General features: G+C 34.7%; 1 protein-coding gene across 1 annotated transcript; it reads right to left on the bottom strand.

Moving 5' to 3' along the window:
- Window positions 1-12032: 12032 nt before the first annotated feature.
- On the bottom strand, window positions 12033-53710 carry LOC129224592 (beta-hexosaminidase subunit beta-like). The gene is made up of 13 exons (XM_054859080.1): window positions 53567-53710; window positions 41599-41866; window positions 39082-39150; window positions 36574-36620; window positions 36362-36472; window positions 35226-35327; window positions 32326-32464; window positions 31192-31390; window positions 25281-25437; window positions 24292-24487; window positions 23638-23836; window positions 15254-15344; window positions 12033-12168 (listed from the first exon to the last, which is right to left on the bottom strand). Exons 1-13 carry the CDS (start codon window positions 53660-53662, stop codon window positions 12163-12165), a joined length of 1680 nt encoding a protein of 559 aa, XP_054715055.1. The 5' UTR covers window positions 53663-53710; the 3' UTR covers window positions 12033-12162.
- Between the last annotated feature and the right edge of the window lie 18379 nt (window positions 53711-72089).

The following is a 72089-nucleotide window of genomic DNA, read 5'->3' as shown; positions in this document are numbered from 1 at the left end:
TTTCCCAAGCTTTAATGCTACAAAATTACCAGATATCAATAAGAGTTGACCGTCTTTCTGAAACTGGGAGATTTGATTTTTTATGTTTTCTTTGTTTTAGTCTACGTCATCCTCAAATTATGTTTCAGATTCTGAATGCTCGCTATATAATGCATTATGTTTATAACTATTTAAGATATTATGTTATAAATAGTTGCATTTTTAAAATAAATAACAGATAAAAAATTAGTATGGTTGAAAAATATGAATATTAGTACGACTATTTTAGCCTATGATGCACATTACACAATACGTTCATCTGTACCTATATCGATTTACTGTGTTTCTGATGTTTTTTATAAAGCTTTTTTTATAAAAAGCATTAGAAACATATTATTTTAGGTGTCACTACTGTAATTGTATATTAAAGTTAGGGCTCGACCGATGGCATTTTTTGGCCGATGGGCCGATGCCGATTGTTCAAAGATGGCCGATGGCCGATGGCCGATTTTTTTCTCCAAATGGCCGATGGCCGATGGCAAAAAAATAAAAAAAAAATATATATATATATATATATATATATATATATATATATAGAAAAAATTAATTTGAATTTTGACATATTGTATTCAAATTATGTTTTTCGCAATCACGAGTGTGTGTGTGCGTGTGTGTATTTGTGTGCGTAGGCGTGTGTGTGTAGGAGTGTGTGTGTGTATGTGTGTGTATATGCGTGTGTGTGTATGTGTGTGTGTATATGCATGTGTGTGTGTGTGTGTGTAGGATATGGACGCAACCTGGAGACAATATTCCAGCCTCGAGAGGCTGATCGACGGTGGTGCTGCAGATGGAGGTGGGGGGAAAATAAAACCATAGGACGCCAAAAACCATCAAATAAGAACAATAAGCAATGTGATTGCTTAAAAAAATAAATCTAACGGAAATAAATTGCTAAGATTGTCATGGATTTAAAGGATCATTTATTCATTTCACTTTACTTCCTTTGTACAAATAGTGAATTGTAATCACAAAAAAAAAAAAAAAAAAAAAAAAAAAAAAAAAAAACAGATTTTTTTACGATTACCCAATTTAAACTTCACAAGTTTTTTCGGCACATCTGTACATGTATATGTACCTAAGAACATATCGACGACCGAAATATCCATTTGAACACCTCCTCAGTTAATTATCGCACGTTCTCTTGTGATGTCTTCATGCGCGTAAACTTGCGTCACTTGCGTAAAAGTTCGAGGACAAGCTGTATAAAACCTTACCCTGAATAGTTCACATTACCGAAGCACATCTATCTACAAAATAGTCACCTTGATTGACTATGCACATCTGCCAACGTTCGTATAGCTTTTAGAAGCACTCCTGGCAGCCATTTTTCCCAACCTCCTGTAAGGTCTCTTGAGCTTCTGCTTTAACTTCATCGTGGGGATGAAGGCGACTTTCATGTTGAGGATGCACGGTTCGATAGGTCAATACTATGATATGACAAACAAATAACATAACGTTTCGTCGGACTTAGCTCCGTGTGACTTTTACCTGTTCCCAGCAAAAAAAAAAAAAAACAATTGCATGGACGCCACTTTCTTTCGTCAAGAGAAGATAAAGTTGCATCACAGAAGGTTGCAAAAAATGGCTTCCAGAAGTGTTTCCAAAAGTTATATGAATATTGGCAGAAGTACATAGTCCCTCAAGGTGACCCTTTGAAAGTGGATGTGCTTCGGTAATGTGAACTATTCTGGGTAAGGTTTTATACAGCGTGTACCCGAATTTTTGGATCGTACTACGTACAATCTATTTATGCTTCTCCTTTTTTGACTGCTGTATGATGAAAGAAAAAGAACAACAGTCAAAAAAATTTAAAAAAAAAAAGAAAAAAAAAAGAAAAAAAGAAAAAAAATGAAAAAAAAAAACTAAGACACTGTTTAATAACCAATTGATTTATTTTTTGAAATTGAACACATAACTAAGATTTCGGTAATAATGTAATGATGTGTGGATTTAGGTACACTATACATAGTTAAATTTTTTTAAATTATGTTGTTTAATTATTCAAAAAAAAAATTAAGAATAAAAATATGAAACCATCAACAAATTACGCAATTAAAGTTAAAAGATTGCACGTAGACATTTTTTAGTCATCAAATTAAACATAAAGGGTAACAGATAAATTACAATATTAAATCATAATAGGAATATTTTTATACTTATTTAAAATTTATGAATAGAAGTTTGCATTTTTCATTAAAGCTATAACAGTGACATAAATTTTTTGCTGAAAAAAGAAACAATCATGAAAAGAGCAAGGTTCTTAATACGCAGCTACAATAAACAAATTCGATATTTATACCAAGTTAATAATAACTGAATACATGTACTATTTGATCTGATGTTTGCATACATAATACTGACCAATTTGATTGTTTAATCTTTTATGAAGCACTGTAAATAAGTTCAAATCACATTTTTCAATTTAACAATAATTTTCTGAAATTTAAAAAATTGCATAGTAGAAAATCCTTGAAACTTTTCTGTAACATATTATTAAAAATATGATGAAAACAAAAATAACTTATTCATTGATTTTATAAAAATAGATAAAATAGTTACACTTACAATAGAAAAAAATCGATCGCTATAAATGATGCAAAAAAGATGGCGCATTACGAAATAAGGGAGGTGAAACAAGTATGAGAAATACAACGCAAAATGACATTTCTTGAGCAAAATAAATAACCGCTAAATATTTAAGAAATGCTTGGAACGACGAGGAAGGGGTGGGGGGGGGGGGGTCACTTTCTGATTTTGGAGTAACCCACAACATTCAACTTCGGCCTCATTTTTTTAGTACAGAACCGCTACCACCAACGGTTCGGAAACGTTTCTAAATCAACCTCAGCACTTCCGAAGAAAAAATTCAAAAGTCTCTTTGATTTCCGAATTATGTCACCATTCATAAGTCTTTAATCAATTTCTTACATTAATGCCCTAAATTCTTCCTAAACAATAGATAAAGTTTGAAAAAGCAATTCTAATTTTATGAATGGTGTTAGTTTTAAACAATTCGGAAGTACAACTAGAGTTTAATTTCAGAAATAGGGGGAGGGGAGGAGGGGCACTAAAGTGTTCTCGGAAATCCGAAAAATAGTCGTAAAAAATTGAGTTCAAAATAATCATAAACATTGAGCAGAAAAACCCTTTTAAAACTTGTACCCGAGTTTGTTTTGACATGCAGTGGCGGGTTTAAAATATAGCAAATGTTGCAATTGCGCAGGAGGTCCCATAAACATAGGGGCACCGTAGGAGTTACAAAAATGCTTATGATAAATGTTTTACTTTCCGTGATAGAGAAGAAGGCGCCAAAATGTATTTCGACCGGTCATAAAATAGTAACTCCACCGAAGCGATGCAGAAAAGACTGCATTACTATGATTCATATTACAAATATCGAAAAATTACTAAAAAACTACCGTCGGTTCAACGGGAATCTAACAAAATGACACAAAAACCGGTTTCGCCATCTTATATTTGTTTCCAAGTTGGTCTCCAATTCAGCAATAAACCACCAAATAATCGCCAGTCTGAAACGCTGTATTAGTTTTGCATTGAAACAAGTAATTAATAGCCACAAAAAATGAGTAAACAGACTTTTCAGAACACCCGATCGAAAACAAAAAGGGAAGGGCACAACTGGAACGTACACACACCCCAAATGCGAAAATTTATCCTTCTACAGCTTACCATTTTTGAGTTATGACTTATGAGAGATACATATACGTACATCCATCCGCAAAAAACAACTCAATAATTAACTTGTTTGGTATCTGAATGCAGTATCAAAAACTCTTTCAGGGGTGATTAAAATAGAAATTCATACTGAAATTTAAGTAAACAATTTTATATAAAAACAATAACTCCCTTTACTTTGTATTAAAATGTAAAACAGCAAAGGTTCTTTTTTTCGAAAACATCGGCCAATTCCATCGGCTTTTCGATGTTTTTTAAGGCCGATGGGCCGATGTTTCCTGCAAGTTAGCATCGGCCGCCGATGCCAATGCCGATGGCTAAATTGTTGAACCATCGGCGCCGATGCATCGGCCTGGCCGATGCATCGGTCGAGTCCTAATTAAAGTTTAAAACAAACAGTGCAAAAAGCCATTCGAATTAGAAAAGTCTTTTTTTAAATAACTCCATAACATACTAATTTCGTATGATTATATTTTCGAAAGTAATAGGAGTGACACCGTTTTTTTTTAGTTCATATGTTAGACGACCATGTTGGTTATCAAACTTCATTAGTTTCAGATCTCTGCTATGAGGGCGAGAGTAGTAGTTAGGTTTTAAACATTTGCATTTTTGTGAAATTTATCACATAAAAGTTCCAATATCTTCTGGCACCCTTATAGTGACACCAATTTTATTACATATTTTTGATGTATGCAGGTGTGGCTAGGAATTTATGTAAAAACGTTGGTGTCATCATGAAGGCGCTTTGAGAAAATTGGTATTGAATGTAGTAAAAAAAATCATTTTCGGTCATTTTTAAACGGAGTTCGTGGCCGTCGCCCTCGTAGTGACACCGATTTGACAGCTGTAATAGTATCTAAGAAGACCGTATAATAGTATAGAATTTAAAAATCCAAATCATTATAGGCGCGCTTAAAGCAACAAGAACTTTAAAATCTGCAAATTTGAAAAGCACGCAAAAATGTGCCACGCCCCCTAAATTTAAAACTTTAATTCCTCAAAAACGGTTAGGCAGACAAAGCTCATATTTTGCACAAACATTACGTTCCTGATAAGGAACAACATATGTGAAAATAAGAAAAATTAAAAATGTCAACAATCACAAATGCCGTAAACTGCCTGATTCTTACAGACAATGGCTCTTAATTATTCATATTGATGTCGTAATGAGTTTGAAACAAAGAAACGGAGGATAGAGGAAAAAGCACAATTACCTTTTTTTTAGCCACAAAACTTCGTGGTAGTAATATTCCTCTCTCCAAAAAGGACTTGTGCACTTTGCAATGCTGGAAGTGCTGAATGACTACGATCCCCTTTTGCATTTTATTAAAATGTGTGACAACCAGCCCTGTCATTTCGAATTTTTCCGGAGAGGGGGGGGGGGGGGACAAAGGGCATATAGTTAATACAAATTTCATCGAGAAACGACAAAAACCACGCTCACTCATATGTAGAGGCATTAATTTTTCAAAGTCAGTCGAAAACAATTGACTCCCCTGACAGTTGACGGAAAAAATAACTGAAAACGAAATTTTAAGGTATTTTTGGTGGTGTTAAGGGAATGAAGACGAACCCAGGGCTCTCCCTCGGATTTTTTCGCCGTTAAAGTTTGAAAAATAAATTTTAGGCTACCCTTTTGGTGTAGTGGGCCCTAATGTCACCCAAAATTGAATCCATTTTTTGGTAGGGGGCAGGTTTAGGTTTCCCTCCCGAGATCTTTTTTGAAACTGAAATCAACTTTAGGTATCATCGGAAGAGGGGAAAAAAAGGGGGGGGGGGTTGCTCCCAAGCAGTTTTTCAAAGTTGAGTAATAAATGTGTAATTTCATTTTTAGGCTATCTTCGGAAGCGTTAGGTAAGTGGAGGGTGGTGGTAGCGAAGCATCTACTTTTAAAAATTTTTTCAAGATTGAGATCTTAAGGTGCTTTTAAGATTAACAGGGAAAATGGGACAGCTTGGAAGATCCCTCACTGAAAGTTTTTTGAAATAAAAGTCTTAAAAAATCATTTTAGGCTGCTTTTAATGATAATATCAAGAAAAGATTCGGAGACTATTCTCTAACTCTATGTACATACAGTGAAACTTCGGTAAGTCAAACTTCGATGAGCCGAAAACTTCGATAAATCGAAGAGAATATTGATTCCCTTCTCACTGAATGGAGAATTAATGTTATTTACTTTCAATAAGCTGAATTTTGTTGAGTCTAAATGTTTAATAAGTCGAATTTTATTTTATGCTTCTTGTCAAAGTTTCCTTGCTAACGTAACTCAATAAGTCGAAATCGTCTTTATTTTTTATTTTTATTTTATTTTATTTTATTTATTTATTTATTTATTTATTTTTGCTGCTTAAAATGTATGAACAAAAAGATACAAATCGGAGTCACTGCATTGCATCAAAAGACGACTAGACAAAGATGGATCAAATAAATTTTTGAAGCCAATTATTTGAGCATAACTTGGCAAGTTTCTTTTTTTTCGTTCCAAAACAATGTTTACTTCATTTCTTTTGGTAGAAAAGAAGAACCGGCTCATGGGGGAACCCAAAACTCACAGAGGATGGAACTTACAGGAAGGGGTGCGTACATTCGGGATTGTGTAATAATTCCACTTCTGACGAGATGAGGGGGTTATAGACTATTATTAGGGTTTTGAGGTTCTCTGCAAAGCTGCTTGTCTTTCCAAGACTGGCATTTTTCTTTCGTTGTTATGGAAAACTAATGTATGTGGTGCCGTTTCATTGATTCCTGAACGTTTGAGACAGAACTTCAAAACAGACTTAGAGAATATTCAAAATTTTAAGCTTCCAAAAAAAGAGTTTTTTTGGTTTGTTGCGTAGCAAAGGAGAAGGAAATTGCATTAAAGTTTATTAATGTGCCACCTAGTTTTTACCATTTAAAAAAATTCGGAAACTCGTTTCGATTGGTGATGAAAAAAAAAAAAAAAAAAACCCTGCAGGAAAAAGCAGCAGATATGAATTCCACGTTTTTATAGAAACCCGTCTGAATCTTCCTTACTCCTTCTTTGACGCTTTAAAAAAGTATCCGAGAACTTAAAAAAGAACAAATTTCTGCTCAATGCAATGTTTGATAACTGATATTTTTTTTAAATATCTTTTTTTTTTTTGGTAAATAAACATTGTTATCTCCTACAGAATATTATAAATTTGTTTTCCATACTATACAATTTCCCGAATTTATAGAATTATACTAAACATGAATTATATCAAGTATATATTGTCGCCTGAGAGCAACAGCAAGACTTAATCCCATGAATAACAGTAGGACATCTTACTGTTGCTTTGAGGCAACGATATTATCTTTGATAGATTATTTCACTTTTCTGCTCAAATTATAAATTAATGAGTGTCAGTGGTGGTATTTTATTTTGTTTTATAAGTGTTGTTTCTGTATTCGGTAGACCGAAATTTCGATAACTCGATTTTTTGCGCTTTCTGCAACTTCGGCTTATTGAAGTTTTACGGTACTTTCATATTCCGAAGAAAAAAACACCCACTTAATATTACATACGAATTCTTTAATGTCTACATTCAAAACTACATGCATTTAATTCCATTCTGTGCAACATTTGTTGCTGAACTTAAAAAATGTGGTAGCTATTTGTGAAGTTTATGCGATGCCATTTTATTTTAACTCGATTAGTCATGTCATTTATGTTTCTTTCATAACTTTTTTTTCCCAAATAACGGGACAAGATTCTCTTAAAACTGGACCAAAGCGGTTACTTACAGTTACAGATGTAAAGAGTGGAAAAAACCACATTTAAACCGGTTTTTTTTTGGGGGGGGGGGGGGTGAAAACTTTCTAAACATGGGGATTTTGCAGTGATTTGTTTACTTTTTCTCAAAAGCACGAAAGTTATTCTGTAATTTTATAAAAATGACACACATAACTTTGGATTAATTCTTCTTTGGGAAGAAGAGAAGATATTAGAATACAAGAGACAGCTTTTGTTGGTAAAAAACATAGAATTAAATAAGATACTATTGGAAAAATCATCACTTCTCACTCGGCGTTAAGAAAAGGCTATTCATAGCAAGATACTAAAAATTACATTGTTTAGGATATTTCCAAAGAAAATATGAATTATCAGAAAATTAACAACTCGCAGTGGTGACAAAAATTTTCATTTTTTTAATTTGAAAACCACCTGCTTTAAAAATATTTCTGTTTTGAATCACTAATCAAGTATAATTAAATGAGTTTCAAGCAATAAACAAAACTCTACTCCGTATTTATTGCACGTTTCCCATTAAAGTGCCAAATGCTCCCAAGTGTCCCGGTTTATTCCTCAAAATTCTCAGGTATATTCCAACTTCGCAAAACTTCCGGGATTTTCGCACCTCTACAAGACGCGTGCGCAGAGCCACGGTACCACTATACCAGTAAACCTGGTCATTTAGATAACCACCGGAAGAGGGTGCAGGGCCGCTACGAGTTCAAAAATTTAGATACGGTGCAAGAAATTGGTGGCATTTTATTTTTTTTTAATGCACCTTAAATAAATAGAGATAATTTTGTTTCTGGTTTAAAATGGAGTTAGGGAGTCAAAACTAAATCTGAGTATTAGGAATATAAACCTAATCGTAAACATAATTCATCACATCACATACATAAAACGCTTCCCCCATTTATTTTTCAAAATTGAAACTTTTAAAAATACAATTACTTTCACCGATTATGTTGGAAAGCTCTATCCCAGAAATTGCTTGAAATTGTAGTCCTAACTATGTAATTTTAGACGATCTTTGATGATGTAGGGAAGAGAGATTCGGGGGCTCTCCCTCGGAAAGCTTTCGAAATTTAGCTACTAAAATGCGGTTTAAATTAGCTATTAAAACGAAGTTTAGAACATCTTTGGTAATGTTAGTATTAGGAACGTTCGCGAACCCTTCCTCGATATTTTCCGAAATTGAAATTCCAGAAATGCAATTGTAGATGATCCTTAATGATGTTATGAAGGAGTTCGGGTGCTCTCCCCCGGAAATGTTTTCGACATTGAAACCCTAAAAGAAATTTTAGACGATCTTTGATGATATTAAGTTGATGGGTGGTTCAGGGATCCCAGAAATTTTTTACAAATTAATGTCTTAAACACGAAAGTTTAGACAATCATTTAATGATGGATAGGGTGCGTTTCTCGCATATTTAGGTTGGGCGTTTCTCGAGGATTTTAGTGGTGGCGCTCTCTTTGAAGTTTTTCAGAATTGACGTCCAAAACATGTGATTGTATGCCATCTCTGATTATGATAGGGGAAAGGATGGGGCTTGGAAACTCTCCATCGGATTTCTTTCGAAATCAAAGTTTCAAAAATTGCTTTAAAAAGCGAAAAACAATTTTATTCTTTGAACACCATCGATAATACTTTTAAACGTAATTTTTAAAGTTGACGCAAAAATAAAAAGTAAAATCATGTGTAACCATATTTCGTTCATAGTTTTTAAGAAAATCATCCTAAATTAGGAACGAAACGTGTATACCGTTACTCAAATATGCTGTCACCATTGCATAATGTATGCAGTGGTATTGAAGAAACTGGACCCGGTTAAATTTATAGTTGTACTAGTTGTTATATAGTTGAATTACGGCTACTAATGATTTTATATTTAGTTTTCGTGCCAACTTTCGATGGTGTTCAAAGAATTAAATTATTTTTCACTTTTTAAAGCAATTTTGAAGACGGTTCATTTTTTTTTTTTTTCAAAATTATTTTATTTCAGTTTTTTTAGTGCAAATATATTTCAGAAATAGTATAAAGTTACGATCCCGAAACTTCGTCTTATTTTTTCAGAAAAATGTTCCATGTTCTAAAAAAACCGTATAAACACGCCTTAACTTAAAGCGATTGGCACTAAAAATTTGTCCTTGTTCCTCTTTGGGATTCATTTGTATGATAATTTAATTATAACCATTTAAATATAAACGGTGTCACAAATTAATTTATATTTCACAACATACAAGTTACTTGTGACGCAATCCTACATCTCCTTACTTAGCCTCAATATCTATTACTAGCAGTACCCGCACAGCGATTCCCGTGCTAAAAATTTAATGCAAGTCCGTTGAATAAAAAAAATTGACGCCCCCTCCTCCTCTGATGTAAAATGATCGTTTTTCTTTGTATAAAATGCGTACACACCTTTTCAAAAAAAAAAAAAAAAATATATTTAAGTTTCTTTGGAGTTTAAAACTTTTCGTCACATCATTAAATTAGATTTACAGTTGCTTTAAAACTCCATTTAGCAAGTGAAGCGGTTTTTACTGCAATTTAAAATATTTCGCCAAATAAACAAAAAAAGACATCAAATAATATCTTTCAAATGTAAAAATAATTCCGCAGCTCTATTGTTTATCGCCAAACTTAACCAGCAACCACGCTATCATAATCCATCCGTCTAACGAAAAAAAAAAAAAAAAAACCATCTCGTGGAACATTCAAAAATCATCGTCAGAAAAAAAGAAGAAAGTGTCGTACATTTCACTCGGGTAAAAACAAATCAAAAGTTTCTTTTCTTTCAAAACAAATCGCCAAAACAATGAATTACCTTAACGGTTGCCTTAAAAAAATAATCCTAGACTGAACTGCTCAGCGCTTAACGTGCCAAGCGACCACGCTACCAGAACCCAGCCCTTTTGCGAGTGAAGCAGATGTTTTTTCTTTGGCAATAATAAATTTCGGCAATAATAAGTCAGGTGAGTTTGCTGGGCAGGGGAGGACGGTAAACTCATCCTGGTGCTCTTCGAATCACGCACGTACACTGGCAGCTGTATGGCACCTCACATTGCCCTGCTGGAAGATGCCATCATCCTGAGGAAAAAGCAATGCGCATGTAGGGGTGGACATGGTCCGCAAGGACAGACGCCTACTTGTATGGATCCATCGTGCCTTCCACAATGATCAGTGAACCCAGAGAATGCCAGGAAAACATTCCCTAGACCATAATGCTCCCGCCTCCCAGCTTGGACCGTTCCGGCAATGGTTGCAGGGTGGTTCTTTTCAGAGGTTTCACGCCTTATACGCCAACGTCCATCTGTCCGATGGAGCATAAAACGCGATTCATCTGAAAACGCTACCTGTCGCCACTCAGTGGACGTCCAGCTGCTGTACTGGCGTGCAAATTCTAGCCTTCGTCGTCGATGAACAGCAGTCAGCATAGGTGCACGAACCAGGCGTCTGCTTCGGAGGCCCAGACGCAGCAATGTTCGCTGAATAGTAGTTTGGGAGATACTTTTGGTAGCCCCTTGGTTCATTTTGGTGGTCAGTTGCTCAACGGTAGCCCGTCTATCTGCCCGAACGCATCTTCGCAACCGTCGTTCGCCTCTGTCATCTATGGCCCGTGGTGCACCACATTTGCCACGTCGCTGATTTTGGACAGTACCATTTTGCCATGCACGGTACACTTTTACAACGGCGGCACGCGAACAGTTCACAAACTCGGCCGTTTCGGAAATGCTTCCACCCCTGACCCGAAAGCCAATGATCATGCCCTTTTGGACGTCGGATAAATCGCTTCGTTTCTGCATTACGCCAACGATTGAAATGTTTTCCGAAGCCCTCACACACCCTTTATATACGCTCAACTGCACTGTGCTGCCACCTGCCTTCTGTGATTGGTTATTCAACTCTGACGTGGAAAGTACGTGGTGGTCACATTAATGTGACTGAACTGTGTATTTCGAAATTGATTTATAAACGCTTGTAACATTTTTTTTTTCCTTTGAAGATAGAAACTAATTTTTTCGACCATGGGTCGAGAGAGATCTGGAGTAAAAAATATCGCTTTTTCCAATGCTGTCAAAAAGAAAACTGTGGGACAATTTCTTCACTTTTTATTGATAGATTTAATGAAGAAAGTAGAGCCTAAATTTCAGCTAAGCCTAAAAACGTTCGAGCTAGAAACGCAAATTACTCCCGCCGTAATTAAGTTAGATCATTGAAATAAATTTTTTAAAACTCAGAAAGTTCTACCCTTTTTAACGATAATATTATTATGTGCAAGTAATTTTTCACCCCTTTAATAGCCAATAATAGGCAATTTACGTGAAATTTGAGCCTAAATTTGAATTAAAAAAAAAAAAAAACTATTTATCGGATTTTTTCGAATTATAGCCTATGTTACTCAGTAAGAAAGCACTCTTCATATAGTGAAAGAATTTTTCAAATCGGTGCAGTGGTTCCGGAGATTACCTCGAACATATAAACACACAAAAATGCAAATGCGCCCTCTCTCTTTATAATATTAGTAAAGATAGATTTATACAGTATAGGCAAAAGATATCCTTCAAAAGTCACTTTATTGAAATTTTCTATGTACACGATGTCGTTTACTCTACATTCTTGGTCCGTCTTGCCGAAATAGTATCGTTCACTTGCACTTTCAACAGCTTTTCACTTCTGTCTCCAAAAGTTATAGCTGGAAAAAATAATTTGGAATTTTATAGAAATTAAATGAAGGTTTTTAAAAAAAAATTATCATTGTTTAGGATGATATTAGTATGGAAACAACGTTTCATTACACAAAAGAAAGTGATGATATCATGATCAGGCCCGTATCTAAAGAAGTGTGCGCTCCTGTGCACCAAAGTGATTTGTCGCTTGCCATTGCACTAACCCGTATAGTATGCCATTCCAAGCAATAACATTTAAAGAAGTCCTGATTTTATGAAAGTAGCTCTGCATATTACTAGGGCGGAAGGAAGTTCCTTTTCACTAAGAGAGATCTTTTGTCTTAACTTGTGCATATGCTGCTTCAAAAGTTAGTGGTTGAGTTTGAAATTTTTTTGCGTGCTTCTGGGTATGGTACTCATTTATTGCTGTTTATAACTTTTCTTCTTTTTTTTTCTTTAACACCTTTCGGGCACAATCACAAATAAAACGAGTGAATCACCGCCTACAATTGTTCTGAGAAGCGCAGTCTTCACGTTGATAGCCAGACCCAAGACATTGCACATCTGAAATATCTTATCTGCGGTGGCTCCTTGGCACACCATTTTAAAATGTCTCTTATGGGTGGCTCTTAATCGGGGGAGGGGAGGGGGGATTTCAAAAATAAAGGGAGCTTGCCCTTCCATTTTCCTAAGTTCAAAATTAACAATCGATCGAAAATATGATGAAATTAATTGACTCACGTGTTTAAAGAAAGAAGAATTTCCTTAATAAGTGCTTAATTTACATTTTCTCATGTCATTATTCCATGAGAATCAAAATGGAGCTTTGAATTGGAAGGTGGGAGCCTACCGGAGCCATGTATGTAGATTTTTGAGACCTTGTCCCGATACATTTTTTATGGAAGGTCATTGAATCAGAAATGACGTTGAAATTTAATCACCCAAGTTTTAAAAAACAAGTCAGCCCTGCTCCCCCCCCCCCGCACCTCCTTTGATCCCATGATTTTTTGGAGCACCAGCCGTCTATGTTCGAACCGTTGATAATAAATTAATTTTGAAGTTATTATGACAGAATTTTCTCTTAAAAAACCTAGAAAGTGTATATGGGAAACCTGATTAAGTACCCAGATTCTGTGACAAAATAACCCGCCAGTGTCTACTCTTACCTGGCTGTCTTGTGTCTCTCCTTGGACATAGGGTTACCCACTCACTGAGACTGGAAGTGGTATAGCCACCATGGACCAAAGCAAAGGTTTTTTTTTTGTCTAACTAATATAATCCCTGCGCCCCTCGAATCAAATACTTATTTTATTTTTATAAGCATATCAATCTAAATGTTTGTAGCAGGAAAGCTTTCGCCAAAATATTTGGTTATAATTACATCATTTAAGATATTTATTTGAAGGAGAAGGAAGCATTTCGAAGAGATTTAAATATTTTAGAAGTCCAAAAGAACCTTGCATAAGGGTCCGAAAATCCTGCTGACGACTGTGGACTCGGCAAAGATAAGGATTTATTAAATCTAAATAGGATTATACTAATATCTTTGACTGAAGTTTATATATGAGTCAAAGACACGACTGAGAATGACGTGTTTGGTGCTAAAGACCTTTCCAATGTGTTTGATAAGTATCCGTTGTTTTAACGGTACAAAGGTATTGATGAGGTTTTAATAAAAGAAGAAACAAAACCGGAAATCCTTAGTCACCGAACGTGCCCTCCGTGCTCCGTCCTCTGTTCTAACAGATTTCATGAAAACTGAGAGTAGTTTGGGTTCAATGAATATTCCGTGAGAAACATTTGAAGCTTTGTATACTTTAAAGAAAATAAAGGCCAGATTAGAAGATTAACCCAAACGAATGCTTAATCAATCACCTATTATTTAGAATTCCCCACTTAAATTTGAAACCACTGTTCAATGTTAATGACCTTTCCAATGCGTTTGATAAGTATCCTTAGTTTCCATGATACAATGGTATTGAGGTTTATTTAAAACAAGAAAAAAAAACTGTAGTCCTTACTTAGTCGCCGAACGTACATACAGATTTCATGAAAATTGAGAGTAGTTTGTGCTCAATGATGACTATTCCGCGAGACCCATTTGAAGCGTTTGTATCCTTTAACAGTAAGAAAAATAAGGGCCAGGTTACATGCCAGACAGCTCGGTTATCACGTCCAAATACTGCAGTTTCGTTTAAGTCAAAATAAGGTTTAATTGATCATTTACTACTTAGAATTCACCAACTAAATTTTAAAATAATCATTTCAATCTCAAAAGGCGATGCATTTTAAAACTCTCTCTAGTTTTGTTTGATAATAATTTTTTCTCGTTTTACTTTCCTTAATTGATATTGGACATTGGGGAATGGTGAACTAGGGTCTAGTTTCTGGACATCTCACCTGCACAAGTGTGAGCTGATAGGGTTTGGCATAATACCCTAAGGTCCTCCTGTTTAAACTTATGAGAAGGGAGAAAGGATACTCGAACAATTTCGTCCCAACTTACGTTTTAGCAATCAGGGTCACAACTCCGTCCATGAGCTCGCCTCAAAAAGACGCCATACCTCTAGACTACCCACTCACGATAAGCTAAGAAACATAAAAGCTTATCGGAGAGTTTTTTTTTTACGGAAATGATTCAATCGAATGAAATGATTATAGATTTAAGGTAGTGAAATTGTTGAATGTAATCGCTTTCTCCATTGGTTTAAAAGAAAGAACTGTGCTTATATCTTATTGGAAGAGACATTTGCAGCTTTCCACGGAGTTCGCAAAATTTCTTCTTTAATCCACCATCGGACTTTGGAGAAAGCTTATTGCTATTTGAGAAACATCATTTGATACTGAAAATCTGCCCTCTATTCTATTTAAAGAGCCGCAGTCTGTTTATCAGGGCTTCACTACTTTTCTATATGTCTTGCTGTATGTGTGTCCCCATGTTTCGTATTAAACGTATTTGTTTATGTTCAGCTGTCTGAATCTCTGCTTTACACAACCTTTCAACAGAAATAATGCTCTCGAAAATTCTCCAAATCTGTTTTAGCAAGCAAAATTGAAATCAATTAACCGAAATGATTTTTTAAATCTGTAACACCTCGTGGTTTGCTTTACCTCTGGTGCTTCTACGGGCAAGTCGTCCTCCAAATCCCACTCATAATCTCCGCAGAATCCGTTCAAAATTGGTTGGGCAGGAATTCCTCTCCTGGAAGAAAACAAAAGAATCAGTCTTCAACCAACTGATTGGCATGGCATAAAAAGAAAAGTAAGTCATGTTAGGACTGGAAAAAAAAAAAAAAGAAACGATAAGGAAAATTTTATGCATGCTTCTAAAAAATTTTACAAACATTCAACTTTACTCTTGAGTTTCGGTCAATCAGAATGATCTATTACAGTGATATTTTGTTATCTACTAGGAGGTTTCAAAAAGTAAGGTAACAAGTCCATGCAGAATGAAAATTTATTCAGGAATTATAAAAATGTATAAATCCCGATGTCCTAAATGTAAGGTGATAAAGGTACAGATTACTTCTCTACATAGTCTACAGTCAACATGCTATTGTTCCAGCGGTACACCAAGCCGTCGAAACTGGAGTGGAAGAAATAATCGTCAAGAAGGTGATCTACACCAAGACGGCTTGCTGCCAGGCCCGGACTGGCCAGGTCGGCTAGTCGGCGATCGCTGAGGGCCCCCGAGCTAGGAAGGGCCCCCAAATGAAGCGAAAAATTTTTTTTAGCAGAAAATTATTTTACAATTTTTTGATTTCCTTGTAACTATTTCAATCTGTGTCCTTATACGTTTTGCCAGGATCAGGGCCTGATAACTGAATAGACCAACTAGACTGCGGTCTAGGGCCCTTGCTTTTTAGGGGCCCACAATGGCTAAAGTTGTTTTAGCTAATGACTAAAAGTAAGATTTGACTGCATAGTGGCTCCAAAAAATCTTTGCTTAGAACCTTCCAATATCTTAACCAGGTCCTGTCCGGGATGCTTTTGATCAATCTTTCTAGTTTTATACAAATAGCACACTGGGCCTAATTAAAGCCAGGTAGGGCCCCGGGGCAAATATTAATTTTAGGTTAGGGGCCCCTAGGGCTTTAATTTCTCTGAATTTGTCCCGTAAACAGGGCCGGATAACAAATAGGCAACTTAGGAATCGCCTACGGGCCCCAACAGAAATGTTCGGCCACCCTTCAAAAAATCATCAGGGCCCACTAAACTGCCCCCCCCCCCCGCTCAAAAAAAATTAAACGAGTGGTTGTTTGTTTTTGTATGGTTCAATATTTCTACCTAAATTTTGAATTCATTTGGTTAAATATTTTTACAAGTTTATTATTATTTTAAGGTTTTGAGTCCCTACTAGCAAAATTTCTTGCATCAACCTTGACAGATCTTGATATTATACTGACGGCGTCAATATTGACGTGTTTCATACTGCATAAAGCTTGCATAAAGATTAAAAAGCAATATTACAATAACAACACGTATGCAACATTGCATTCATCTTAAAATATCAATATTGATATTACCTTACAATAACAACATTGCATACATGTTGACGCTGTCAAGATGATATTGATTTCATGCTGTCGCCGTCAAGGTAATTAGTACACAATAGAACAGGTGGACCTTCGTTGATACTTGCGCATGCGCACAGTTCTTTCTACCCAGCGTCCCTCACTTTGCTGGCACATCTTTCTCCTTCGACCTCCGATTCAGTCGGTTAGGAGTTGCACGTGGCGTTGCATTTCTTTAGGCTTCGTAAAGTTGGTTGCTTAGTTATTAGTGTGGAATCGTAATGTTTTAGGAATAACTTATGAATGACTGATTTATTAATATAGTACTAAACAAGTCATATCGCAAGCGATGTGCGATCAATGTTAAAAATGGCCGAAAATAACTTTTTTCGTCCCTAGACTTTGAAACAAAGGACATGAAGCCCAGAATTTCGTATTATCACTTCAACCTCATGAGTAAGATTAATTTTATTCAATGGTTATTTATGTTATTCTTTAAGATAAATTCATGTGTTTTGTCAATGGGATATTTTCAATGCTGACATCCATTTGGAAATGTACTTTATTGTATTTATTTACTTATTTATTATTTTGCTTTCTTTACTCCTAAATGCGTTATAAAAACTTCCGCAATTATTCCTAACTAGGCATTTTATGTCTTCATAATACAATTAGAAGCATGAATTTAAAAAATAAGTCAAGTATGCAAAACGAAGAAACTTTCATTTTTTAAATTGAATTGCGAGTACTATTAATACCTTTATATGAATTTCCGATCAGATGTCAGCTTTAAGAAAATATTCTTAGGCTAGAAAACTATCTTGAAGAATAACAGAAATAATTAAAGAATGAAATTTAATTCTCGAGTTTAAAGTGAAAATAACACAAATAAATAAATAGATAAAACACCTTGCAAACGTGCTGATTTCATACTGTCATGTCAATGTATCCTGACATTTTCCTGACATATCAATACGTATGCAATATTACAAAAGCAAGATCATCTTGCCTAGACCTTGATTTCATGCTGTCATGACAACATCTTGATATTATCCTGTCATATCAATACGTATGCAAGATTACAAAAGCAAGATCATCTTGCCTAGACCTTGATTTCATGCTGTCATGACAACATCTTGATATTATCCTGTCATATCAATACGTATGCAATATTACAAAAGCAGCCTACCTTGATATTTTCCTGATATTATGCTGCATACACCTTGTCAGTCAATATTGTGGCAGCCTGCTGACAGCATAAATGGAGTAACATAACAACATTGAGGCAGCATTAATGCAAGATGATTTTTCTTGCATGTCAACCTTTATGCAATACTGAGGCAAGATATTTTGCTTACTGGGAGTAGTTATGTGGGACTTGAAATCCTGATTTTTTAGGTGCCCATTTCATTTTTAAGTTACATAAGCAAGAGTTTCTCAGGACTTAACAGTATTCTAATAATAACTGTTCTCCTTTGTAAATCTTGGTTCTGAAAAAAATATTCACATTGTATGGAATTCATATTGATTTGGTAAATGATTTAGCTTTCGTTCTATATTCCTTATAAGTTTAAGGCATGTTTTTTCGATTTGAGGGTTTTCTTTCAAATATTTTATTTTCTGTTGTCTGCTTGAAATTTTCTTTTAATTCGTTTTCGTCTCATTAATTATTTTTATTCCATTTATGTTGATGTTGATAGTATTTAAGGTTCTGTTCTGTGATGAACTGAATTCACAGAATTTTTGTTTAACTGAACTGGTCAAAACATTTTTTCGTGAAAATACTTCGACCAGTTTTCACGGCATTTTCGGTTAATTTTTGAATGCTTTGAATCCGTTTTTTGAATTTCATTTTATTCCTCTATTAACCGGGGTGTTTAGAGGTGTTGTGTGCCTTTTATATAAGTTGAGATACAAAACATTAACATCAATCTTTTGATCAAGTTAAATTTTTGTTTTCACCCCTTTTAGAACTGATGAGACTATCATTAATAGATTCAGGGGTTCCCAACCCCCCTAAGTGCAAAGGCACACCTCCCTAAATATCACAAAGACCCCCCTCCCCCAAAAAAGTGAAAAATACCCCTTAAAACTTTCAATGGCACAGCCTGCACCATAACCCCCTCCCCCACCAGGTGGGCACCCCTGAAGAAAGATTTTAAAACTTTGCGGATTTTTCATGCTTTTCACACATATATTTTTTTGTCTATTTAAAAATGTGTTTAAACGTCACAGTTGCACAATTTAGCTGCTCCTGGGTTAATATGTGTTGAGCTTCGTTTTTTCTTCAAACATTTGCTAAAACATATTTTCAACTTTTAAAATTTCAGTAAAGATATTAGGGACCCGATTAAGATATCGATGGGTCGTAGGCCAATAATTTTTTTGAAAGGCCCTGTATTCAAACTCCATCTATTGGCTAAAACAATTTTAGCCGCAAACTAAAGTAGTTTCAGCCTTTTAAGGGCCCCTAAATATCGGGGGTCCTAGATCACGGCCTAGTTGGCCTATTCAGTAATCAAATCCTGGAGGTGTTTAGGTGTTCGATTTATTTTTAAAAAGATTCTTTGGTTTCTCGAGCCATGGGTCCCATAGTGGTGTGCCCCCCCCCCCTCCTCGCATTGCGGAGTCTGTGAGTACGCAGATCTCCGTGTGAAGAAAACTCGAACAAAAGAGAAATGCAGGTGTAATAAAAATAGGAGTAAATAAAAACAGCATGACTTATTTAAGACTCAATGGATTCATGTAGATTGCTTTAGTGCCCCATCTCCATTTGCTTTTAAACCAGTAAATAAATGGGAAAATTGAATGCACATGGAAATATTTCCGATAGGGTCTTTATCATCGGATATTGGCCATAAAACTATTCCACGTGGGGTTTTTACTTCTGCAATCTGCATTATACTAAGTCATTGATTATGTTGATTTAGTTCATTGGGCAAACTGTGTTGCAACAGAGCCACCTCTTACAATGCATCTAAAAAACCAACAATTGAAAGAAATGTGCAAAGAACAGCCTATACAGCTGTTTTGAGAAATTTCCCTGTCACACAGAAGCTGTGAAACGTTGTGTGAAACTAATAACCGAAGCTGCAATATAAGTTCGTGGTGAAACTGCACAAGATGGATACATTCGTGGCAAACTTCAAGCTAGGAAAGAACTTCCATCATTTGATAACAAGGGACAATATTATTCCAAAAAATAATATTCATTATGCATGAGGTATTATAAATCAAATTTGAAGATTTCTTTTTCAAAATTTTATTATCTTTATATGTAATTCTAGAAAATGTATGATATTATTGCGTGATAATAATTACTATGATTAATAGCGCTATTTAATTAATTGGTCTATGATTTAATTTTGAAAAATAATTTTCACAATGGTTTTTAAAAAAATTCAATATTTTTTCATTTTTCTCCAATTTTTTGATGTCCGAAAGGAGCGATTAAATGCTCATTAAAATCAATGAAACATTTTATGGGCTCGAACTGGCTCATTATATAACATTTTCGGTGCATTCCAGCAAAATATTTGGAATTTAGTTTTTTAAAAAAAACTTTCGACAAAAAATCATTTTTCTCATTTTTTTCGGTTTTTTAGTGTTGAGTAGCGTCGGCTAGATATTTTTTAATATCCAAGAAATTTCTTGTGAGTGCTAACTAGCTCATTCACGCAACTTTTGCGCGCTATCCAAAAATTGATTTCGAAAAAAAAAAATTTTCGGCTTATTTCGGCCCACCCTACGTGAATAGTGTATAAAGTAAAAACTGAACGGGCATGAAGACAGCACTACATGATTGTAAGTTATAAGATACAAATTTGTAACTCAATTAAAAATTAAAATAGTGATTTTCAAAACTAAATAGCCTGATGATGCTAAAAAGTTTTGAGACAGTTTGGAGCGAAAAAGGTGTCAGGGCACGTTTAGATGTAAGCCACAGTATAAAGACGTGCGTAAAGGTGCTCAGACGTCAACGCGTAAATTTGCCCTGTCGCCAAGCTTGGATTTATTTTGAACGTGCAAAAAAAGTTAATAACATTTCAGTTCATACAAATACAGTTCTCAAAAAAGGATAAAATTCTGCTACTTTTAATACATTTGTTCTTTCTTAACTAAGTATTATTTATTCACAATAAGCTTCAAAACGTTCAACTCAAAATTTACTCGACTTGGTAGAAAACCGATAATTCTTTCTGCATGCTAGACCGAAGCTTGACTGATGCTCAAAACCTTGTAAGGATATTTGCTAGGGAGCAGCATCAATCTGTTATGACTGTTGGCCCTCCAATTATAATTTGTTTTGAAAAAAGGGCACTGCGTAAACGTGCCCCGGTCTATACCCTACTCCACTGAAAGAGGGGGCTCTACACAGGGTTGGCTTTTTCCCGTCCAAAACTTGTTTTTTTTCACCCCGCTGGGAAATACTGGGAAGAAATACCGGGAAAAGTGGTAAATACCGGGAAAAACTTCTAAACAACAATAGGTGAGTTGTGAGAAATATTTTGACTATCTGAATCTGATGGGTAGAATGAAGATTAGAAATAAATAGTTATTACAAATTCCCCTTGGGTTTTAAATTATTGTGTAGGAAAGGAATATAAATAAATAAGAATTATTGCATAATAACATAAAATTTGCTCACATTTTTTTTATCAATAATTAATTTCCTAAATAAATATTTTTGATCACAATAAAATAAAATTTTTTAACTTAAAAATACCAGGGTCATCAAGAGAAGCAACAAATAATTTGTGTTAAATTTAAATGAAATTTGCAAAAAGTTTCCCAATTAGTGCTTTGTTATATGATGCTAAGATCCAATGTGGAAGTAGAAGACGAAGAATATAAACAAGATTATGATTTGTAATTTGTGTATTGTCTTTCAAGCTATTATTTACTTAGAATTGAATTCTGATATTTTAAAAGATTGTTTTAAATTTATATTTTTAATAATCAGTTTTCCCGTGTGAGAAAAACATAGTATTTCCCAGGACGGTAAATATAAAATCTGACGGTTGGAAAAACCTTTCCAACCCTTGCACACAATCCTTGTCCACACCCTCTCCGCTTACAAGGTAAATTAAAAAAAAAAAAAAAAAAAAGGAAGAAAGAAAGAAAGGAAAAAAAAAATAAATAAAAACGTTCAATTCAGAAACAATGATAAATAAAATAACGCCCCTTTAATAGATTTTGTAAAAATGGTGTGAAATTTCGTTCTGCTAAAGGGTAAGTCAAGTAAAACTTCAAACAGATTTTTTTTTATTCATAAATTTAACTTTTGTTTTATTATTTAACATGTCCAAAAAGAAAAAGCAATTTTTGAAACAATAACTTTCTCACATTTTCGAGGGGAAGGCCCCCGGAACCCCCATACCGGGGGGCCCCTTTCCAGTACCTAGCCGACCACCTCAGAAGGAGCCAGTCCGGGCCTGCTTTCTGCCCCACAGTATCGGCTCTGAAATGCTAACATCCTAAGTGTTTCTTTAAAGGTTTAATATAATAAATAAAAATAATATAATAAATAATATAATAAATAAAAAAAGCGAGGTTGGGACTGTTATGAGGACGGTCCAATACGTTCCAACGCACAAACCTTAACACACTTTCTTTTTTCAATGGCAGATCATGTTTCTGTCAACACAGCCATCTTCTAAGTGACACCCTATTAGTAGACATCCAGCTCTCTATACACCTGTACTATTTGAAAGCTCTGATCATCTTCGTCATCTTCAACGTGATTTTTATTCTTATAGAAAATCTGCGCACCTGTCAGAGCTCTTGTTACCTTACTTTTTGAAACACCTACGTGAAATAGTTCCCATTTTTCTTATAGCAGAAATGTGAGTTTTAAAACCAGAAAGTTCTTATGCTGTTCAGAAATTGAATCTTAACAGGGCTACACATGCTCAAATCTGCTCGTGAGCAATCTTAAACTCGCTAAGACAATTTGGCACAAGCAAGATGATTGCAAAATCAGCTTGATTGAGCAAATTTTCTCACATACGTTCAGGTTTTCTTGTTATGCGAGCATGTTTGAGTGTGAAACCTTTAGTCATTGGAAGCACGTTTAAAACAAGGAATACGAACTATCTAGTCTGGCTGTGGAAAACTGGACTCAAACTCAGAGCAAAGGTTATTATACTTAGAATTAGGGTTCTCCTCGGAAATATTTCGAAAATAAATTCCAGCATTGCAAGGCACAAATTTATAAAGAAAACCTTAATGCACGTGGTTTCAAAGTTTCTCGAGAGCCCTTTCTTCATTGTCAACACACATATACCATAGATATTTGTTTGCGTATGCCAAAAAGAGTTATTACGTTGTCAAACTTTTGCTGAGCAGTCATAACCCCAGGACGTAACTAAACCACGAGCACATGAGGTAAGACCCCAGGGCACCAAAATTACAGCTGAAATTTTATTCCTACAATTATATAGTAATAAGCGAGAAGGGAAGGGAAATAAACAAAGTACCCAGTGTCCTCAAAGGTCATAGTGGGGTCTTGCATGACGCTACGTCATAATTTTGTGCGGAAGTCCGAGTCAGAGGTGTTTGTAAATATTAACACTTCCTACTAATAACTAAGAGTTTTGTTTGTAACACAGTAATTTTGACTCAATTAGAGTAAATCAGGTAAAGTTTATGCAAAAACTAAATTTAAGAAATTGCTTAAAATAATTAAAAAAAAAATATTTTGCAGCAATCTGAAAAAAAAAAAAAAAATACACACACACACACAAAAAAAAAAAAGACTCCTTTTTCCTCTTTTTGAAAACAAATCTGTTGAAAATAACTGATAAGTTTTCCACCTGTTCCATTTAAAATCAAAGTTCTGAATAGTAAAATAATAGCATAAATGCTTGTCCTAACTTTAGCGTCAAAGACTTGCCGAAGTACTGAAAGGTAATTTCAGAAGCGAAAGTCCCTCTTTTGAAAGAGATATTCTCGCTGTGATCATTTTTGTCTGTTACAAACCTGAGCATTCTGCAACGGTGTTCATCCAGCCTAAAAGCAGCGCTATCCTCATCTTGGGTGGCCGATGCTGGACTCCAGAGCTTTTCGGCCACTGCAGACGCTCGGGGCCACAGTCTTGGCAACAAGTTGGTGCCATCCACGTACTCGCCCCACATGCACACTTCTCCACCAATCACCAGATCCTTTTCTGCTTCCGTGCCTGAAACCAGAAGTCATGTCAGGGATAGTAATAAACAATTAGCAAACTGATCATCAATGGCGTACTCTGTGATCTTTTGATTCTTTTGAAATTGAAACTCAAAAATTACTAAACTTCCAATGCATTGTTTTTGCTGTAGGAACTCAGAGCCAGTTTCTAGTTTCATGATTGACGGTTTTGCTTGCAGAAACTGATGCCACGTATAGTACTAATTAAGTCCTGCAGTTAACGCATCAGGCGCTTTGGATATGAATTTCTATTGTTGAAAAGCTAAGGTAACCAGAGCAAAATTTCGGAAAATTACCAAATTGCATTTAACCGATAAAGGTTTAATTGTTTTTCTATTCTGCTAATAATTTTTCGCTTTGAAACAGCATCAAAATTGCTTTTAAAATCAAATTAATAACCTAAAACTTAATTTTACAATACTTTCGTAACGTGTAAACATATCTTACCATTAAAATTTCGGGGATCGCAAGCATAATACTTCTTCCAGTCCTGGCCGTAGGAAATGTAATTGAGGTACCAGCAGGCGGAAAGGATGATCTGGTAACCTTTGCGAGCTATGGGCACAATGTAGTTCTCCCATTTGTCCATCTTATGGTCGAGGTAAGTATCCTTCCACACTTCGACAATGGAATCGGGTTCGGCCTGCGTGTTAGAAACGAAATAAATGAATATTGAGCCTTCAAATACGATATTTATTGGCTCGTGGGAATTTTCTTAAAAAGAAGAGCTGTTAGAAATGGATTTCTGAGAAGGAGGGGATTTAGTGTTTAGAATGGTGAAAGGAAAGTTGTTTCAATCGGAGGAGTACATAATTAAACTTAAATTTTGCGCCACAACTTAATTACACACAAAAAAATTGATCAAAATCGGTCCAGCCGTTTTAAAAGGTGACAAACGTCCGCACATAAGATTTTTAATATATTAAGATAAAAATACTATTATAGTATAGGCTGTAAATATAATCCGTATGATAAGTGTGGTAAAAATTGACTATAATATGTCTTTATAAAGATATATAATATATCCTTAATTACTGCATCCTCACTGGTAATGGATATGCCGCGTTTTACCTGATCTAGAAAATGATGAACTGGAAATTCTACTCCATTTCCATTCCATTTCTTATAGAATCCATAAACCCAACGAGTAGGGACCTATCGCAATTCGTGATTGCTAAAACATGATTTGGCCTAAAGACATAAAAATTTTAATGAATGCCAGTGGCTGAAAGCTGGATGTTATTTTTTCTCTTCCTTGCTTTTATTTTACTTCATCCTTACAAAAGTTGATTTGATTTATGGCCATTCGAAGTACTTTTGTTGCATTGATTTTAAGCGAAGAATGTATAATCTCGCGTTCGAGTGTCATGGATTATTCAAAATTCTAGTGAAAAATTCTTAGCGTAGACTAGTGCACACATTGAATTCAGACGCACCTGAACATCGTTGTCGATCGGGTCTTGCCAGATAATGTATTTGTATCCAGTATCCTTTACGTTCTTCAGGGTCTTCTTCACGTAATGCTGTTCCACTTGATTGATGCTCGTGTAATTGTGCTTCTTCATAAATTCTTTGATTTCTGGGCTTGATTTCCTGTAATGATATTAACAAAAATTTACCAAGATTTTGTAAGATTTTCGTTTTTTCATCACTAACGGAAATACAGTAGATAAAACCGAAGTGGCATCATAATGTGAAGTGGACCTCAATGGGATCAGTTGTTGATTCAATTTTGAAGACAAGGTGGAGCAGTAGAACGTTTTTTCTCGTTAACTGTGACTGTTATTTAACTTCACGTGGTTCAGTGACTTTTTCAAGGGCCGTGGTAGCCTGATCGGTAAGGCATTGGACTCGGGACCGGAGGGCCTCGGGTTCGATCCTTGCTGGCCGAAGACCCACCGTCGTCATTAAAGGGGACTGGGCGACGTTAAATATGCTCGTGGTCTCAATGTCCTCCAAGTGAAACGATACCTCTGGGGGTGCTAGTACCAGGTAGCTATTAGCTCTTGGACTAGTTCTAAATTCTCATTAACTGCTTGATCCGGTGATGGTGCTGCCATCTATCGGTATATAAAAATAATGGAGGTAAGGCTCTCAGTATGCAGACCTCGACATAAATGCAGTTGAAGTCAGTTGTGACTCTGAATCGAATCGAATCGAATCAAATCGACTTTTCACATGAACTGCCGCCAAGGCAAGAAATCGCACTAACTTGGTAGCGGTAACACATAAATTTGAAATTCCGTCAGTCTGATTGCAATAATTTGTAAATTTGAAATGCCGCCAAGATATCAAATCTCGACAGATGCAATATTGCGTAAGTACCTAGAATTCATATCAAACATATCTATATAGAAGAAAGTTTTGTGCTGGCAAGGTCACAATAAATTAGTCAATAAATGACGATACAGCAAAGACTGATTGATTCTATACTAACTAACTAATGCGTCGTAATTTTACTATCACGCACTGAACGGATCATGCACACCAACATTCAAAACTGTAAAAATTAACACCCGAAGTTTCTTAGCAGAAGATTACAGATTACTGCAGACACGTGTTTCGGGGCTTCAAGAAACTCCTTTTTCAATGTAAAATAGTGAGCTATTAGATGTAAAGGCATCTGGTTTATTTATTTCTTATTTGGAATTGTGTTTCACATAACTGTGGTGGAGGCTGCACAATCGCATGCCATAGTTTAGTTCACTATCTCTCCTCATCCATGTATTTCACAATTTGTTATTATCCCCTTTTGGTTGCATCGAAATGAATTACTATTCGCCGCCAAAAATGAAACTTTTGCTTTATTGGGCTTCTTTTAAGACTTCAGCAGATAACAAATTTGATGCATGAATTCTTCGAAGGCAATTTCACACCAGCTAAGACAACAAAAATGCATTACGAAATCGATTAGTTTCCTACCAGCGAATTCACCAAAAAAACTTATCAAATTCATAATGTATAGTCCGTTGTCTCAGCTGGTGTGGAATTATTTCCAAAACATTTATAATTTAACTTTGCTATCTACAAAAGTCTTCTAACACAAGTCCTAGAAATCGAAATTAAGTCTTCAACGACAAGGCATACAAGAACGTCTAAATCTTGTAAAAATTAAACTAGTATGTTGTGGCCATCACGAAACTTTCTTCTATATCTTTCTTATAATTCTGATCCCTCCCCATGATTGACGGTTAAGCAATATTCCCAACAAAAACAAAATTACACAAGCCAAAACTTGACGACCATCCCAATTCCCGATTTATTTCAAAAGCAAAGCAAAGAATGAAAATTGAAAATTATTTTTAAAGCGTTGCTTAAAATAATTACAAACATTTATTTGTTAACAAACACAAGATGGCAACAACTAAAAAGTTGTAAGTATTTTCTGGTCTGGGCCGTGGTAGCCTGATCGGTAGGGCATTGGACTCGGGGCCGGAGGGGCTCGGGTTCGATCCCCGCTGGTCGAAGACCCACCGTCGTCATTAAAGGGGACTGGGCGACGTTAAATATGCTCGTGGTCTCAATGTCCTCCAAGTGAAACGATACATCTGGGGGTGCTAGTACCAGGTAGCTATTAGCTCTTGGACTAGTTCTAAATTCTCATTAACTGTTCGATCCGGTGATGGTGCTGCCATCTATCGGTATATAAAATAATGGAGGCAAGGCACTAGTATGCAGACCTCGACATAAATACAGTTGTAGTCAGTTGTGACTCTTGAATAGAATAGAATAGAATTTTCTGGTCATTTTCCAAAAATTAAAAACACGCAGACGATAGTCTACAACGATTTATCTTTCTTATTGTTGCAATTATAAAGCTATTTTTATTCATACAAAAAAAAAATAATAATAATTTGAATTTTGTCATCTTGAATTCAAATTATGTTTTTCGCAATCACGAGTGTGTGTTTGTGTGTGGGGGGGGTATGTGTATGTGTGTAGGCATGTGTGTTTGTGTCTGTGTGCAGTCATGAGTGTGTATGAGTGTTTGTGTGCGTGGGGGCGGGGTATGTGTATGTGTGTGTGTGTGTGTAAGCATATGTGTGTCTGTGTGCAGGCATGAATGTGTGGGCAGTTGTGTGTATTTGTGTGTATGTGTAGGTGTCTGTATGCATGCGTGTGTGTATGTGTTTGTGTATGTGTGTATGTGTTTGTGTGTGCGTGTGTGTTGGTGCGTGTATGTATGCGTGTGTGTGTAGGATATGGACGCAACCTGGAGACTGTTTTCGCTAGAGGAGTAGCATCGTGAGGCCAGCCGACGTGACGGGTGGTGCTGGCAGAGGGTGGCGCCGCGCCGGTGGGAAAAATGATAGCACGCCAAAAACAGTCAAATGAAAGCAATAAGCAATCGTGATTGCTTAAAATATATTAATTTGAATTTTTGGCATCTTGAATTCAAATGATGTATTTCGCAATCACGAGCGTGTGTGTGTATTAATGCGCGTGTGTGTTTGTGTAGGCGCGTGTGTGTGTTTGTGTAGGCGTGTGTGTGTGTTTGTGTAGGCGCGTGTGTGTGTTTGTGTAGGTGCATGTGTGTGGGTGCGTGTATGTATGTGGTGCGTGTTGTGTATGCAGTGCTGTGTGTGTATGTATGTGGGCATATGTGTTTGTGTCTGTGCAAGCATGAGTGTATGTATGTGTATGTGTGTGTAGGAGTGTGTTTGCGTCTGTGCGCAAGCATGAGTGTGTGTATAGGCATGTGTGTGAAGTGTGATGCATGTGTGTGAGTAGGATATGGACGCAACCAGAAGACGGTTTTCGCAAAAGGAGCAGCATCGTAAGGCCGGTCGACGCGGCGGTGGTGCTGGCAGAGGGTGCTGGCAAGAAAATAAAATGATAGGAATTCAAAACAGTCAAGTGAGAACAATAAGCAATTGTGATTCCTCAAAAAAAAAAAAAAAAAAAAAAAAATCAGCCCCCAATGGAGCGATTGGCACCAAAATTGAACCAATGCCTGTTTACATATGGATTCACATTTATTCCAAATTTCATCCGGAACGTAGCATTACTTTTTGAGATATGGCACTCACAATGGAAAAAAAAGAATGTTCGATTGCGCCACCCCCTTTTTAGCTGTTGACGCCAAAATATAATTAGCTCTTATACCCTCTAAGGGCTACTTGTCGATAAATTTTTTTTTTGATTCCGTTCAGTATTTCTTGAGATACAACAGTCACAATTGACGACAAAAAAAAAAAAACGTTCCATAGTTCAACCCCCGTTTGAGCTATTGATACAAAAATTGAACCAGCACCTGTACCTATTAAGGACAACAAATGGACTATTTTTTTTTTATTCCGTCAGTTACTTCTTGGGGAATAGCAGGCACGCATAACTCAAGAAACGTGTCATTGCTCCACCCTCCTTGGAGGAATTCGCGCCAAAAACTAATGGGCACAAATTCACATAGGGGTACACATGTGTACCAAATTTCGTTCGATTTCATGCGGTAGTTTTTGCTGTAGAGCGGCCACAAAAAACTGGTCACACACATATGTGACACACAGACAGACAGAAATTTTCCAAAAATAGTCGAAATAGACTCAGCACACTTCAAAACGATCAAATCCGTCAAAATTCCAAATTCGAAAATTTGCACGAATCCAATACTTTCTTCTATATATTAGATATAGAAGAAAGTAAAAAGAAATTAGATTGCAAATACTATTTTAGTTCTGTATATCAGCATTTTAAATGATCTTTTCTGCAGTGCGAGATGAGTCACCCCTCCTTTTATCCTTATCATATATTTGTATTTGTTTGACAGTTGATTACTTAGTTGTCTTCAATCGGCTGAATAGCGCAAGAATCTCATCAGGCTGTGCTACACAAAACTAACGGTGAAAGTCTGAACATGATAAGCACTAATGTTAGGAATATGACTAAAGTATTGTGTTTTGTTTCAATATTCAAATCGAGTGGATTCAAGTCTACGTAACATCTTCTAGGACACCGAGACATTTGCAATATTACAGATGACACTATGCAATGAGGACAAATGAGACGAAAAAAGGAATATAAATGGAAAAAAAAAAGAGAAACTGTAGCGATTACTGTAAAAACAAGGGCGAAAAAGTGAAGAATGACTTAAAATTGGAGGAAAAAAACAATTCTTTAAGGAAGAATAAACTGCTAAGCACTTTTGAAAAAACAAAATGAACAAAATGCGAGACATGCACAGCATTGATGAACGTAACTTACACACTAACATAACATTAAATCTCAGAATAAAACCAACCCAAATCCCGTAGGAAGGGGAAGTATAAGCTATCTTTACTCTCTCGTAAGATTCAATATATACTATGTTGATATATATATATATATATATATATATATATATATATATATATATATATATATATTATATTGGTTCTCTTCCTACCAGGAACCCATACGACAGCGTAATAATGAAGAAAAAAATAAATTAGTAGCAATAAGAAGAGTAAATTATAACCTGTTTCTGGATGCATAAATTATTTGCCCTCGTTTCCCCGTAATTGAAATATGAGGTCTTAAAGTCTGTCGAAATTTTAAGAAAAATCGTCAAATTTAGAGAGTTTCGGTGAGCAATAGAAGACATCTTTCACGGTTCACTTTCTAGCACTTTGCAGATGGATGTCCTCTTACATGCAGATAGGGAAATCCTGTAGTACTTTCAATTTCTCGTCAAGTCTTCAAATTCGGCGCTTCTTTAAATTTCGGCTGATTTTTAAGACCTTATGTATCGATAACGGAGGAACGAGAACTTATATGAACACCTATCTCCACTTTTTTCATTATTACATTATTCGTATGATTCTCTCAGGTTAGTGCTAATGCAAAGTATGTTATGACACCAAATGATTATGGGAGCCCATATGCAAAACTTTAGGGGGGGGGGGGGCTCAGATATGTTCCCCATGGTTTAGCTGGATATTTTCCCCATGGAAACTGATTTCAATACAGATTACAGTGATTAAAATTTGTCATTTTTAATAACTTATTCATTAACGGCTGGAGAAAAAATGTCTTGTCAAGAAAAAAGAACTGTAAGCAAGGAAGTTATAATTTCTAAAGGGAGGGGGAGTGGCTTGAGCCCTCACTTGTCCCCTGCCCCATACGGGCGCCCATGGCTAAGGTATAGAATGAATGCCTCATAACACTGGAGATGAGAATGCCTCAGTGTTATGATTTATATTGTGCTTTTCTAAAAAGTGCACGTCCGAAAAGTTATTAATAAAGTAAAGTGAGTAACATACTAGTACCCCAGTGCCCATAACAGTATAAAATTATTTTTTTCTTTGTAAATGTCACGGATTTTTTTTACGATTAATTCTTCCTCGTTTGTTTTCCCAGAAGTTAACTCACCAACAAGCGTAGTACACTTCGTCCATGCCCAAATGAATGTACTCGTCTCGGAACACCTGTTTCACCTCCTCGACGAGTATCTTGAAGATGCGGTATGTGTCGTTGATCATGGGGTTCAGGAATTCTGCTGCAGCATGTTCTGGATAATTTGGAGTATACGGCTTGTCTGGTCCCTCTCCAAAGCAAGGGGTGAGCAACCCTGCGAAAAGAAAGAAAAGAGGGACAAGGCCTTTAAAAGCTGTAAACTCCTCCAAAAATGAAGACAAGATTAATATAAACTTCAGAATCTCACATATGTATGAATTGCTCTTTGGAAATACTGTGCGTTGAAGTAGAATGAATCTTTTTCATGACTGACCATTTATGTAGAGGGATATCTCACGGAGATAAATGACTACTCGAGCACTTATACTCGAGCACTTATGAAGATCTCATGTCGCTGCAGTACTGATATTAACAATCATGATCAGATCTATTACTGTAAGAAACCAGTAGAAGAGGTTTTTAAGGAAAAAGCTATGTGTGACGTTTTAAGAGATTGACGTTGTGAGAAATGATGACATAAAGAAATACAGAAGGCTGAAAACTTTATCCCTAAAGTCCTGAATCGTAGAATAAGTAGTGACACGTCCGCTATCTTGGGCTTAAACGATGCTTTCTTCCTTTGTCTGCTATGATGAAGCATCGAATTACAACAATTTTGCGAAGGGAAATTCAGGAAAAGAGTTTAACATATACGTAAGAAAAATAATTATTACAAGCAATAGGATTTAGGCAAGTTTATGACACAGGAGTAAAATGAATCAATTGTTAAACTGGATGGATCAGACATAAATTTAAATGCAAATATATAGGGGGAAAGCATAGACTAGAGAGCACCTGTCCCACTTAAAGACAATTTCCCGCCATATTTGAATTTTTTTAAAATCCTTATCTTTGAGAAAGAGAAAAAAGCAACCCCAAACTCAGCAAAAAAAAAAAAAAAAGCAACTGTTGTTTGCTGCATATATGATTTGCTACCTTCACTCCCAAATTTAGAAGAGTCAGAACTGCTGTTGACCATCCGTTCAGCTCGAATGAGGACGACATAAATAAATTTTTGAAATAACCTACAGAAATAGTTTGGTCACTTACAGGGAAAAGCTTTTCCGAGAGCCTGCGTATGCCCGGGAGTGTCCAGTTCGGGAATGACTCTGATGCCTCGGAGCCTAGCATACTGGATAATGTCCCGGATATTGTCATGGGTGTACACATGACGAGGACTGTAGGCACCCTAAAAACAACTAATGATTAAAATAGTATAATACCAGACAGTTAGAAAATGACAGTCCTAAAATGACTCTTACGGAGCTAATTAATTACTGTTATGTGGTGGAGATTAGCAATATTTCGAACTCATGCTCCTAAGTAGGTATATTTATGGATGGGATTGTTTGCCCGCGTGATCTTTATGTCAATACACGTAAGACAAAGCGAAAAAATGCATTACTTCTTTTCTTTCTTTCATTTTTTTTTTAAATTTTTTTCACAAAATTGAATGATTGAGATAAAGTTGTCTACTCATTTCCATTACGTTATCCGAGAAAATTCAGAAATGTTTGAGTTTTTCCCGTTGCAACCGTCATCTCAATAGAGTTCGAGATTTCACCCAATTGAGACGCTAAACCATCTTTGAGAGAGAGACACATTTTCTTAAAATCCTTCTTTGCGTTTCCGTATAGTTTTTATACCTCCCTCATAGAGTTTCCAACTTTGATTTGCTATTTAGAGAGTTAAACGGTCAAAGGGGAACAAAGTAGTCTTCTAAACCCGTTGGCAAGACAAGAACTAATATTAAATTAACTAATATTAGTTAATTTATGAATTATTTAGTTAATTTATGAATTTATTAGGTAATTAATGAATTAGTTCAAATTAATTATTTGAATTAGTTCAAATAATTAATTTGAACTAATTCAAATTTTTTAATTTGTAAAACTCCCGACTCAAATTAATCATAGCTAAGGTGAAGGCTAAAAATACTCTCGATCAAGTTCCTTCAAGCAAGAGAAAAATCGGTTATCAATTTTACTATGATGCCCACACAAACTTACATGTTAAACATGGTGATCCCACCCCTTTTTTCTACGTTGGGGGATAATCAGTAGGGAATGAGCTGGGGGGGTTTCTCCTGTGCTAAGTGATGAGGATTAATAGTTTGTCTAAAACAATTTTTATTTTAATTTCAGATTTCAAATTATGCCCTTTACCAGCTAAAAGTATGAAATCAATAAAGAATTCTTTGTGTTTCTTCTAAAGAAAGTTCTTTGCAGTTGTCTGCGGAGCTAGATAATGTAGACGTACGCCGTGCGCGGATACATTTGCTTCGGAGTTGCGCGTCACCCGATAATCGTTCAAGTTCTCATTCTTCACTTCTAATTTGTCTTAAATTGATATTATTTATTTAGTTTGGTTTAGTTATAAATAGATAGTGTTGTATGAACCTTGTGGTCCTTCTATCCTTTATGGTTTTTCTAGAGGAATAAGTCGCAGTTCGTTACATATTTATGATATTATGTACTACCTTTAGTTTAACCAAATACAGCTTTCACCTCAGACAGCTATTCGTAGATTTGGCGAATCGTCAGACACTTTTCAAAATTCGACGGTAACAGACAACTTTTCAGCAAACTAGGGTAACGACCCCAGAAATTGGCACTTTAAGAGTTTGTCCTTAAACAAACTTACCTTAGTTTTCATTACTTAGAAAAAAATATTCACTTGAAAATATTTTTGTATCAAAGAATGCACATCTGTGCATCTACTTAGTTCACTGAAAGCTAAAATATTTGAATTGATATTTTTATAAAAATATGTCCATGAAAAGTTACCATAATCACCAGTAATTGGCACCTGATACCCCAGTGTATGACACCTTGTGATCCAGTAATTGGCCCATGTTAATAGAACTGGAAAATCACTTTATTTTTCACTTTTAGATAACATACAAATTTCATCATCATAAGAAGCATAATTAATGTTAATTTAAAGTAGGAAATTTTACACAAAGTAATGTTAAATCACACATCTTGATGTTGAAGAAGTATTTTAGAGAAATAAAAGTAAATTTGGAGTGTTATCCGTGTTAAAATGAAAATGGGAAAAAATATCGAGATCATTGCTGTTTCATTAGTCGGTATGCAGTTTTGATTTTACGAATTATAGCTGTTTCCACAGAAAAAGGAACATTAACCTGATGATTCTAAAAGACCATAAAAAATAAAACGTTTCTCTACAGTCGCAATATCTGACTGATGGTCGAACATATTTGTTCTTTATAGTTTCTCTTAAAAATTTAGAAATATAATATGTAGGATTCAAATTAATAGTGGAACCCATATAATATTGTTGCTGCAAAAGTATCAGAAATCAAACTAGTGACATATTGCACAACACATTAGTGGATATAGGCTGATGTGCCAATAATGCAGATTAGCAAAACTGAAGTTCCAGTAAATGGCATCCATCATTACTTCAAAAATCCAAAAAGGAACAAAAATATACTTCTACCCACGCAAAGTAACACCTTTCAACTAAACAAAACTTTTGACAACCAAAATTTAAAATCTATTTTAAGTCAGCTTTTAATGGGTTGATGCGCATGCTTCCCTTAAGCCACAGAAGAAGCTTTTGCAACAAAAATGGCTGATTTGACGCGAGTCACATTTGTTTCTCTTTCCTATATATTGCTACCATTTAGTAACATTAATTGAAGCTATAATCTTTAATGTAAATGTACATTCAGTTGACGTATAGCCTTCTACTTTTAAAAGATTGGGTATAAATCTTATTTTAGGACATTTTTGTTGGATGTGCCAAACACTGGTGACCTGCCAATTACTGGAGGTGTTACCCTATTTCGATTTTTTTAAAGATAATTTTTTCGTTCTGCTTGTGTATACAATCGTATCGTACGCCTATGTACACATTTTTATCAACCAGGTTCTATGTATCAAGACAACTTGTTTATTTTACTTACACTAGATCTTACTTACCAATTTCGTAAGATTGGGGAATATTTTGCTTTCCAGTGGGAAAGACTGGTCATCTATCAAATGCCAGTGGAAAGCATTAAACTTATTGTAAGCCATGGCATCCTGAAAATAAAACAAATGATGAAACCATAAGTACAAAGCTATTTACGAAACTAAAGCAGTTTATTTTGTATAAAAAATCAGATTGTTAGAAATGAAATGGTTAATTTAATAAAAGTTGTAAAAAATGAAACATTAAGTAATACGTGTGGGAACGCAGTTTCCATAAAATGTTTAATACAGTGGCCGCCGCGAATATATGAACCGCGTTTGTTCCAAACAGTTTTGTTTCCATAAAGCGACTGATTTAATAAAGTTTCTAATTCAATAAAGCGGTTAATTTAATAAAGCTGGATTTTGTTCTGTTTTTGACAATTTGATTCATTAAAGCGGTTGATTCAATTAACCACTAATTCAATTAACCTGCGCGCTCTGTATTTGATTTATTATTGCAAAAACAGTGCAAGTTTAAAGGATGTTTGTTTCAACCTTCTTAAAATAACTATTTGAAAAAATGTCTTTTTAAATTCAAACTGGCTAAGTAATCCAAACTAACATTTTATAGCCTAAACAAATTTCGTCACCATAATACAACCCAGTAAAAAGACTTGTTACCCAAGTATATTTTTCTAACTACGGCACTAGTCTTGGAATGAATTCACTAAATTTCTAGTGCTATATGGCAATTCTAAAGCTTTATTCTAAAAGTTAGTGTTCATGCAGATAATCAAAGAAAAAATAATGGCAAGTATCCAAAATAAATTAAAGTTATATAATAGTTAAATTAACAATTACTTCTTAAATTGAAGGACGTTTAACAGGACATATAATATTTTTATCTTTTACATTCCTAATCCATAGAGCATTTCGAAATTTCTTTGTCTCGCAGACATTGGAAATAACAGATTTCGATGTAACGCATTATATATCACCATGTTTCAAACTTCATTTCACAAACAATAAGTTCAAAGCTTGACCAATTTAAATGTGGGCTGACTGAAATTTTCCGTTAATCATAAACTTATTAACAATGTACATATAACGTATGCGAAACATTTCAAAGATTGAAAAATTCAGACATGTTTATCAAGACTTACCAAGTTTTTCTTCAATGTTTTCATGGGTTGATAATGACGAGCTGTATCGATAAGCATTCCCCTGTATTTATATCGTGGTTCATCTTCTACTTTAGTTGAGTTTATGTAGATCTATTGGAAAAGATCAAATTTATTTAAATGACAAAAAAAAAAAAAAAAAAGTCTTATACAATTAAACTTTTATTGCTACAAATTAATACATTTTCACTTACAGTGTGATTCGTATCCTGGAACACAAGCTGGCTGAAAGTCTCTAATCCTATTTATAAAAATCACGAGTTAAAAATTAGAAATATGTGTCTAGTCCACCTCAGAATTGTTGGCATTCGTCTTTGAACGAATTCACTTCAAAACCGGTTAAAAGCAAGAGAAGCGTGGGTTTCTGTTGATTAAGCATTGGCGAAAAAAATGTTTTCGTGAATCACTGTTTTATGTTTACAATTAGAAATACATTTTAACTGAAAACTCGTGCCATCAATGCTCCGAACGTGGAAGGCTTGAGTTGCCTATCGCGTTTGCTGCCATCCACATTTCTAACAAGTAGACTTTTCTGCTGAGTGCACACAATGCTGAGGAGGAACATAATTACATGTTTTGAAGAAATATAAACATAAAAGTTGTTAAGTGAAGAATGCTAAAAAAAAAAAAGCTTCATGCTAAAACCTGAATAACAAAAAAGAAAAAAAATCACAGTAAATAAAGCTCATACTGTCACGAAATTATAAAAAGGTAGCTGAAGGTGCACAAAACACAACAAGAATATCGTGGTTTAGTCATTAAAAGTATCAGATTTTATGAAAAAGAGCTTCTGAAATAGTGGTTTTCTCATATATTGGGTGAATACAAAAGTTCCACCCGTTTTTATCATCCACAAAGAACAGCAAATAAATGCAAAATGAACAGTAACTCTTATTGTGCATAATCCCTATTGCTAACTTATTTAAGAGCCGAGAGTCAAAAAATCTCGGATATCAGTTTCCACGGCATCGATATCATCATACATTTTCTGTCTGAAGGAATTGTTCAACGGGGAAATATGTGACGGTCAGGCCCGGATTTGCGTATCCGCAAGCCCCGTCAGGCCCACGTCCTTAAGGGGCCCAATGGTCCAAGAAATTAAAAAAAAAATAGTAACGTTGCAAATATACACTGCTTGCCACTGGGAAGAGACACTACAGATTTTAGTGCAAGGGGGCCAAAATTTATAGATCCAGGCCAGGTGATGGTCAGTTAGTGCCAAGTCAGGAGAATAGGGAAGATGAAACAAAACCTCCCAACAAAAGCCCAGTAGCTTTCGGCGAGCGATGACAGCTGCATGTGGTCTGGCGTTATAATGATGAAGGACCAATGCGACGATTGATAAGACCTGGCCACTTTGCTACCAAATTCGAATGCAACCTGGCAAACTGTATAGACAATAGAATGCAGCTTTAATCGTTCGGTAGAATGGCAAGAGCTGCGAGTGTATTATTCACTGCACATTCTACCATTCTCACTTGCACATTCAATTACACCTTCTTGAGATGAAGTTCAGCTTTCGAAGTCGTTGCAGACAGATCAGAAAGTCGACACACAGTTCTACGACGCTTTTCCTTATGGTACATAACCCACTTCTCATCTCCTGTCCCAATTTATGTCAAGAATAGGTTGCTTTTGTAGCGGGAAAGCAATTGAATGCAGGTGACGATGCGGTCATTCCGTTGATTTAGCTATCATGTTAAATCGAACCAAACGATCCAGCTTTCCGTAAAGCCCAACTTAACCATCGTTTCTTGATTGTTGTCCTATGGACGTTGAAGGTCTCCACTAATTCTTTCACAGTTGGGGTCGGTTTTTCCTTATTAATGCTTGATCAATGTCATTTTCTCCAACGTTTATAGCTACCCACTCATTACCTGATCTTGGCAGCTTCCGTGTACTTCCCGAAATTTATGAAACCATCAACAACATGTTCTTCGTCTGTTGTATCCTCCTTATAAATTTCCAAAACATTGCGATATGCTGCGGCTACCCGGCTACCATATGCTTTTTATCAAACTCATATAACAAACAATGTCTTAAATGATCCTACTCGCTTACAATGTTACACCTTCTGAGATTTTTTTTTGTGTGTGTGTGTGTGTGTGTGTGTGTGTGTGTGTGTGTTTGAGATGATTAACTAGCTTGATGTGACAACCGATGCACTTTTTTGTGAGGCATCTACACGATTGATGATCAACGACTTGCGTCATTACAATGTCACAAAAGGGACACATGAAATGCACATTTGCTCATTGCAAATATGCATATCCAAAATCGGGTAGAACTTTCGCACTCACCCACTAACAAAACAAAAAGTAAATTTTTTTCTTGAAACATTATTATCTAATTTTCTCCTTAAATAATACATTACGTTTTGCAAACCGTAATCTATCAAACAAACCTTAACAACTCTGAAACAAATCATAACACCCTTATTTTGTCGAATATTTTAGTAATTTTTCTGAAATAAACAAAAGTACTTAGATAAAAGTAAATCAAGCTCTGCTAAAAAGGCCCCCGATCAGTTGAGGCTTAATTAATTCCATTTGTTAATATAGGAATGAGTAGTTGCCGATAAAGATTGTTGCTATTGTGCAAATAAAAGGAATTTTTCCTTTTCAACCAAAACCAAAATAAACTTGTCCAAGGGTTTTTTTTTTTTTGAAATCAGAGACTGATTATATTAGTTAAAATTATACCTTTAAGAGCTCCCCAAACGGTTTTCGAATGTAAGTGAGCTGTCCCAGAAGCAGGAACATCCAGAAAGTCTGAAAAAAAGGAGGCAATGATTCACAACTTTTCAGCCTTATAACGTTTAGAAAGAAACAATTTATTCCTGAGTGAGCATCGTTAGGAACAATTAATGATTAACTGCTTTATAGCAAAAAAATTACAGCTGTACGGGGAAAAAAAACACTATAGAAATCTCTACTTTACTGAGGTTGAGTTGAATTGAGGAGAGAATTTGAAAAACGATGCATCAAATATAAAACATGGACATTTTTTTTAAATTGATTATAAACCATTAAAATGCTTCGTAAAGATAGCACAGTAATAAATTTCAATGAAATTAATTTTCAATGAAATCCATTTTGATTAAGTTTGACACATAAATTGGTCGCATCCGCTAGGCGATTCAACCCCCGGTCAAACAGCCAAACAGTCGATCAAAGCCTACTTCAACTATAAAGGAAGCTCCAATCGGCGGCTCAGGTGTCTGATGATTAAGAATCAAATCGTCTATTGAACAGGCTCTGATCATCCAAAAGATTCGGGAAGCTTGAGCTCCACCTCCAAATTTACAGGGATCCGAAAATGACTGAAAAACTAAGCTTTAAAATATCATGTTTCAGCATTTAATTGCAGTTTTAAAAAAGTTATAACAAACATCAGAATTGGTTCAATAAAATTTGTTCCAACTGCATTACAATGTACTTCCATAGCAATTAATTTTGTGACGTGAAAAATCTGTTTTAACAGCTAACCACCCTTCTTCGTTCAGAATTATTGTGTAAACTAGTGGCGTACATAGCACCCCCGCCACCCCCTGGGAGGGCACAAGAGGTACGAAGAAGCACGCTCTGAAAAAAAAAAAAAAAACACTGTGCTAAAATTAAAAAAAAAAGTCTTACAGGAGGCGCACTTATAAATATTGCGGGGGGGGGGGGTAAGGTGCATCGAAGCTTACTGGGGAGCAATTAACCCCTTCATTCCCTTAAATAACGGACCTAGGCCCCAGCTATTTAGGGGCCGGGTCGAGATTAAAACATGTTATAAATCTATTGTATTTCTAAGTTTGACAAAGCTGGAAGAGAGCTGGCAACATGATCTGGTAACAATTTTTTCTAATAAGTGTTGAGACCATGCTAATATTACATCTAAACTGGGCGATATCGGTCTGCGCTATGAACTAGAGATTTTTCACGGGGCACAAGAAATGCAGCAAAAATTTTCTACCTAACGGAAACACTTAAGAGAAATCTTTAGAACATTAGAGTATCAGAACTTTTAGTTGTTGCAAAAGCATTCTAAATGCTTTACAACTCCAGAACTTGGCAGTTTTTATCGTGTATAAAATATTATCTAGCATTTTCTAGCATTCTTTTGTTTTAAAATCTAGCAGCCGAAGCATATTTACATTTGATATCCCTGCTTTTAAGAGGAAATTGCACAGTTTCATCTATTGTACAGTTCATCTAACTTCCTATACATCGTGAGTGACATTTGCCAACAAGCCCTTCTACACACTTCTACTCTTGTTGTATCTCTCTATTAAATAAAGTGATCAAGACAGACAAAAAAAATATGGATAGTAACATTAATTAAATGTTTATACAGCGACGAACAAATATACAAATTTTCATCACTAGCCTGCAACCGTTCAGTGTGATTCGAGATAAAAACCAGGGCTGCGGAGTCGGAGGGAAAATGACAGACTCCGACTCCACATGCCTGATAAAAACATATAACTTCGATTTAACGATACCCGATTTAACGATTTCCCGGTATATCTTAGTAGTCGATATATCTTTAAGTTTTTATGACATTCAATTGTAATTGTTCTATAGGTTGCCTAATCTATGTATTTGGTAACGAAATTTTGAAAGCTATTACATGTGTGCGCAATTAGAAATTAATTGTCGTAAATGTTCATATTTCAGCAAATTTTCAATATTTTTCAAATTTTAATCCAATGATTCTCTTGTATGTTGCCAAGATTTCTGAAAGTTTGGTATGGCTCGACAGCCAACTCTGCATGTTATGAGCCAAAAACATGCGGAAAATGGATATTTTTGTGGGAAATGCTTATATCTTCGGGAATGTAAGTAATACGTTCACGAAAATCTATAAAATATTTTGCACACAGTAAATAAGCAAATTTCTGAAACTTACAGCTTATTGTCAGAATTTCACGATGAAGGCTGGTTACGTTTTTGGTTTCCTCAAGTTGTTGCTTGTTCCTATATGCATGGGGAATCAATGTTTGTTGAAAAATGTCACCTGAAGCGTACCTTTCATGCAACAAAAGTTAAAGAAAAATTGTTCTCTAATTTCTAGAGCAATTCTTTAAAATATCAATTTTTGTAAATGATGCAGCTTTTTTATTCACCATTGCAGTAATAGAGTTTTAAAAAATTATTACTCTTTAACAGATAATTTTTTCTATGTTTCTCTATCTAAATAATAAAAAGGTTAAAAATCACAACTCGACTTACAGGACTCGTCTTCTCCATGCTTCGGGTAACCACATAGGTATCCGTCTTCCACTTTGACCTGCAGTCCTTCCAAACGAGGCAGCGAGGGGTGCACTTTGCCGCCGTCCAGTACGATCTTTTTGTATCGTTTCAGTGCCATGTCGATGACATCACAGTCCGCGGCATTCGAAGACAGATAAAACTGCATGGGGTCTATCGAAAGCAGCTTGTCAGATCGTGACCACAGTTTGGGCATGGGCCATGGCGAACCAGGTGGAGATCTCTCACCCTGTTTCAAACAAAAGCCAAGAGAATTTGTATACTTAATTTGAAAAACAAACGTGCACACACACGCAGAGATATAGTACATATATACAGGGTGTATCAGTACAGCGTTTACAGACTTTCAGGGCAAATAGAGTACACCTAGACGATGGGATATCACATTGCAATGCATGGTTGGAAACGCATTCCTGACGCGATAGTGACGACACAAAGCACAAGAAAGACAGGACACGAATAAGAAAAGAAAACATGTTTATTCTTTTTTATACAGAAAAAATACTGGTTTTGTCTGGTGTACACGATAGATGTTGTTACGTAAACCGAAGCATCAGATGACGGTGCATGCGCACACACGGTTTTTGTTACACCGAAAAGTCCGGAACACGCGCGGTATTTACGTTAACGTTCGATATTCAATGCGCCGGAGATGTGAAGCACGCATCATGGCCCGGAGTGGTCGTAATTTCGAACACATACTTTGATGACGAGCGTTGGCTCCTTAATGTTCTTTTTTTTTTTTTTTTAAGTTTTTTGCTGTACTAAGGATAATAAACATGTTTTCTTCTCTTATTCTTGTCTTGTCTTTTTGGTGATTTGTGTCGTCACTACCGCGCTAGGAACGCGTTTCCGACCATGCATTGCTATGTAATTTCTCATCGTCTAGAGGTGTACTCTATCTGCCCTGAAAGTCTGTAAACGCTATACTGATACACCCTGTATAGTGTGCCGTGCTATGCGCAAAAGTCGTATCTGCCTCAGAGTTCTAAATAAGAAATTGCCGTTTAAAGTTGCGTGCCTCCATGTATTTGATACGGATGTAACTTTTACAGAATGTTTTAAACATAACACTATGACCAAAAGTATTGGGATACTTTCAAATTTCACATTTTTACGGATTTCTCGAGAAACAAATAACCAATTGCTCTGCAATTTTTTTCACATAAGTATACTCTATCTGTCATTTTCCAATATATTCAACAGTTAAGTCTGCCATTCATATAGGGGACTAGCAACGAATTGAGGAAACAAAAAAAGGTTTTTGACCATTTTTCGTTGTAAATAGCTGGGAATAAGCTATAAGTTTCAGAAATAAAATAAAAGTCTATCAAAAACTTATTTTTATACTTTCGTGAAAGTATTTCTTATGCCTACGGAGATAGATATAAGCATTTCTTTCAAAAATGCATTTTTTTTTTGAAGGTTTTCGGTTTATACCACGCAGAGTTTTCCGTCAAACGTTACTAAACTTTCAGAATATTTGACAGCATTTTAGAGAAAAATAATAATACTATTTGAAGTTAAAATATTGAAAATTTAACGAAATATGAACATTTTAAGCAATTAATTTTTTACTGCGCATGCGCGAAAGATAGCAATTTGTAACGTTTTTATCCAAAGCTCAGATATATCGTACAACTTACATAAAAAATTCCACCTCAATATTTTTAAATTTAAAAAAGTTATCTGCGATCTAATGAGCCAAATTTCTATCATTCTTGGACAGGCGACGAATAGTAAGGGATCGTTCGCAAACTGGCACCACTTTCCTGCTATCGTTGCAGAGTGATTGATGATAAAAACGGATTATTTGCGAATGATCCCCCACGATTCATCGTCTAGCCAAGAATTATTTAAATTCGGCTCATTAGATCAATGATAACTTTTTAGATTTTAAAGATATCAATATGGAATTTTTTATGAGATGTAGAATATATCTGGGCTTCCGATTATGAAGGTTATAAATTGTTATCTTTCGCGCATCCGCAGTGAAAAATTAATTGCTTTAAACGTTCATATTTCATCAAATTTTCAATATTTTAACTTCAAATTTTATTATTTTGTTTCTCTAATATGCTGTCAAATATTCTGAAAGTTTAGTAACGTTTGACGAAAACCTCTGCGTGATATGAGCCGAAAACCTTCAAAAAAATTTGCATTTTTGAAAGAAATGCTTGTATCTTCGTGGGTATAAGAGATACTTTCACGAAAATATAAAAATAAATTTTTGATAGATTTTTAACTTATTTCTGAAATTTATACCTTATTCCCAGCTATTTACAATGAAAAATGATCAAAAAACTTTTTTCGTTTTCTCGATATGTTGCTGGTTCCCTAAACGAATAGCAGACTTTACTGTTATTGGAAAATGACAGCTAGAGAATACTTTTTATGTGAAAAAAATTACAGAGCAGTTGGTCTTTTATTTCTCGAAAAATCCGTAAAAATGTGAAATTTTGAAAGTGTCCCAATACTTTTGGTCATATAGTGTATTTCCCATTCACAAATGACAATAAAGCATTGTATTTGCTAAAATATGTGACACAGAATCACGTGGTGACTGTAACTCAATTTTGATAAAAAGTACAGGTGCTTTTGTGCTGAGCATGGCAGTATTAGGCAGGGTCGTGCAGAGACGGACTAGCCCTCGGGCCGGTGTGCCCTTGAGAACGTGCGCATTCGAACACAGAACACGGTCGAGTTTTGGTAGTTCGAGTTTCAAGAGTTTGGAATTCGATGAAAACTGCCAGATAAAGGAATGTTCGAGTTATAAGCTTCGAGTTATCGAGATTTGACTGTATATGTACCCTGACTATGTGATCTTGACAGCTGCTCTTTCCCAAATGAGTACTTTGGACAGAAAAGCCACTCACATTTCGACCGTTAACTAGGCCCCACGATCCCACGTTCGTCCCTATGTCCCGAAAAATAACTTGAAACTGCATGTTTAAGACTTCCATTTTAAAATATACTACTGGAGACTTTTGAAACATTAGTAATAATAACAATGATGATGATGACAAATAACGATTGGCATAACTGATTAAATTCTGTGCCATGGGCATAACGTATAGTTAAATCCCTCATACAAAATGTAAAATTTACGATGTTTAATTTTATAGCACATTAAACAGCTTCCTATCACTGCACCAGAGTTTCAATTCTTTCCCAATCCTAATTACGTATTGCAAAAGTGTTCCATTTAGATGCATTGATTGATTCTTTTTGTCATAGCCAATGTATTATTATCTCAAACTGTCATACATTAATAACATAAATGCAAGTACTAATTCAGTTTTGCTTGAGGGAGAGAAGGCAAACGAGAGTGAGAGAGAAATAAATAAATACAAACACTCGGTGACTTGGTAGCTTTTCTCGCTCAGCAACTTTGCATTCGACAGTCGAAACTGCTACCGGTTTTGAGGTAGCAGGTTCAGTTACCCACCCTTTTGGAAACTTTTATTTGTTTCAATTTTATTGAATTACTTTCCAAGGACTGACAAACTTTAAACATTCGTAATTGATTGCACACTGGACTTCCTCAAACTTTTGAAACGGGTTTTTAATGGAGGTGAAGGAAATTCATTCGTTCCTTATCTTTTCACCAGCTTGGAAGTTTGTCGCTTACTAGCATATCATTATCCAAGGATTTTTAATTTCAGTATAATGTTTTTTCAGTAATGTCTAATTTTTTTTTTATCCCGAGGGCCGTACTTTGTGCCAAGATGAATCTCGCGAACAAAAGTAATTATAAATTTGAAGTTACATTTAAATATTTTAGACAACAATTGAAACCCAAGAAAAGGAAAAAAATATATAACAGGAATGGGGTGGTTTCCTTCAGTCAAAAGTGCTACTTTTAGTCATTGAAATGGATAGAATGAGTAAAAAAAAAACATGGACCCAGAAAATACTTTAATTTTCCCAGCAGTTTTTTTTTAATTAATTTTTTAAAATGTCCGAACAAGGCGTGGTCCTTATGACGTCACAAATGATGCACTTTGCCGCATCTTTCTACTTCGTTTCCACGTTATGATAATCAAGCAGCGAATTAAATATTGCGCTCTACGCTTGCTATCAACCATATCGTTGCCAATACACGTGAGTGAAGATGCGAATTAAATATTTTGCACTGTGAATGGCAACGCTGAATGGCATTTCATCATTTGTGATGTCATCCGCAGAAGCCGTAAACAATGAAAGCGCTCCGATTTAAGTATTTCTTTTTTTTTTTTTTTTTTAATATTAAACGTAAACAAATTTATCAAAAAATGGTCAGATCCTATGTTTTTAAGTATGCTCTTTCAGAAAAAAATACTTTTAAAGTTTTGGAAACGACCCCATAGTTGCTGTCATTAACAGTACTAAGTGTTTATTTTACTGACACCTAACCAGTGCGTGACCTCCCGTTTGTCTAGTGGTCAGCGAAGTCTGACTGCGGATATTGAGGTCTTGGGTTCGAATGCCTGTTCGGGCATGGATGTACTCTCACTCTCTCCTATTCTTTTACTTTCTTTGTGTGAATGTGTTGTTATGCTGTGAATGAATGAATGGTGGTCATAGGCGTCGGAACCGGGGGAGCTGGGGGAGCTTGAGCTCCCCCTGGAATATATCAAACCGGCTCAGCTCCCCCGGAAAATTCTAGCACTGCAGCTTATTGCCGTACATTGATTTCCTCAAACCTGATTTCAAAATGTGATCTGCCTTTTCTAGGAATTTCGGAATTTCCACCCAATAAGCAACAAAAGTAGGGGGCAGACGGAGTGGTCAGTGCACTTGAATTCACCTTCACCCATTTTTTACTTTTAAAACATCTCTTGATTCCACAAATGCGGAAAAGTGGGCTCAACCCCGCGGCCTGCGAAAATCAGTACCAGTACCAATATGGATTTGCTCCCCACCTTGAGCTCGTGTTTCGGCTTTCGAGAGCGGCATTGCAGTTCAGTTCATATTCTCATTAGTTTTGCATGCGGTTTTTTTGTCCAATGCGGTGGCGAATCCAGAATTTTGTTCTGGGAGCGACTGAGGTAGTTAAAATTCTTGCTGAGGTCTCCTCGTCATTACCAAAGTTTATCGATGTAAACGAAAGTGTTCTGTATCATTATCTGCTATCTAGGGGTGTTAATGACTAATGAATCTTTCTGAGTTACATTTGAAATTATCTAAAATTTGGTATTCAGTGTTAAAACTCTAAATTTTAAATGTATATTCAAAGTTTTTTCATTCGTTTAGACACATTTGTTATGCAATTTGAAGGCAAATTTTTCAATTCTTGTTAAGGATGCAAAACAATTACGCTGACAAGGTGATGTAAATGAAACAGAAGAAAAAAAAAGCTGAAAGATGTTAAACAAATAGTGAAAAACAGTCAGAAAGAAGACAAAATTTTAAGAATTGATATTAAACACGAAAATTAAAGAGAGAAAGAAAGAAAAACAAGTAGCTATTATATCTACACTTTTTTCTCCTTTCCTTCTTTCAGTGAGTAAATGTATAAATATTTGGAACAGGTAGGGAAAAAGTTCAGAAATTTGAAGGGAAATTTCGGAAAACTAACACTCCTGTTATTATCGCAAATTTGTGTATCAACCTTAAGAAGAGCGAAAACAAATTAATTGATAAAGATAGAATGGATGTAGGAAATTATATATATATATATATTTAACATTAAGATGCATAGACAGAGTGTGAAAGAATTTATTTCTGGTATGGGGGTGGCTGCAGCCTCATAGCCGACCCCCCCCCCCCGGATTCGACATTAGTCCAATGATCACAAAAAGAGATAATGAGCCAGTTTGGCATTTAAATATGAATAACATGGAAGGTGCTCAAGACATGACTGAAAAAAGGTTATTAAGGTTGTTTGTACTTGTTCAAATAATGTTGAACTTGTTCAAATAATGTTGAACTTGTTCAAATAATTTCAACTTTCCAAATACTTACAGTGGCTCCCAAAAGTATTCGTACACTCACGATTTTTGATGAAATACGCCATTATCGATTCGTTAAAATTAATATTTTGGAACGGGTATTTAATTATAAGATCTATGGTTTATTTTTAAACAAAACTACATGAAAATTGTTCATAACGTAATAAAACTTGATTTTTAAGAAATCAATAATCAAAAAGTGCCAGAAACTTGATCTCACAAAAATCTTCGTACACTTTGAAAAAATGTCAAAAAACTAGTGAATAATCTAACTTTTTACTAAGTTATTATTTAGTAGAATATCATGCAGTATCAGCAACAGCTTTTAAACGCCTGGGAATAGATTTCATTGTTTTTTTTTTTTTTTTTTTTTTTTTTTTTTTTTTTTTTTTTTTTTCGTTCTTTCTTTTTTTTTTGAACAATTTCTGAGTAAGTGTTCAGCCGCACTTCGAGTCTTACTGTTTGTAATTCGTTTTCCGTTTCAATAGTGTATTTTCGTAATATATCCACCAGATATCTCCAAATATGTTCTATTAAGTTTAAATCTGGCGATTGAGGAGATATTTCTAAGCTTAATGACAATATTTGAGGCACCAAACGCAAACGTGTGCTTCTTGTCGTTATCTTGATTTAAAAAAACGAAGTTGTTTCCGATTGCCAAATTTTGGGCTAATAATTTGAAATTGTTTTTAAAAATATTTCACTGAACAGCATGATTCATCGAAAATTTTCAAACTTCCAAGTCCTGCACCCTCACACAAGAACACCTTCACCGTCCTGATTAACTGATCCCAACTAAGTTCTTTAGATTTAATTTCTCTTTTTTTTCTATTTACAATTATGCAACAATTTAACCCAAAATGTTGAATTAATTTTTATCTTTAAGTAAGACGTTGTTCCAAAATGTTTTAAGCTTATTTATCATTGATTTTACGGCGGAAAACGTAAGCTTTCTGTTTTTCGCACGAACAAGAAAATTTCTGCAGGAAGAGATCCCATTTAATCCAGGTAATCAGAGAACTTGGCGAATAATTTTAGGGGGAAATTAAACGAAAATGTTTCATTCAATTCTGCAGAAAATTTTTCATCACTCAAAGGTGTATTTTTCATAATTTTTTTAACTGTAAATCTCCGATCACGCTTTGTTAACTTTGCATTTGACATTTTCTTATACCTTGTTTTCGATCCGAATCTTGTCTTTAAAGCATTTTATCAAGCACTTCACTATAGAATGGTATAAATTAACTAATTTAGAGACATTTCAAACCAATTTACGGCTATTGAGGGAGAAAAAACATCAAATTTCGAATTGTGTTTTTGGTTTATGCGCATAGCATAAATTTCCGGAAGAGAGTCCTTAAATGCCTTGCCCTTCAACAACATGGGAGATTATGTAATATTCCGTTTTTGGGACTTCAATTTCAAAAAAATTACTGGACCCCTAACGCCAACAATATGATCCACAGTCGCGTTTTTCAGCGACTACAATTTCGAAAAAATTAAGAAGAAACCTCTGAACCTTTTCTGATTACATCATTGAAAAACGCTCTCTATTAGGACTTCAATTTTAAAAAAATTTCCAGAGTAGAGCCCTAGTACAGCCTTTTCGCGTGCCATCATTGAAGGTTGAATACAATTACGTTTTTAGGACTTCCAATTCGAAATATTGGGACGGAGATGTAAATCGTTCGAAAAATCGATCGAGGACAATCCTTCGGGTCATATTTTCACTAAAGGCAACAAATATGGTATATAATCGCGTTTTAAGACATTAATTTCGAAAAATTTTCAGGGAGGGTATTCGAACCTTTTCTCCCCTTAACATTATCAAAGATCACCTATAAGTTCGATTTTAGAACAAGAATTTTGAAAATTTTCCGGGAGAGACCCCGAAACACCTCTATTTCTACGTGCTCATCTTCGAGTACTAACCGACTCCTTTTCAAAACCAGAAGTTTAATCACCTCATTCTCTCCATAAACAATTGTATATATACAATATTCAATAAGAGATGGAAGCTTCGAAGTCAATTTTTTATGGGGAAAAACGTTTAAAAGCCCCCCCCCCCAAAAACAATTATTTTCTGGTTGCTTCTGCCCCTTAGATTCAAGACACTTCTTATACTGTGTCCCAGCTCCCCCTACTTCTACAAAGTTCCTACGCCTCTGATGGTGGTCTGCCCTATAAACGGATCCATATGGCATGCGTATACAGTGGAAGCCGGACTTCACACCAAGTTATATTACAGTAGGAAAATTGAAGCAGCGCACCCCATAACTCAGCAATCCTTTTTTCTCTAGTTGTCACTTTTTTTGTAACCAAAAAAAGTAACCTATAAAGTTAAAAACTAATTAGCTTTTAACTGCTATTGCTAAAACATAAAAACTATCAGTTCAAAGAAAAATTTACATAATTAACGGCATTGTCGTTAATTTATAATACAGGTGGGGTTGGGGAAAAGTGGCGATTGGATGCCAAATGATACTATTTTTTTTTTTTTTTTTTGTCGCCACTTTTTTTGCTTAGTAGCCCCGAGACGAGTGGCGACCGATTATCTTAATCTTAATGAGAGCTAGGAAGTTTGTTTCCTATATATGAGCAATAGTGAAACATCATTATTGATAGACATTAGTGACATTCCATAGTTTGAAAGAAAAATTTGAACTTAAGAAAACGCTACTAATTTTAAACTGCAAAAACCAACTAGTCAACATTGCATCAAGAATGTTTTGCGCGTATTGCAGCCTCTGAGAAAAAATCAGTTAAAGTAATACGCATTTTTTCAATACTTTTTTTTTTGAGCAATCAAGATTGCTTATTGTCCTCACTTGACCGTTCTTAGCGTTTATTCCTTTTTCAGCTTGGACCAGGGGCCTTTGCAGCACCAACGCCCGCCGTCCTCTGCAGGCGCGGCCCCTCCGGTCCTGAGCTATCCGCTGCTCCTGGTCTGAGGCATCCATGTCCTACGCACACGCACGCTCACACACTCACACACATGACTTCACACACATACACTCACACACACCTACGTGCATACACACAAGTCTACGCACACACACAAGTCTACACACACTCAACTATGCACACGTAACCATACCCAGGAGGAGGGGCAGGCTTGGGGGGACAGGAGCCATTTCTAGAAACAATAACTCCAATGATTAGGGTCCTGTCGCAGTTCATGATTGCGAAAAACATAATTTGAATTCAAAATTTCAGAATTCATTTTTTTTTTTTTTTTTTTTGAGTTGTGTCTTCTGTTGCGGTACATGAACAATCTTCCCGGGCCGGCACAAAACGTTTTCGAGTTGGGTTCCTTCATTCATTTTTTCTCTAATATTTTCAAGAACTATTTTACTTCCCGATATCTTATGACGCCCCCGCTGCACACATACACTCAGCAAATTATTCTTCAACAACGACGAAAATCACGAGTCATAACCATCATGTAACTGAAAATCACCTTTTTTTTCTGTATGAAACGAACGTGTTTTCCACGACTGGTCAATCAAATTATGTAGCGTGATATCTGAATAATACTCGTTCAAAGGTCACGGTCTATCTGCGGCTAACTCGTTCTTGCATTGTCTTTTCTTTCTCCAATGGTTCCTCGCGGATAATTTCAGTCAAATTTTGACCGCTTGGCCTCGTTCCATTGCGCGGAAAAACTGCCCCTATTACTACTTGTGCATTTAGTTGCTATTTACGACAGCTTTTTTTTTTTTTCCATGGTATATATTGTATGCCTTCCCACTGCGCTCAATAAGTTTACCATATTTTTTTATTCCTCCCCCTTAAAAATGGTAAGCGCAAAACAATATACACAGAAAATTGAAGAATGTTAATCCATGCAAATGTCACATTGAATACAAATTGGAATGAAGTAATATTTTAATATGTTCTCAAATGTATAGTAGTTGATTCCAGTCAAAAAATAAATTGCTCTAAAGCTCCAGGTGAATAATCATTGAGAGGTGTTAAAAGGTTACCAATAGGGCTGTTTCCATCAGTCAAAAGTACTACCACTGAAGTTAATAGAATGAGCAAATAATAATAATAATAATAATATGGAGCGAATATATTTTATTTTCAAAGCATTTAATTTTTAATATTTTTTTTTTAATGTCCGATTTTTCAAACAAGGCGTGGTTTTTATGACGTCACAAGTGATGAACTTTGTCACGAACTCCACTGGCGCCTGAATGCTGACGCTTGCTGTCTACCACGTTTTCATCTTAGAATAATTCAGAAGCAAGGGCGCTCATATAGGGGGCCAATGGGGGGGGGGGCTCGAGCCCCCACCCCCTTAGAAACTAGAACTTTCTTGCTTTTAGTACTTTTTCTTTGCAAAAATGTTGAAAAAAAAAATTTTTTTCTCCAGCCATGAATGAATAAGTTATTCAAATTGTCAATTTTCAATGACTCTAAACTGTCCTGAAATCGGTTTCCATGGGGAAAATATTCTGCTACACCATGGTTAAAATATCTGAGCCCCCCCCCCTTGCAATTTTGTGTATGGGCACCCTTGTTCAGAAGCGAATTAAATGTTGCGCTCTTCGCTAATGGCATCAGTGAATAGCATTTCATTATTTGTGATGTCGTGAGCAGAAGCGTAAAAAATGAAATTAAATCTGCGCAATGACTTAAATAGTTTTTAAAAAAATATTAAACTTGGTCAAATCATTTAAAAACTGGTCAGATCCTATGTTTTTAAACATGCTCTTTCAGAAAAAATACTTTTAAAATTTTGGAAACGACCCCACATTGTCCCGAATGTAACGAACCTTTGTGCCTGAAAATTAAGTGAATCAATCAACCAACTTTAGGGCAGCTTAATTATTGCAGTAATTTGCAATTTTTGTGCATCAAAACGTTGGTTAATTGATTCATTTAATGTCCCTGATGTGCTTATTTTGCAATTTTTTGTGGGGCATGAGGGGGTTTCAAAGAGTTGAATTCAATGGCAAATTATATCTAAAAACAGCAAAAACCACGCCCACTTAAAAAAATATACCTATTCGTTTTTCAAAGCCTCCTGCTGATCCTCCTAAATGGCGGGCCTGCGTGGACACTTGGTTTGATTTCAAAAATGTTCGCCTAATCAGCCAAACCAAGTGCTTATCCGTTCGTCTACCGTTGCCAAAAACAATGTAAGTAAAATTTAAAATTTAATGCTAAATTGTTGAGCAAAATAGTATAAACTCTAGTACGGTGATGAATAATCCGCACAATAATTAACCTAAGCATTTTAGAAGTAAAACAATTCCGCAAATAAATATTTAATGACGATAAAAATCAACAAATGAAACAATGAAAAACCATTAAAATGTAAAATTAAAGCATGAATAGCAACAAGTGGCAATAGATATTTCAGCAAAGGGAATTTTTTTCACCAATTTGGCCTGTTCCATGTTATGATATATACCCTATTTATTTATTTATTTATTACTGTGTGTGTGTGTGTGGTACCCGCACGGCTTTATTCGTAGTAGAAAATTAAAAGGACATTTGGATCGTCTGTATATTTACAAATAATGAATGATGAATTTCTCTTTGTTATGCTTGCCCATCTTACAGTTCCACGTTATGATAAGTTGGTAATTTACTTTTCCACGTTGTGATAATTTTGCTCGGGAAAATGTTCTTAAAATTGGAACAGAAAAAGAACAAAATCGAATTTTCGGAAAATCGCTTCGACGTGCACACCCCCATGCTACAAACTAACTTTGTGCCAAGTTTCATGAAAATCGGCTGAACGGTCTAGGCGCTATGCGCGTCGCTGAGATCCAGACATCCTACAGACCTCCTCCAGACAGAGAGACTTTCAGTTTTATTATTAGTAAAGATTTTTCGATTAAGGGGAAAAAATATTTCATGCGAAATAAGGTTTAAGACGGAAATGCTTGATAAAAATGCTAGGCTACCCTACCCCTAACAGTTTTTAGGACACCCCTGTCTTTAATTATTTAAATGAAATTAAGGAATAATTGAACACTTACCGGCAATGGCAACCTAACCTCTATATACGTGATATAACTCGATCCGTATTGCAGAACGGAAGCGAAAAAAATCCATAATATAGAAGCGAAAATCATTATTTCCAGCACCGAGTCCCAACGATTGTGACTCGAAGTAAGGCGGCAGCTCGGCTGTTCTGTTGACTGCTTTCGATGGGACTTGTTTTTATACCTCTCTTTCTCTGACTCGTCTGATAAGACAGGAACAACTTGCCCGTTTTCATGGGTGAAAAGATTAGAATTAGATTTAGCTTCCATAATAGTGCGTTTTTCGTATGTTTCCATACCGAAACACAATGGAAGCAGAATTTTGATTTTTGTTTTGCAACTTCAAATTTTAAACATAACGATCCTGATCTACTTTAAGAAGCGACTAAAGATTTGGATTTCAGAATAAGCATACGGCTCGTGTTTCACGATAAATTGTCGGTAAAGTTACGGAAACATGGTTTTGGAGGGTTTCGAAGTATCTTTTTGCCAGAAACATTCCAAAAGTTGTACTGAAATTTAAAAATTCCACCAAATAATGGAATTAGACCAACAACAGCCATTAAAAAAGTTCCATTGAATTTAAAATTATAAATAAAACAAGTCATGAGATAACATTAAGAGTGCCATTAAATCGAAAAATGAATCACCAACTATATTATTGATTACCAGTCTCGCCAAGCGACCACGTTAACATAACCCAGACAAAAGTTTGCATGTTCGTTTGCGTTTAAGCTTTAGGTATTAATTTAGTTTCATGTGATCGCATTTTAATATAATCACATCAAAATTTAAGTTCAATTATAGTTGGGGCAAACTTAACCTGGTAGCGTCGCAATGCTGTGATCAGTGTTGCCAGATGGTCAAATATAGATTTCGCCAATTCCTTTCCAACTTTTCCCCAAAAAGCGATGTTTTCTATCAAAATTCCCGAAATTCAAAAATTATTTTTCCACTAATATTTTCATAAAATGAATCTACTTCCTCTGATATTTTTGTCTCTTAAAAAATATTTTTCCCCCAAATAGCCAAATTTTCTTTAAAATTTCCCCAATTTTTTTATCTTCACATTTTCATTTTTTTTTCTTTATCTTTATCTTTGTTTTAATCTTTACTAATAACAAAGCTGAAAGTCTCTGTCTGGATATCTGGATCTCTGCCTGTCTGGATATCTGTGACGTGCATAGCGCATTGACCGTTTGGCTAATTTTCATAAAATTTGACACAAAGTTAGTTTGTAGCTTTGGGGTGTGCACCTCGAAGCGATATTTCAAAAATTCAATTTTGTTCCTTTTCTATTCCAATTTTAAGAACATTTTCCCGAGCAAAACTATCATAAGATGGACGACTAAATTACCAAGTTATCATAATGTGAAATCGTAACGTGGGCAAGCCAATTGGCGAGAAATTCATCATGCATTATTTGTAAATATACAGGGGAACCAAAATACCTTTTAGTTTTCTACTATGGGCAAAGTCGTGTGGGTGCTACTAGTCATAAATACAAGCGGCTGACCAAGAGATAAGAAATAACCAAATAAATTTTTTTTTCTACTCGCATTTACTACTCTGCTTCTGTATGTACATTAAAACTATGATTTTTGTATACATTTATCCAAGAACATTCTTCAGACTTTTTTTGCCTGTTTCACACATCAACTAGTTACTCACGCAGAACTATTAATGCGAATTCCGTAGCATAATATTCCACATTATGCGAAATGCGAATTCCATAAAGTTGAGCAAAGCTAAACCAACGCTGTTTGATACAAACAATGTAACTACCAGATGTCAAGACGCGATTTTAAATACAAAAAAAAAATAATAATTTGAATTTTGACATCTTGAATTCAAATTATGTTTTTCGCAATCACAAGTGTGTGTATGTAGGCGTGTGTGTTTGTGTGTTGGGGTATGTGGTTTGTGTGTAGGGGTATTTGTATGTGTGTGTAGGCATGTGTGTTTGTCTGTGTGCTGGCAGAAGTGTGTGGGTAGTTGTGTATATAAATGTGTGTATGTGTGTGTAGGCATATGTGTTTGTGTCAGTGTGCAGGCATGAATGTGTGGGTAGTTGTGTGTATGTGTGTGTATGTGTGTGTGCGTGCGTGTGTCTGTGTGTAGCTGCGTATGTATGCGCGTGTGTGTAGGACATGGATGCAACCTGAAGACGGCTTTCGCTATAGGAGCAGCATCGTGAGGAGCCGGTCGACGGTGACAGGGTGCGGAGGGTGGCGGTGGGAAAATAAAAAGATAGGACATCAAAACAGTCAAATGAGAACAATAAGCAATCGTGATTGCTCAAAAAAAAAAAAAAAAAAAATCCCCAAGGTTTTTTCCCCCCAGGTTTTCCCCCAAGAAAAAAATTTTTCCCCAAAGAATTCCCCTCAAAAACCATTTCTCCAAAATTTCTCCGGAGAGCACCAGATTTCCCCAATATGGGGAAAATTCCCCCAATCTGGCAACACTGGCTGTGATTAGAATCTGCATAGCCTTCTTAATGCTTCCAGGTTAGGTTTACTCTAATTATAGAGGCTATTATATTATGGAGGCCTTAAAAAGCCTTATACTATTAAAAATCAATTGCAACAAGTACATTATGTGTTACTAGTGATACCCGCACGGCTTTGCCCGTAATAGAAAAATGAAAAAGTCTTTTGGTTCGCCTGTATATTTACAAATAATGTATGGTGAATTTTCTCGCCAGTTGGCTTGTACCAATCTTACGGTTCCACGTTATGATAACTTCGTATCTCGCCAATTGGCTTGTGCCCATGTTACGGTTCCACGTTATGATAATTTCGTAATTTACTCGTCCATCTTATGATATTTTTTTCTTAAAATTGGAATAGAAAAAGAACCACATCGAGTTTTCGAAAAATCGCTTCGAGGTGCACACCCCCTAACTTTGTGCCAAATTTCATGAAAATCGGCCGAACGGTCTAGGCGCTATGCGCATCACAGACATCCTCCAGACATCCAGACATCCTCCGGACAGAGAGACTTTCAGCTTTATTATTAGTAAAGATAAAGATAAAGATAAAGAAGAAATAGAAACTGGCCACAGATAAAAATTTTAAATTATTGCTTTTAATTTCCTTGTCGGCCAACAATGAATTCGGTTACCAATCGCTTGAATTCGCAGCTCTAGAGCTCGAATACGCTACCTTGCAGTGATTTACAAAAAATTTTTAAAAAAAGGTAAAACATTGCGTTCTACGTGTGTCTGTTGGTAAACATAGGCAGTTTGTTGTGAGTTTTTCTTAACGCATTCGATGTGTCTTAGATTACTTTCAGCAACAGAAATTGTTTCTTCCCTTACTGGTATTCTCGAGCTTCTCAAAATAATGTTAGTTTTATATTCGCAACTCCAACGAACTATAGGGGGCACTGCAGTCACTGTCTAATGGCCGACTTAAAAATTAAAACAAACGCATGTGGTAACGAAGAAAATGCTAAAAGTGTTGTGGTTTTTGTTCGTATGTATGATATTTTTCGCTTTTTTCTTTTTAAATTAATTTTCAAAGTCTTGTGGATATTCTGGTCCACGTAGAAAGAAATGAGAATTCAAGAAGCATTACTAAACGTCAAAGATTAATGCAAACTACGTAGTTCGTAGTTCTAAGCAGCTATTTCCACGATGTTGAATTCGATATTTATCAATTCTTGATAAAACTAAATAATAATTGTGGCCTGACAAGAACAACAATTAATGCTAGAAAATTCAATATGACATTACAAATTATTATCGAAAGAAGATGATACTTCTTTGCCTTGCTTGGGTAGTGCTTATTGTTTTGCATTTGTTGCTGAGTTATTTCTCTCGAATTCCCGAATCGGTTAATTTAAAATTTTTCTGTTTCGATTTTTCTAATTTCTGAGTTACGATTTAATTATGTCAAGTTATGCAAATCATCTACAGAATTCTTACGGATATATAGTGGTAGTTTTCTTTTCAGTTGATTGACCATTATTTCTTTTTACTTATCGAATTCTGTAATCTTACTACCATTTTATTCCACTCATGATAAAAATTAAAAATGGTTTAACTAAAAACGCGAAATCTCGCCAAGGCTACTTTGCTCGCACAATACTAAAACTATAACCCTAAACGAATTTGGCGAAACCTTTCAGCTGCGAATAAAAGGAATAAAGTAAATTCTTTCTCGGTGAAACATTTTTCATTTTGTTCTACGATAATATATTCAAGAAAATATTTTGCATACCGTCCATTCCAACTAAATGCTGCTGTAAAAGATGGTTAGTTAAATTAATTTAAGATTAAACAAACTCATATTCTTACAAATTCATACAAAACAATAACATTTTTACCTTGTATAACGTTATCCAAGTTTGTTAATCCAGTTTTCGCTTTCACCATTTTCAATCAATTCATATTTTAGAAGGAAATAAGGAAAACTAACATTATTTTGAGAACCTTGAGACTACTACTAAGGGACGAATTAATTTCTGTAGCTGAAAGCAAACTAAGACTCATCGATTGCGTTAATAAATACTCAGAACAAACTGCCTGTGTTTACGTCAACAGACACACGTGGAACGCAACGTGGCAATGTTTTAGTTTCATCGGCAGTTTTGTAAATCACCGCAAGGTAGCGTATTCGAGCGCTGGAGTTCCGAATACATAAAAAAGGATGTTGGTAAATTTGTTGGTTGGTTTGTTCCCCAAGATCTCAAAAACTCCCCGGCAGATTTGGCTGAAATTTTAACCGTTAGTTCTTTTTGGTACTGGGAAGATTTATAGACCAGTTCGAAAAAAAATCGATTGATAGTTCCTTTTTTATTCCAATTAAAGTCCCAGTTTTCGCTTAAATGTCCCAATATGGGGGTGAAAAAATACTTGTATGTATTAACATTATGTGACCATTGAAAGCGCTGATTTTTCTGCTGAAGATGGCATCCTGTTAGAAAATTCTATGTTGCATAAAAAACGATTTATAAGCTTTTTAGTTCCATGTTCGAAGGCTTTCAACAACTCAATTCATTATTTAGTGTATCATCTCAACTAACAGTTGATAGTTAGAACTGTTGCATTGAATATTTTTGCGTTTCGTCCGACTGTTCGAAGCTTTTCTCAAATTAAATCTTAAAGTTTTCCCGCAAGATTGGCAAATGATTTGGCTGATTATTTTCCATTCAAATGGAAATTTAATATAAGTAATGTTTTTTTAATTATTGTTTATGCTGATTAGACACTTACTCATTATCCAATCAACCAGCAGAAATATGTATCGGCAAAATTTTTGCAACTGTCGCTGTTTTTGAAGAATAAGACAATGTAATAATCACGATGAAACAGCTTTCATCGTGTAAACAAAATATCGCCAATCAAAGACTCTTTTAAAAACTTTTTTTTACTGTGTAAAATAAGCAACTAAATTTGGTAAATCCATAAATAGCACAAACTCTTCCATCAATTTTTCTTTGCACAATTTCAAACAATCGCCAAATTTTACTTCTTATTTTGGAAATAATTTCGAATGAAACTGTTGAACGCCATTTTATGGTGACGAAAAGTATCTCGGCATCTGGCGACAATATCTCTGTAACGAAAATTAGTAACATATCGTTTTACAAGGTAAGGAAAGTAGGGGAGCCTTATTGAAGGTATCCCAAAACGATTCTCGCAATTTGGTAAAATATCACCAAGAGCCCACAATGACCGAAATTTAACAAAATAACTGAAGCAATTATGAGGGGATTACGGCCGCGGATACATTTTTTTAAACAGTTCGTACTTCAATAGCCATACAGAGAAGGTTTTAGACTCCATGTTATATTAAAAAAAAAGGTATCAACCGATAAATCTTTTTAAACATGTGAAGATTAATTTCATATCTTTTAAATTCTTCCAATTTGTACATGCTTAAATGTCGTGCTTTCGTTTCTAAATGAATACTATTTTGTTCTTTATACTTATTGCTATTTAAGGTTTGTGAGTAAGGAAGAAGCTCGATGAAGCTCGATTTTTAATCACGTCAAAAAGATGTGTTTTGAATTCTTTCACTTTTAACCATTGAGAAGGAATATATTGAGAAGGAATTAGTATACCTTCTCAATGCTTACAACAGATAACAAATGCAAGTAACGATTGTTTCTCATAATTATTACTGACCCAGGCAACACCGGGTATTTTTGCTAGTTTGCCTCTAAAAATTGAGTTAATTGTCATAAATGGCGAAAGCGTAAACACAAGAAAACTCTGGATTGACAAACTTCGAATTCGCAAGAAATTCACAACGAATATTCTCGTCTGTTCGTAGTTTTTTTTTTTTTTCCTTTTTTTTTTTTTGAAAGAGGATAACGTTATACCAAGTTAAATTTTTTATTCGCAACTCCAGCGCTCGAATGCGCTACCTTGCGGTGATTTACAAAATTAAAGAAAAAGGTAAAATAATGCGTTCCACGTGTGTTTATTGGTAAATATAGGCAGTTTGTTATGCGTGTTTATTAACGCATCCGATGTGTCTTAGATTGCTTTCAGCCACAGAAATTGTTTCGTCCCTTAATAGTATTCTTGAGCTTCTCAAAATAATGTTAGTTTTCCTTATTTTCTTCTAAAAAGTGAGTTGATTGGTGAATGGTGAAAGCGTAAACACAATAAAACTCTGGATTAACAAACTTGGATAACGTTATACCAGGTAAAAAAATTTATTGTTTTGTGTGAATTTGTAAGAATATGTTTTTTTTTTAATCTAAAATTAATTTAACTAACCATATTTTACAGCACCATTTAGTTGGAATGGACAGTATGCAAAATATTTTCTTGAATATATTCTCGTAGAACAAAATGAAAAATGTTTAAACCAGAAAGAATTTACTTTATTGCTTTTATTCTCAGCTGAAAGGTTTCGCCAAATTTGTTTAAGGTTATAGTTTTAGCATTGTGCGAGCAAAGAACCCTTGGCGAGATTTCGCATGTCAGTTAAACCATTTTTATTTTTTATCATGAGTGGAATAAAATGGTAGAAAGATTACAGAATTCGATAAGTAAAGAAAAATAATGGTAGATCAATTGAAAAGAAAACTACCACCATATATCCGTGAGAATTTTTTTGATGACTTGCATAGCATGACATAATTAAATCATAACTCAGAAATTAGAAACATACGAAACAGAAAAATTTTAAATTAACCGATTCGGCAATTTGAGAAAAATAACTCAGCTACAAATGCAAAACAATTAACGCTAGCCAAGTAAGGCAAAGAAGTAACATCTTCTTTTAATAATAATTCGTAATGTCATATAATTAAATTATCGAGCATTAATTGTTATTCTTGTCAGGCTACAATTATTATTTAGTTTTATTAAGAACTAGCTGTACCCGACGCGCGTTGCTACGCCAACAAAAAAATACATCATTATACTGATTTTCATGACAATCGGTTGAACGGGGCAGAAGTTGCTACTCTGCAGTGCCACCTGGTGGCGAGTGGCTTCAATGAGCATATTATGCACCTTCTCCGTGGAAAAATACATATATATAGCAATTTTCATAATAATCGGTCCAGGTATCAAGTGAAGCCGTGACTATACTCAAATTTTGTACTCACGCAGTTTGCAAGATCAATCAATCGCTAAAAATATCAAATAGAAAAAGTTTTAAATCCCCCCGTTGCATGAAAAGCCATAAAACAATAAAGAAAGAATTTATTAGTTCAAACTCAAGAAAATGGCAACAGCTAACTTCTTATCAATGAGATCTTTCACGCGAATTAATTTCTGCATCCGATAATTTTATTCGTATTTATCCAATGGATTGTGACTTAAATTGGAATAAAAAAGGAACTATCGATCGGATGTTTTTCGAACTGGTCTATAAACATTCCCAGTACCAAAAATAACAAACGCTGAAAGTTTCAGCCAAATCTGCCGGGTAGTTTTTGAGTTCATGGATGACATACAGACAAACATTCATTTATATATATAGATTGATAAATATCGAAATCAGCATCGTGGAAATGGCTGCTTAGAACTATGAACTACGTAATTTGCATTAATTTTCGACCTTTAGTAGAAGCTTCTTGAATTCTCATTTCTTTCTACGTGGACAGAATATCCACAAGACTTTGAAAATTAATTTGAAAAGAATAAAGCGAAAAAATAAGGCATACGAACAAAATTTACTATGCTTATGAGCATTATATATATATATATATATATATATATATATATATATATATATATATATATATATATATATATATATATATATATATATATATATATATATATCATAAGCTCGAAAGAAGAATTTGATAACATTAGCAGAAGAATTAGGGTTTTCATCTCCACCTAGTTTAAAAATAATTAATTTAACTAATCGTATTTTAATGCTGCATTTAGTTGGAATGACAGTATATGCAAAATATTTTCTTCAAAAAGTTATCGTAGAACGAAATGAAAAATGTTTAACCGAGAAAGAACGTTTAGAATTTGCAAAAACAAAAGCAGAGAATTTTCATCGCCAAAATAGTGCGCCAACTTTACTTTATTGCTTACATTATCAGCTGAAGAGTTTCACCAAAAATTTGTTTAGGGTTAGTTTTAGTTTTGCGCGAGCGAAGAACACTTAGCGAGTTTCCCATGTCAGTTAAACCATTTTTATTTTTTATCATGGGTGGATTAAAATGGTAGAAAGATTACAGAATTTAATACGTTTTAGGAAATAATAGAAGATCAATCAAAAAAAAAATACCACCATACAGTGGCTCCCAAAAGTGTTCGTACACTTTGAAATTTTTTAGTAAAACCAAAATAACTCGAAACTGAATTCGAATATGAAGTCCAATATTTTTTCACATCATTCCTATGTCATTCTAAATACAACCCATTCGGAACTCCAGCGCTCGAATACGCTACCTTGCGGTGATTTACAAAACTGCAAATGAAACTAAAACATTGCCACGTTGCGTTCCACGTGTGTCTGTTGACGTAAACACAGGCAGTTTGTTCTGAGTATTTATTAACGCAATCGATGTGTCTTAGTTTGCTTTCAGCTACAGAAATTAATTTGTCCCTTAGTAGTATTCTCGAGTTTCTCAAAATAATGTTAGTTTTCATTATTTCCTTAATAATTGGTGAAAGCGAAAATTCTGGATTAACAAACTTGGATAACGTTATACAAGGTAAAAATTTTTATTGTTTTGTATGAATTTGTAAGAATATGGGGTTTTTTTTAATCTTAAATTAATTAAACTTACCATATTTTACAGCAGCATTTAGTTGGAATGGACAGTATGCAAAATATTTTCTTGAATATATTATCGTAGAACAAAATGAATAACCGAGAAAGAATTTACTTTATTCCTTTTATTCTCAGCTGAAAGGTTTCGCCAAATTTGTTTAGGGTTATAGTTTTAGTATAGTGCGAGCAAAGTAGCCTTGGCGAGATTTCGCGTTTTTAGTTAAACCATTTTTAATTTTTATCATGAGTGGAATAAAATGGTAGTAAGATTACAGAATTCGATAAGTGAAAGGAAATAATGGTCAATCAACTGAAAAGAAAACTACCACCATATATCCGTGAGAATTTTGTTGATGATTTGCATAACATGACACAATTAAATCGTAACTCAGAAATTTGAAAAATCGAAACAAAATTTTTAAATGAACCGATTCGGGAATTCGAGAGAAATAACTCAGCTACAAATGGAAAAAAAATAAGCGCTAGCCAAGCAAGGCAAAAAAGTATCATCTTCTTTCGATAACAATTTGTAATGTCACATTGAATTTTCTAGCATTGGTATCCGACTACGTTGAAAAGGCGATTTTCGACCAAAATTCACTTTTTCTCAAAATAGTTTTATTCAACAGCCCCATTCTTTAAGATTATGAAACATTTCGGTTTTATAATCTACGCGAATTAGAACTCACGTTATAAGCATTTGAATACTAAGCATCTGCAGTATAACGCGTGTTAAGTCGAATCTTTACTTACGTTTTTTGAAGAATGCAATTATATCTCGATACTGGCTACGGAAAACATGATTTTGCAAATTCTATTCAGTATTCAATTATGAAATTTGGCATGCCTGTCTTGTAAGTTCTTGTGAGTGGAATAGACCACAGATTATGTAAATGATGAAATATTTTTTGATTTATAGCTTTTTTACCAAAAAAGGTGACAAATTTTTGAGAAATTTCTGGATAAAATCACGTAATTTGTCATAAACGTTAAAATTCTTGAAATATTTCTTAACCTGCGGTCTGTTTCATGTGTAATATTTATACATGTGAAAAAATCTAAGCAAATTGTTTATAGCTAGTTAATTTTTATTAATACAGTGTTTCTCCTAACTGGTAATTTTCAGTCATTTTTGGAAAAAAATCACCCATTTAAAAAAAATTATTGATATTATGGTTTATTTTTAAGCAAAATACATGTTTTAAGATCATTCTGCTTCTAAAAAAACATTAATATTATTTCATAATAGCGTTTTTTAAAAAAACTGCTCCGAACCTAGTCGGATACCTTAATTGTTATTCTTGTCAGGCCACAATTATTATTTAGTTTTATCAAGAATTGATAAATATCGAATTCAACATCGTGGAAATAGCTGCTTAGAACTACGAACTACGTAGTTTGCATTAATCTTTGACGTTTAGGAATGCTTCTTGAATTCTCATTTCTTTCTACGTGGGCCAGAATATCCACAAGACTTTGAAAATTAATTTAAAAAGAATAAAGCGAAAAAAATCATACGTAAGAACAAAAATCACAACACTTTTAGCATTTTCTTCATTACCATGTGCGTTTGTTTTAGTTTTCAATTCCGCCATTAGACAGTGACTTCAGTGCCCCCTATAGTTCGTTGGAGTTGCGAATTGGTTTTTTTTCAAAATATTGACGGATCTTCTTTTTGAAGTGGGTCAGAAAACGAAGAGACAGAGAAATAACAAGCCACAAAAGTCATCGTACACTCAAATATTTTCGAATAAATTCATGATTAAAATTATCATATGCCGTTTTATTAATATTTTTGCATTGTGTTAACCCTTAAGAGTCATTTGGCACTTCTTCATGAATGTAAGAAGACTCATAGATATTGAAATTAAAAAAGCAGGTTTGATAGTGTTTTTGCTTTAATATGTAATACTGGAAGTGAATGTACAAAATGTTCACTCTTTAGGTGAAGTGTTACATTTTTTTTTTTTAAATTAATCTTACTCAACATCAGCGGAAAAGCAAAAGTTGAATTAAAAACTTAATCATCTCAGATGTTTCAGTTATTTCATTAAGTAACAAAAATCATTGAGCTTAAAGATTTTTAATATATTTTAGTTATTTGTAAAATAAAAACAATTTATTATACCAAAATATTACATATTTCAATAATTCATTAATAGAAATCAGGCGTTCATACTCACAATATTACAGTTATTGCTGAAATAAAATAAAATCATTAGGCCTAAATCCCAAAAATTTATCTATTCATAAATAACTAGTATGTTGTGGCCATCACAAAACTTTCTTCTATATCTTTCTTTTAATTCTGATCATTCCCCATACTTGACGAGGAAGCAATATTCCCAACAAAAACAAAATTACACACTCCAAAACTTGAGGACCATCCCAATGGGGTTGTTTCTTGTTTCCTTCAATCAAAAGTACTACTTTTAGTCAATAAAATTGATAGAATAAGCAAAAAAAAAAAAAAAAAATACATGCACCTAGAAAATACTTTCATTTTCCCAACAGTTATTTTTAAATTAATTTTTTAAAATGTCCGATTTTTCAAACAAGGCGTGGTCTTGATGAAGTCACAAATGATGCTCTTTGGCGCATCTTTCTATCGCGCTTCCACGTTATGATAATCAAGAAGCGAATTAAAATTGCTCTCTACGCTTGCTATCAACCATATCGTTGCAACACACGTGAGTAAAGTTGCGAATTAAATACTTTGTTCTGTGAATGGCGACACTGAATGGCATTTCATCATTTGTGATGTCATCGGCAGAAGACATAAACAATAAAAGCGCACCGATTTAAGTAATATATTTTTAAAATATTAAACTTAAACAAATTATTTAAAATTAGTCAGATCCTATGTTTTTAAGCATGCTCTTTCAAAAAAAAAATATCTTTTAAAATTTTGGAAACGACCCCATTATAAAGCTTTTTTTATTCACACAAAAAAAAAATCACTCCCCCCATGGAGCGATTGGCGCCAAAATTGTACCAACGCCTGTTTACATATGGATTCACAATTAGTCTAAATTTCATCCAGAACGTTGCATTACTTCTTGAGATATGGCACTCATAATGGAAAAAATAAATTTCGATTGCGCCACACCCTTTTCAGCTGTTGACGCCAAAATAGAATCCGTTCTTATACTCTCTAAAAGCTACTTGTCGATAAATTTTTGTTTGATACCGTTCATTATTTCTTGAGATACAACAGTCCCAATTGACGACAAAAAACGTTCTATAACTCAACCCCCGTTTGAGCTATTGACACCAAAATTGAATCAGCACCTGTACCTGCTAACATATGGAAAACATTTTGTTTGATTCCGCCAGTTACTTCCTGGGGAATAGCAGGCACGCATTGCTCCACCCCCCTTGGAGCAATTCGCGCCAAAAACCAATGGGCACAAGTTCTCATAGGGGCACATATGTGTACCAAAATTCGTTAGATTTCATGTGGTAGTTTTTGCTGTAGAGCGGCAACGAAAAACTGGTCATACACATACGTGACACACACACACACACACACACACACACACACAGACATTTTCCAAAAATGGTCGAAATGGACTCAGCACACCTCAAAACATTTGAATCCGTCAAAATTCGAATTTCGAAAATTTGCACGAATCCAATACTTTCGTCTATATATTAAATATAGAAGAAAGTAAAAATTCATTGAAAAAACATCAAATTAAGCAAAAACATCAAATTACTCTTTGGGTCAAGTCACCCTAGTTAGTTTGGGTTAAAACTCCCTAGGTAGCTTTCTTTTGTTTACCTTAAATATTTAGCTACTACTTAGATTTAAGTACATAAAACTACTGCATATCAATAAAAAGCTAGAAAAAGGACTAAAACATGTGTACTTTTAAAATTCTTTCCTTCAAAACTGGAGGTTAAAATTTAACAATTTCCAAAATCTTCAAACTCTGCTTGAAAAGTGCAGTATCATTGAGCACTGAATTTCTTGAAAACCACTGATAGTTCTGAAATAGCATCGCCCTGCAAAATACTGTTGTGTGATTGGTCAACCAATTTTACGCCTAAAATTTTCCCTAAATATCATTTCCATGGAAAAAATTCCCATGGATCAAACCTCCCTAGTTTTCCCCTGCATCCTAATATTCAAAAACTTGTCAAGAGGAAACAGTAATTATCACACAGTCAAGGACGTAGCCAAGGGGGGGGGGGGTCCATGGGGTCCGGACCCCCCCCCCCCCCCCCCCTTCCCGAAAGACGACTGTCTGCTTTTTCTCGGTTGTTGCACCTTACGACAACAAAAATTTTTCAAAAAGAGAAATCTTATGAAACCCGGTATTTTCCCCTTAAATATTCCCATTTATCGACAATTTTCCCGCGTCCAAGTCAATTCAGAACACGAGAACCTCGTGAAATAACTGCGGGTTCCCAGTTGCCGCCGGTCTCTTCCTGTGTCGCGAAGAATCCGTCCGAAAACGACGAATTTCCAATTCAACCCAACTGGGTTGTGAGCTTGAAATGGACCTTATTCACGGTTTGGCAACGGTCCCATCAGCTGTCCGTCTGCGGGTATTTTGAACAATTACGTAGTGTCAATAGTGCTAAAAAAAACTCGTTTTATTTAAGGATTATTGGACTTCATGCGCATAATGAACATGTTTAGGGCTTAAAAAGACTTACGAATGTATGGAAAATGCCAAGAAACGGGAAAAATAAAAAGAGAATTCGAGTTTTCACCATGTTGGTGATAAGGAACCAAAGAGGCTTAAACCCATGAAAATACGATAATAAAGAGAGTATTTCGTATCAAATGAATCGTTCATCATTCTTTTACAGCGTTTCTTAGTTAAAAACGTAAAAAATCTCCCATTTTTAAATAGAAAGAAGAGTTTATAAGCCACACAAAAGCAAGTGTTATTATACGCTGTAGTGCCGGATTTTCGTCTGCTACAGTTCCCACAATGCTCTGCAGTGAGGGTTTTTACCCGCAGTGACGTCAGGTAAATACTGTCCATTCGGCCCCTCTCCCTCAGCCCACCAAATTGCCATCGGCAAAGTAATTGAAAACAAACATTCCCCAGTCTCATTGGGGTGGTTTTCTTTCTTTCTTCTTTTCGTTTTGACTCTTTTCCCGTTTGGATTTGATTTCCTAGACACATGGTGCACGAAGGACAGCCAGAGTGAGGTGCATCCCTTGTGAATTAGTAATTGAAATTCCTATTATTTTCTGTTTTAACACACAGTTTTTTTCTACCACGCGCTTATAGGAAACATATCTTGAACAAAATTGTAATCAGAAGAAAATTAGGTGTACATAAACTAGGTAAGTTGTATTGTTTCCTTTTAAAGTTTTCTTAACAATACGAGCAATTTATGTGTTAATATGTTTTCCTATTTAAAAACTAAGTTCCGACAGCAACGGAAAAAAAATTCTACACATTTCGTGTGATTGAGGATGAGAAAAAATAAATATTAATTATTAATTTATTTTTGAACTTTATATTTTTGGTATGATTTATTTCAGATTCATTTTATATTTTGATTAATAATCTTATTTAAACTTTTAGTTTATATTTAACAATAATAGATTACTTATCTCCCCGGAAGCTTACAACTTTTAAACTGTAATCCTGAAAAGTTTGTTTTTTTTTTTTTTTTTTTTTTTTTTTTTTGAACATAAGTGAATAAATAAATTTGAAGTTGATGCAACGAAATTACTTTTCGCTGTATCAAAATTTTATGAAGCGAAGAATGAAATTGAAAATTACTTGAATATTTTACTGTAATCAGTTTATGAAATTGCAAGTTCGGCCATATTAACACATGTAATTTAAAAGTAATTATTAGAAATTCGTACTTTTAAATCTTACTGAAATGTGAGTCTATGGTCCCAAGAGAAGAGCAGCTAGTCATTTTTAACTGAAGAAAAAAATCTTTCTTCGATGTTGTTCCGTTTTTCAAGAAAAGCATATTTGTATTTGTTTCATTGGAATAAATTTTCTGATTAGTATTTACCGCCTTTTTACTGAGGAATTATTTAATAAGCGTCTATGCATCCATCATTAGTAAATTGCGAAGGTAGCATTAAACGTAACAAAAAACGGACATGTGCATTTAACTATAAAATTACTAGGTGAAAGTTTCTGCTATTTACTGCGCATATAATTAAAAAAAGGTCAATGCGAGGTACATTTTCTTGTGTTTTTCACGTCTATATTAGATTTTTTTTTAACTCTTAATTTCTTCAAGTTAAAATTATTTGCTATTTCTTGCAATAGAATATCTTTTACTAACATCACATGAAAGAAAAAAAAAGTCAATACCTACGTTATAAAATATGATATGCTTTCGAGAATACATGATGATTACAAAATCGCTCCTAGAATGGAAGTTATACCAATTTGAAAATGAAAGAATCAGAAGTGTTATTATTGTTAGATGAATTTTGGAAGGTAGATTTAAATCATTACTGGATTTTTAACCACAATCATACTAAGATTTTTTTTTACAAAAGATTGTCTTTAGGCTTTTGAACATCAGATGACTGTTGAGCAAAAAATTTACAAACTGAGGCTATAAGAAACCTATAAGTTTTGATTTCAAAAATTGGCTAGCTTTATGCATATTACATATTGTTGGAAATGTATCTAATTTAATGCTACTGTGTTATCGCAATCGCTAACGGGACGAAGATTACCTTAATGATCAAAATTTGACGTTTGACTCCAAATCATGAAATTTTCGAGTCGAACACTTGCTTACTGCTAATAAAGACAGTAAAGTAACCAGGTTATAATCAAATATTGACACGATAATTCGTAATAGAGTATATTGCCATTTTCCCTGTAGTTGTTTACGATTATATTTTTAATTTGAAAAAGACTGATTTGTACAGAAGTTTTTTTTGTATTGGCAGAATAAACTGAACTCGTGTTTGGTGGTGAAATAGGTGGGTGCGATGCCTCCTCTTGATCTTTTAAATGAAACATCAAATTGAAAACATCAGAGGAAAATCGCCAATAATGTTTAAATCATTCATGACCTTATAAAAAACATTTATAAAAAGCAATCATTTGCATTTTTTCCAAAATGTTGTTAAAATAAAAATACATAGATGCTTAATTTCATTCACCATACATTCCATTACTCGACAGGTAAAAGATCTCTCAGGTATTCGTTTGGCTTGACAAAATTAAACCCCTAGTGCAGTTTCGCACCGAAGAGAGCTCAAGTGTCTCCATCTGGTGGAATCCGCGCCTTAATAGTAGCATTTGAAAGACTAGATGCCATATCGGTGGTTCGCACTAGGTCCGAAAAGGCTAAAGCCTCTAACGAAGCCCCATTAGAAAGAAAAAAAAATACCATAACGGATCCTAAGATAGCTTATTTTACCAATTCGTTTTGCAAAAAAATAATAATAACGATTTAAAAAAAAACGGCAATACGCATTTTTTTTTTTTTTTTTTTAATGATTGCAACAAAGGAAGTCTCCATCCATCAAAGAGTTAATAGTTTGTTCAAGTTTTTAAATGATGGTTAGAAATGATAATTAGAAAACGGATAAAATTAGAAACTTCATTCAATTTCGTATAATCAAAAGAATGTTATAAAGTAGATAAATAAAGAACTAGTTCAAGCTTTTTAAATGAAACCTTGCTAATATTTTCGTCGAGAGGGTGGTTAAATTTTGTCAGAAATCTTGTTCAAATCGGACAGGGTGGCGGAATTACGTTGTATTGCATTCATAGTTATACATTCGACTCGATAGATATAGATTTCTTTATTTTTTTTCAAATAAAATGATTTGTACATATTTTGTTGAAATATATTACAAAGCTTTAATATTTTATTAAACTATTACCTGCGTTTTCCAAGTAATCCATAGAACAGTTTTCGTTTTCCAATTTTCTTTTATTGTGAACTTTTTATTAATAGGAATTATATCACTCATTCTCAAAGCATCAGAACAGAGGAAGCTTATGTAATGGAATTTTTCTATCCATGTATGAAAACTTAGTATGGGAAAACTTTTAGTTTAATGTTAATTTTATAAACTGACAATAATTTTTTTGCCACTTAATGTACAATTTTTGTTAAATAATTTTTTAATAAATGCTCTTTCAATTTCAATTATTTAATTAATTTTAGTTAATTATCATATTTTAATAATTAGTTTTAATTGGATTTATTTTTTAACGTAAATATGAGCTACTAATTTTGCTTTAGCATGCCTCCTCTTTTGAAGTTCGTGAAACCTTGGATCCCCCCCTTAACAAAGTTCTAGCTACGTGCCTGACACAGTAGTGAAAGTGACTGGTATAACATGCCAACCTCAACCTAGATCCTAGATTACTTCATGTTATTTGCATTTGGTTCTTTGATTTCATGCGTTCTATTAAGAATATGTTCAAAATAGAGTTATGTGTAGTAGTATTAAATTTTGTTTGCAATATTTTTATACATTTTCCCTTAAAAACCAGCTTCAGCTATTTTAACTAGCTTCAGTTTCAAATTTTAATTGTATTCTTATAGTGTTATGATGGGGTCTGATAGGGGGGACTCGAGCTCACATCAGTATAATCAAAGAAGGCGCAGACCCTGAAAGGTTGAGAAATCTAGTCTCAACGACTAAAGGCTGGGAGTAATAATAAAGTGTATCAATAAAATTTAGTTAATTTGAAGGTAAATTTAAAGAAAAGCATTTTTTTTTTTTTTTTTTTTTTTTTTTTGCTTTTGAATGTAATATTAGTGTCGGGAGAGGGTCAAAAAACGAAGAAAGTTGGATTTGCTTATTGATTTCAACAAGCCTAAGGAATGAAGAAAATTTCCGAAAAATTTTAAAGAAAGAATTTTATTACTATTTTGCCATTAATTGCCATTAAAACTATTTTAACATAGAGGTGCGTGTCGTTCCAAAAGCGTAATACGCGAATTTATCCTCTCTCAAGATGTGACACCCTGAAAAAATTTCAGAAACGTCTTAAAATGTTTTTGTGTTCGTTATTGCATGTTCCTTAAATTTTATTTTGAAGATCAGTAACGTATCAGAGAAAAAGTTATCAGCCCTTCGGATAAACTAAAGTAACAGCTGAAACATTTCCACCTGGATCAACCCTATCTCTAAAGCATGACTCTGCTTCCAGTAGATTGCTGACAGTTGCTAATTTATACCTGTACCCTGGATTTGTGTTAAAGATTATTTAATTTCATGTAGAAACGTAGGTAGTTAATTGTGTTGCCTTTATTATCTTCTCACCTCCGATATTGGACCAGTACGCTCAACGTTCACTGTTGTTTCGTTTGTTCTATGTAACGAAAAACTGTTT

This window comes from Uloborus diversus, chromosome 1 (genome assembly GCF_026930045.1).
Source record: "Uloborus diversus isolate 005 chromosome 1, Udiv.v.3.1, whole genome shotgun sequence".
Classification (NCBI taxonomy): domain Eukaryota; kingdom Metazoa; phylum Arthropoda; class Arachnida; order Araneae; family Uloboridae; genus Uloborus; species Uloborus diversus.
This window is presented reverse-complemented; position numbering and strand designations above follow the sequence as displayed.

Coding starts and splice junctions, on each gene's coding strand:
- LOC129224592 (XM_054859080.1), bottom strand. CDS start 53,662: ATGATTTTCGCTTCTATATTATGGATTTTTTTCGCTTCCGTTCTGCAA. Junction 24,488..25,280: donor CGATCGACAACGATGTTCAG/GTGCGTCTGAAT, acceptor TCTAACACGCAG/GCCGAACCCGATTCCATTGT. Junction 23,837..24,291: donor CGATCCCCGAAATTTTAATG/GTAAGATATGTT, acceptor TTCTGGTTTCAG/GCACGGAAGCAGAAAAGGAT.